This window comes from Podarcis vaucheri, assembly GCF_965113315.1.
Source record: "Podarcis vaucheri genome assembly, chromosome: 9".
Lineage (NCBI taxonomy): Eukaryota > Metazoa > Chordata > Lepidosauria > Squamata > Lacertidae > Podarcis > Podarcis vaucheri.
In genome coordinates, this window is record NC_138767.1 from 23,531,744 (window position 1) to 23,603,832 (window position 72,089).

The window sequence follows — 72,089 nt, forward strand, 5'->3', positions numbered from 1 at the left end:
TATGAAGCCCTAGAGAGCAGCTCCTGGCTAGTGTAGTCCAGGGATTAGAAATCTGTGGCTTTCTAGATTTTGCTGGACTTCATCTCTCATCAACCCCAGCCAGCAAGACCAATAGGGATGACAGCAGTTGTAGTCAAACATCTGGAAAAGTATAGATTCCCATCTCTGCTCTACACTGACTCGTAGTAGCTCTTTAGGGTTTCGTATAGGTGTGGAATATTGAGTAAGATGCACTAATTGTCTGATTTGATATACAAAAACTTCCTATGCTTTAGATGTTGTTGTTGTTGTTTTTTCTGAGTAGGAAGAATTTTATATTTTATTTTATTTTAATGCTGCCCCATACCATGAAGTTCCCTAGGTGGCATGCCTGAAGCTATTTATTCAATTTCACAATTGGTATATGGTAACTGATACAAAACCTTTATCTTTTCTTTTCTTCTTTTTTATTTCAAAAACCAAGTTCTCACTGTGGGAATTTTACACCAGGAGAGGAGTGTGCATGCCCATCCAGTTGCTGTTGGATTACAACTTTCAGCATGCTTAGCCTCATGGCCATTCATCAGGAATGGTGGGAGTTGGTAGTTCAGCTACATCTGGAGGACCACAAGTTCTCCAATATACAGGTTCATTTGGCCAAAGTGATCTGAGGGTAATATTTTGATAACCTGCATAACTAAAAGTCCCTCCAGAATGACCTTCTCAAGCTCTTACCACAGATGCTCTGCTCATCCCCAACCTGCACCTTACAATGTTTGGTCTGGGTCATGTGTGCAACGCACCATCACAGATAGGGCTTTCACATCACCCACAATGCAATTATTTCTTCCAGTAGAATCAGTTCAAACATTTGCTTGCCAGCCATCAAGCATAGATTCACTGAGCACAGAGAATTAAAGCAACAGTGGTACCTCTGGATGCGAACGGGATCTGTTCTGGAGCCCCATTCGCATCCAGAAGCGAATGTGACCCACATCTGCACGTGCGCGGGTTGCGATTAGCCGCTTCCATGCATGCGCGTGACATCATTTTGACTGTCTGCACATGTGCGAGTGGCGAAACCCGGAAGTAACACGCTCCGATACTTACGGGTCGCGCAGCATGTAACCCGAAAATACTTATCCCGAAGCTACTTCAACCCGAGGTATAACTGTACATATGTCAACTAGGCTCTTATTGCAGAAGGTTCTATTTCCAATAAAGATTCAGGCACTAACTTAACACCCTTTCTGGGTATTAGGAAGCTGAAACCCTGAAGGAGGCATAGGGCTGAGAGTGCTGTTCCCCTCCTCTTTCAGCCTCGCAAGATCTAAGGGAGGCTTGTAAGAATGTTTGCCTGAATGTACGTATAAGCTTCCCTTGAGTTGGGAACCCTGATTTTGTAGGGTTCCTGATGACAGGGGTGATTGTGCTATTCACCTCTTGCATTTATATGATGCCTTTCCTCCAAGCAGCTCAAGGTGACGTGCATGGTTTTACCAACTGAGCTGTATCCCTCCCCTACCTATTTTATCCTCACAACAGCCTTAGGAGGCAGGTTAGGTTGAGACACGGCAACTGTCACACGGTCACCCAGTGAGCTTCATGGCTGAATGGGGATTTGAACCTTGGTCTCCCAAGTCCTCGTCTGGGTGCAGGGAGCCTGTGCCCCTACATATGTAGTGGGACTACGACAACTCCCATCATACCTGACCATTGGTATTGCTGGCAAGGGCTGGTAGGAGTTGGAATCCAGCAATGTCTGGAGGGTCACAGGTTCCCCATCCCTGTCCTATTCTCTAATCACTGCACCACACTGTCTCAAGGCAGCAAGATCAGGATGGAGGGAGCAGTAACAGAACTGGCACCCAAGGCCCTGAACCTTCAGCATGCTTAGAACTTTCCAGTGCTCAATAAGAGGGTTAATAACACTGTCCAACAAGCAGCCTGGCATACAATTAAACGGTCTGCATAACTTGCTTTGTGAATAGATTTTGCTTTAGTTTTAAGAAGCCAAGCTTTCTCAGTAAGGATGTTTACATTTTTCATACAGCACGTCAACTGTCCTGTCCATTCTTTAGCTTGTCATTAGTTAGCTTCAGCAGGTGCTGAATGCCAGCCAGAATTGCTGACTATGAGAAATGTTATATATATATTCCACCCAAGCCTGTCTTTCAGCTCATTTTCATCAACAGTACAGAGGGGACGCGGGTGGCGCTGTGGGCTAAAGCCTCAGCGCCTAGGGCTTGCCGATCGAAAGGTCGGCGGTTCGAATCCCCGCGGCGGGGTGCGCTCCCGCTGTTCGGTCCCAGCGCCTGCCCACCTAGCAGTTCGAAAGCACCTCCGGGTGCAAGTAGATAAATAGGTACCGCTTACCAGCGGGAAGGTAAACGGCGTTCCGTGTGCGGCTCTGGCTCGCCAGAGCAGCGTTGTCACGCTGGCCACGTGACCCGGAAGTGTCCCCGGACAGCGCTGGCCCCCGGCCAATAGATGTGAGATGGGCGCACAAACCCCAGAGTCTGTCAAGACTGGCCCGTTCGGGCAGGGGTACCTTTACCTTTACCTTTACTGTTTCTATTACCTTTGAACCTCCTTTCTTCTTAAAATTTGCCAGGCTTGTTTTTTTTGTATGTTTTTTTTTTTTGCAAGCATTTAATCAGGAATGCTCTTTCATACCCTGCTCTGAATAATTTTATCCAGTTGAAACCTCTTTGTTTTCTCTAGCTGAACAATAAACTTCCTAGAAAAGTGGTTGTGCATGTCTGTAGACACACACATACACACACACACACACATATCTACACACACAAACTGGGGGCTGCATCCCTGCTCAAACCACTCACCAACCCCTCTGCCATTCCCCCCACATTAACCCTGCTACAGCTTCCCCTTCCTATGCTATGCAACTACAAATCCACCAATGGGGATTGCGTGACGACAGCCTAACATATTTATGCATATAGGAAGATATAGATATATTCTAAGTTTTTAGTAAACTGTAGTTAAATGTTTGATGAGGGCTATTCAAAGAGAGGAATAAAGTGTAGATTTCATAAGTTTGCCAGTGTTCTCTTTTCCAATATGGTGTGCGGTATGAAACTGACCAACTAATTCCTGAAAAACGGGAAACATACATTGCAATGCTATGCATGTCTAATCAGAAGTAAAACCCACTGTGTGCATAGGATTGCACCCTTAACAAGTGGAGGGGGTGGCAGGGGGGAGGGATTTTTATAGCCTTAAAATAAATTAATCGGAAGCCCATGGATTCCTAGGAGGAGAAAATATTTCCCATAATGTTTCAGAGCAGAAGTTAACAAGCCTGCTGGGATCTTTTTAGCCCCTGCAGAGCTAAGGCTTCAAGATTATTAAATGGCTGTCGCATCTGAAGTATGGTGCAACATAACTCAATAAACAAGAGAAAACATATGATGCCGAGTGGGGGAGGCTTTCGATTACCCTGCAGAATAATTCAATTTGAGGACAGGTGTTTGCATGAGAGAACAAGATACAGCAATGTGGGGGGGGGGGCGAGGAGCAGCTAAAAAGGAGGCTGTCACACAAACAAGGACACACAGAACTTGCCGCTCCAAAATAGCATAAATATCCAAAACTAAAACCTGCAGGAAACATGCATATTTTATATTTACACATAAGCTGGAATCTCAAAGCGACGCAGATCAACAGGGGCTTATGCTTCCTTCACACAAGCAACACGAGGGAACAAGGCCACGGGCAAGGAACAGCCCACTGCACCGATAATGAGATGAGCAATGCGTTGCGCCTGGTGTATCAACAAAGCTGCTTTTTCCTCCTCTGCTTCAGTCCTCTGCCTAGCGCTTTTGGCTTCTTGGTTCTGATCTCACGGGGTCTGGCGTTACCCTTGCAAGTGAATCAGCTGCTTGGCCCTAGGCTTGCAAGGCCCTCTGTGACATCAAAGGACTTGATGAAAGTCCCCGTGTGCCACTGCCCTTCTGGCTGCCATTAGCGCAGCTGCTCTGATGCCACAGAGTTCGGTGTGGCACCTCAGGCAAAAAAGCCGACTGCTCAAAAGCAATGGGGACACCTCTTCAATTCCAAACGTCAAGGTCCTCTGTCAAGTTTAGGATAAATTAATTGTGGCTGGAGTTTATTTATGCCAAAGGATTTCATGGAACAACTTTGCTGCTGTTGTGGATTGGTTGTGTAGCCTTGGAGCCTTTCGTCAGGGGGGGAAAGGGGGTACTTGTGGCTTTTTAAACCTACTCTTTTTAAAGCTATGATGAACAAATGAATAAAAACCTGCATTTTAAAAGTTAAAGATCCCATGCCTGTCTATGCTAAAACATCTTTCTCACGGCAGATTCCTAAATGCTTTAATATTCTTTTCACTAAAGTACCTCTTTTTGAAATATTTACTTGACAAACGCAGTTGATTATATAAGAGGGGAAGGGATTAGAATTTTTAGAATAAAAAATCTGAAGTGCTGAGATATAATATTCCCAATGATACTTTGTAGATAGTTTGTAGGTGGATTGACACCTGTTTTATATTTTTAGACTCTCTATAGAGCTTTTTAGTATACAGAGAACTTTTTAGTATACAGAGAACTTTTTAGTATACAGAGAACTTTATATATTCTCACAAGTGCAGAGAAATAATGAGTTCCTCAAGGCTGTGACAGACCTACATTTTGGGGGCCCTGAAATTTGAACAGATATGGGAGGCCCTTTGCAACCAGCAACAAGGTCTGGGTAACCACTGTTATCTTCTTAATGGGGTTGTTCCATGACAGATCACCACATTAAGATAGATATATATATATATATACAGTGGTACCTCGGGTTACATACGCTTCAGATTACAGACTCTGCTAACCCAGAAATAGTACCTCGGGTTAAGAACTTTGCTTCAGGATGGGAACAGAAATTGTGTGGCGGCAGCAGGAGGCCCCATTAGCCAAAGTGGTGCTTCAGGTTAAGAACAGTTTCAGGTTAAGAACAGACCTCCGGAACGAATTAAGTACTTAACCGGAGGTATCACTGTATAGCTATATCATCTCAGCTTTTGATTAAAATTGCTGCACTAGATTTTCTCATGAGCCAAAATCACTGGATTAATAAAAATTTCCTATGCCTTATAGTTTTTGAGTTATGGGAGGGGTGAACATTAGAAAAAAAAATAGGGAAATGTTATATATGCATGGTGTGCTTTTTAAAGCAAAATTGTTAAGCAATGTGGACTTTGGGGGCCCCTCCAGGATTAAAGACCCTGAAGCTTAAGTTTCATTCATTCAACAGTAGATCTGCCCTACCCCAGTTAACAGTCCTGTGCCCCCCTAAACACAATCCCAATAAGCTATCCATTGCACACAAATGCGCTTCTTATTAATTCTTGCTCCAGATACTATAAATTCACACCTGAAGAGACCCAATCACATATTCTTGCAAACTGGCATTCATTCAGTAGCACACATGTTTCTGTACACACCGATTCATACTTATATTGGAACGAAGCAGAATTAATTCAACAAAATGCAATAACCACCTCATAGTGGAGCATAAATAAGCCCCATTGCTAAGCCCCATCTGAAACAAAAATCTGGGACTTCCGGGGTTGACGCGATCTGGGAATGGCGGATTCCCTCCGAGCTCCGGAGGGAATCGGCTCAGCAGGGGACGGGTCTTTGCCGTGCCGGCGACACGGGGACCCTTAAAACCGCAGGCGCGGAATGCCTGCGGACTGAAGACTCGGCGGGTGCCTTAAGCGCCCCCCCTGATTCGCGAAGAGCCTTTTTAAAGGCTGCGGAGGGGATACGGGGGGTGGCGCGGCACTGAGAGTCCATCGCTACCTCTGCTGAGCGAAGCCGCGAGCCATGACCGGAGAGCGCTGACTTCCTTCCTTGAAATTCGGCTGAAAAAACAACCCGTGAGTAATTTGGACTTGGCTTTTAAGAAATTTATCCACTGAATTTGAGACGATCGGGGGATGTGCTAAAAGGAAGTCCGCACCCCCTACCTTGCAGACGATCTAGAGCAACGAAAAAAGAACTAAGCTGGAGTGCCTACCCTGTAAAGGGTGAGTTTTAAAAAAGACAGTAACTTCCAAGATTTGGAAATTTTGAGCAGGAGAGAGGAGTGTTGGATGTTTTATGTTCTGTTGTAAACAACCCCCCCTCCCGGGCCCGGGAGCGTCCTGCTTTGGAGCTGGTTTAAGAAGTGCAGAGTTTGACAGCTGTCAAAGCTGTCAAACGGACTGTTAATAGTGGAAAATTGCTACCTAAGTTACCTCTGGATTAAAAAGAGTTACAATTGATCTAAAATTGTTGGAAATAAAGAAACAATAACAAGACAGAGGACTGTTGGGGAAAAGAATACTAAGTAACCAGATTCCCTCTAGAGGGAATTCTGTGGAATTACAATGGCTGTGGATGGAAAGATACTGGGAGAAATCGAAAGGATGTTTTATTTGGTTGGAATCTTACAAGAGCAGACTACGGCTATGAGTGAACAATTGATGACCTTGACTTCTGAAACAAGTAGTCCTGCTGAATGTAAAGAGGACCTCAATGAGAAAGAATCCACAGCTGAACCAGAAATGATAATAAAAGCAGAGGAGAAGACAAAACAAGAAAGAGAAGAAGTGATGTGGGAAAATACTGAGCAGAAGCTGACGCCTGTGGAATACAAACAAGGAGATTATTGGAGTAAATCTACTATAAATCCACGAAAGATGCAGAAGACGAAAGTGGAGGCCCTGGGAGTCTATGAAATTAAGGAATTTAAAATAAAGAAATATAATCGGGGCCTCCACATAGACTCTGACTTTGATTACCTTCAAGATTCATGCCTTGTGGAAACTCTTCAGCAGCTGTTTGCAAATATGGGAAGAGACTTTGGATTGATGGTGAAAGAACTCTTTCGAGATGTGACGACTGGCATAAAGGGTTACCAACAAGACCGGCGGAGAGGGACTGAAAGAGACTGGAGGGCCTCGGACGTGAGGAACCCGGGCTAAGAACTGTTATTTTGGACATGCTTTGGGAAGGGACGCAAACCGGGGATGGGAGGGAGGGAAAAATTAAGTTCTAACAACACTCATGATTATGGGATTTGGTTAAAAAGATCATTATTCAAGACAAAATGGGAAATCGATGGAAGGGAATTGAGGTCCAACTTAGAAAAAATTAATTTTGTTTGCTTTTATAAAAGGACTAATATTAAGACAGGGAAATGCCAATTTGCTGACATAAATTTGGAAATGGGGATGCAAGGGAGGGGGTAGGGGGAAGTCAATGACCAGGGTTAGGAAATAATATTTTCGGGAAAGTATATATGTTTGTTGTTGTTTTCTTTTTTTTCTTTGTTTATGTGTTTATTTGTTTTTTGTGTTTTTGTTTTTGTCTATATAAAATGTGAAAACCCAATAAAAATTTTATAAAAAAAAAATGAAACAAAAATCTGATTCAGCTCTTGCAGCACAAACAAAAGTGTGCTCATGGGATATCCGAACACATGCTCAAAGTTTCCTAGGAGGAAAATAACAAGCTGAAAGCTTCCAAGATGCCAGGCATAGCTTTGCTGGTGCATGAGCTCTATCACTCTCCAAAAACCACAACAAGGCATGAATAATGGCTGTCAGTGTCCAGACAGTGAACAATAAGAACCTGTCCACATCTATGCTACAGTATCGATTGGTTTTCTCTCATTAGTTCACTAGGAAACTTGGGAGCTGTAGTAAGTATGGTTAGAAGAATTCTGTTGGAACCGCTGACCCTTCGCAAAGGTGTAACTCCTTGGGTTCCATTGGGGAAACTGCAACACTCAAACCTGCTCAGATTCTTGGTGCAGATATGCTCAAAGACAAAGGAGTCCATTTTCACACACAATTATCAATCCAAATGAACCTTTGGGCCACTCTCCTGCCGTCTGTGTGAATGAGAGCCAGTTTGATGTAGTAGATAGGGTCTTGGACTTGGTTCAAATCCCTGCTCAGCCATGAATCAGACAGTCACCATCACTCAGGGTGTAACGAGATGTGACAGATCTAATAACAGATTTCCCATGGTTGCTTTTAAAAAATAATAATAGGTGAGGGAGAGGAGAATCAAATCAGGAGTGCAGTGCTGGGGAAGGAGGGTTTATGCACGCCCTCCTCACAACACACACAGTGCTACTTCCCCAATATTTTTTTTTTAAAAAAGCCACCCTGAAGCTATTCTTTGCTCTGCGGGTAAATATTTATCCAGTTTCTTACAGCTCAGCAGCAGTGCATCTGCTTTGATTGCAAAAGCTTCCAGCTTCAACCCCTGGCATCTGAAGGTAGGCAAGTCTTCCTGTCTGAAAAACTATTAGGAAGCTGGGAAGATGCCTTAAACAGAGTCAGACCATCGGTCCATCTAACTCAGTCCTGTCTGCACTGACTCATAGCACCTGTCTAGGATTATAGACAGAGTTCCCTCCTGGCCCAAGCTGGAGATTTCGTGGACTGAACCTGGGACATTTGGACCTGGAAAACTACTGTTTTCTGACTTCAGAGCATAAGAAGCCACTTTACACTAACTATGATTCCTGAAAGCTTCCCTCTGGGTAAATGACAACTTTAGGGAGTGATTTTAACCAGTAAAATAGTGTGGGAGAAAAGGTATCTCCCACCACCACTCTCCATGTACTGATATTTTAACATTGTGGGAGGTCCTAATTGCAGATCTCACACATTGCATCTAGTTGCACTTTGCCTAATCTTGTAATAATGCCCTACTTATAGTGTCAGCCCCTTGAAGGTAGGATGGATACAAATGTGAAAAATACATATAGAAACATCATGCAGACTTTGCTTCTGCAGAATGGAAAGCATGAGAGATGTTTTTAGGCCAAAAGGGCATTCTGGAAATGCCAGCCTCACATTCACCTACATTATAGACATGGAGAAACTTAAAAATTAAAAAAAGCACTTGCAGTATCTTTTGTGAAAACAGTTACAGACCTTCTGTTTTACTACCTCAAAAAAGAGCACACTCCATTGTAACAATATAGGGGTATAAAGCACAGTTGCGCTTATCTATATAAGGCAATAGCCATGGCTATTGTTTATAATCAGTCAAATAAGTTTGCATCGCTTTACCAGCTATAAGGAAGGCACTGTGCTGAGAAAGACTCACACCAAATGGAAAGTACTGTACTCTGACCTAAGCCTGCCCACGTCTCCTTTATAAAGATGAAGAGAACACGGTGACCTCTTTCAAACATGATTGCTAACATCACTGCAAAAAGAGAAGGGTTGGAAGTCCTCATCATTCACAGGAATATAGCCGGTTTGCTTATTTCTGTCTAGAACACTGTTTTCTACATGCCGAAAGTGTTCTGGTGTCACCATAGTTCTGTCTTAGTCACGCAAATGTGAGACTATGTCAAGGGTGTGGAGCCTGTAGCCCTTCAGCTCCCAGCAGCCCCAGCCTGAACATGGCCAATGGTCAGGGGTGATGGGAATTGTAGTTCAACAACATTCAATGGCCACAGATTCCTCATCTTAGCTCTAGGCAAACCACTCATTACAGATCAAATTGTTTCTGGGCTATACCACTTCAGATTGCAGGCAGGGAACTGCAAGCTTGACTGTTCCTCCAATAGGGTAGGGAATCAGGGACATGGAAAATTAATTATGTCACATTGTCTAGGCTGAAACATTTTTTCCTTGACATCTAGGAGTTGTTTTTAATATGTGTTTGTTTCTTCTCATATGGAAGGACAGCCTGAATGGAGCAGCTTCACTACAAGATGAGCTGTTGAGAATCCCTTGACAGCACCATGCTAGGCATCTTTACCCAGAAGCATGTCCCACTACATACAATGGAACTTACTCTGCTAAATACGATGTGCATAGGATTGCAGCCTGAGTCAGTTGCTTGGTTGCTCCTGGAGTAGAAGCAGGATTGCACCCAAAGCAGCTGACCCGACCCTTTGAAACAAAAATAAATATTTAGTGGATTGTACTTCTTCTGGAGATGAAGGCTGAGTTAGATGATTGAATAAACATAGCCCAAATAACCACCCTTTGGGAGATTAGGGTCCCCAGCAACATGGGCGTGTAGGAAGAAGCTTCTCCTCCAAAACTACCTTGCTCCAGGACACGAGAGGAAAGAAAATAGAAATAGGTATTAGGAGCTGAGCCCCTCCACCATTTCAGGTATCCTGCTGAGCGGGGAAGGAGCAGGGAGATTCCACAATCTTGGTGGATATTACATGTTTACATTTGTCTCAGATGCTCCTTGAAAGAACTATGGGAGGGCTAGCAAATAAGAAAGCACATTGAGCTAGGATTGCCAGATCTCCAGGCCTGAGCTGAAGTCTCCAGGTTTGCCTGAACCACTCCAGGAGGCAGGAGGAGGGCTTGAATCTACAGGTGGGCAAAAAAATATATCAAATAAATCTCTTTTTTATTATTAAGAAGACTATGTGTGTGGCTTGCAAGCTTCAGCCTGAGGAGCTGGCTGCAAATCATTGTACAGACTCTCTACAGGGTCTGCCCCACTCCACTCCCTCCTGCTCTCTCCCAATTAACCTCTGTCTCCAGGACTCAGTGGTGGGAGAACGTGCAGAGGAAGAATCACCAGGGCCAGCCCCCATTACATCAGCAAGGACTACTACATCTCAGATTTGGTCCTTGAAAGTCTGGGATTCTTCTAACCTGGCAACCCTACATTGAGCTGATGAGTTGGTGGCAATGGGGCTCTATCTGGTCACTGGTCAGAATTTGCCAACACCTTTCCCTTTTTGAATTAGGGTGTAAATCACATATGAAGACTGCAAACTCCAATTTCAAGCAGGCTGAATACAGCCAAAGAGCCATTGAAATCAAAGACCCTCTTTATATGCACCTGTACAAATATGGATGTTGTCACCTCTGTAGTGACTCCATGCTGGTCCAAATATGTATAAAAAGTTCTGGCCTGCTGGTTCATACTGGTATGTATCACACAACACAGAGACAGTGCACTTTCCAAGGGACTAGACATCCACAAATATACAGACCAACAAAACGTGTGAAAGTTTTTGTGCATATCTGGACTGGTGTAGAAGCAGGAGCTGAATACAAGTGTAAAGAGGGACTTAATTCTATGTGAAGGATAGAAATCTTTTTAAGAATGACTCCTAATGTTCTCACCAGAAGCAAGTCATGGGGTGTGGCAGGGCTGCTACACTTCCTGACAGGTGGCTTGCTGTTGTTTACTGGAAGGACAAGGTGGTGGGGAGGTCAGCACTCCTGCCAGTGTGTTTGCACTGCACCAACTTTCCCAATGTCTTGCTTTTCCATCTCATAGTAAGCAACTGTGCCCCTATATGCCAGGATGTTAGTCTAGTGTAGGGCTGCCATATATCTGGATTTTCCGAAAGGTGGCACTTTGTCAATTGAAAAATCTCATATTTTTTGCGTTTTTGAAAAGAAAGAAAAAAGCTGAACAACTTTTAAAAATCTCAGCATTTGGGGGGGGGGTCCTAGAAAAATCTCAACAATTTTGGGGTCTGACCCACCCCATGAACTGTTTCCTTACTACAGTTCCCATGTTTCCTTGGAGCAGTGAAATGTCTGATCCTTTACCCACCTTCAAACAATTGTAGAGGCCTTTGGACCATCATTAGCCCTATTCAACTCTATTCTCTACAAGTGGTAATTTGGTTTGTTATTCCACCCACAACATGTTGTGAATCAGTCATGGATAAGAATGGATAATACATTGTGGCTACTTTTGTAGTGTTTCGAAGTAGCAAATGTAACTGGGTGAAACAACTCCAGAAGGAACATAGCCAACAATACCTAATCATCATTGCTGTGTGTTATTGCTTATAAAACGTGCCTCAAAAGCCTCCAGACTGCCACTGTCTTGCAGGAAGGCTTCATGTGAACACTGGAACTTTAAATTTATGCATTTGAAGTGAAATAAAGTGCTCTGTTGCCTTAACACAACAAATTCACTTTTTCTAATAATTGAACTTCTTGCAGTTTGAAAAGTGACAGTGAAATGCACTGAAAAGGGTGGGATGAACAAATGATTAACGGGAAGACATGTAACCCCCCTGCAAGCAAAAAGGATGCATGCATGATTAATGCTCATTGCCACACAACCAGCCGAAAAATGCTTAGCGAAGACCAGACACCATCTAAGCATGGCATAAGGTTAGTGCAAGCAAATCAGGATGAATGTTGAGTAGGAGCCACTTGATCTATTTAGGGCCAAACCATATGGAGGTTAATTGCTAGAATGCAGCTTGTCATGCAAATAAGCAACTGCAGGGGGACCTGAGCAACCTGGAGCCTAAGCAGTGGGGCCAGGGGTTAAGTCTTTCTCTCCCCGCTAAGTCCCAGACAAAAATTGTCATTCATTGATAACTTGTATCCCTGGTTTCAACAATCTTGATAAGAAGTGTTCTCTTTTGAAGCAGCCTATTGCACAGCTACAATTTACAAAATAATAACCCCCTCACATGTCAAACAACTCCAAGGCCAAGTTTAGCACGTATTTTTAAAAATCCACACACTGCAATCCTATGCACGCTTACCTGGAAATAAGTCTTATTGAAAACACTGGGACTTTAGTAAGTAGAGCAGCTCAGAAGGCACAACTTTGAAGTGCACAACTTTATAAAAAGCCAAATATATTGTATAGTACATGGGAAGGCTTTCCAATTCACTACAGGACAGTCAAGACCTCTTTGCTTATTTAAGCAAACAATCCATTGACTTGGGGAGGAGAACTCAGTAAATTTTGCATACTGCTAAATATATCAACCAAATTCTGCTCTTCTATAAGTAATTAAAAGGATAGAAATGTTGAAATTTACTAGTGTTTGTGCTTCCTCAGCTGCCAATCTCTTCCCAGTCAGCTATGTGTGAATCCCAGAAATATCAGTGGGAGTTGTACATAAAATAAGTCTATGGCCTTTAAAACTGGGTATTGTTTTTGTTTGTTACTATGCTATATATTTTTTGTGTTTTATATTGTAAACTGCCCATGATCTTTGGGTGAAAGGAGGTATAGAAATTTAATAAACAAAACAAATAAATAAAACTGTGTGCAGCCCACAAACTTTAAGGAAGAAAAATAGAAGAAAAGATAGCATTCTAAAGTAACAGAAGACTCTTAAGAATTAATACAGTAACTTTCATCCAGATTAACTCAAAGAGGTAAACTAATTGGTTTAACCACTCCTAAGAACATAGGAAACCACTTTGGGACCAACACACACACACAGTGGTCTATCTTGCCAAATATCACATAAGGCTGCTATTGGGTTGGATCCATAGAAACATGAATGGACAAAGGAAATATATTACTGATGTTCTATGAATGCTTGTGCAAGCTAATGGGGCGCTCATACTGCAGCATCAATACGAGAAACATGGCATATAAGGAATACATAGGTTGTAACACAGGGATGGGGAACCTGTGGTCCTCCAGATATTGCTGAATGACAACTCCCATCACCCCCTGATCACTGGTCATGCTGGTTGGGGTTGATGGGATTTGGTGTCCAACAACTTCTGGAAGCCTCAAGTTCCCCGTGCCTGCTACAACATTTTTTAAAAAAATCTAGTGGCCCATTAAAAAGTCTTAAGCATTTGTGCAAAGCAAATAACTTGTGCAAACTTAACAGTATGTCTGGATTTGGGGTCATTTTTCTCATGCAACCCTCATCTGCTTGGTTGGCAACATCCACAGTCCTTCTATGAGCAGAAGAGATGGGTGGATCATAATATGAGTTGCATTCAACTAACACTTACTCACAGTAGAGGAGGAGGAGTTTGGATTTGATATCCCACTTTATCACTACCCTAAGGAGTCTCAAAGCGGCTCACAGTCTCCTTTCCCTTCCTCCCCCACAACAAACACTCTGTGAGGTGAGTGGGGCTGAGAGACTTCAGAGAAGTGTGACTAGCCCAAGGTCACCCAGCAGCTGCATGTGGAGGAGCAGGGATGCGAATCCGGTTCACCAGATTATGAGCCCACCGCTCTTAACCACTACACCACACTGGCTCTCACAGTAGACCCAAAATATTAATGGGCTTCAGATAGTCATCACAGCTATTCATTTCAATAGATCTACACTGAGTATAAATTATTTGAATATAACCCTGTGTTTCTTTCTCACATTTTATGTGGGAAAGGCTGTTTACCAATGCCACTCCACTTTCTGCATCAAAGTTACAAAACCCTGACTTTGGTGGGGTTAGCACTCACTTGAACTGAAAGTGACACAGTGTTAATTATAATGTCTTATTTGTTTGCTATGTCTAATTATTGGGAGACATGCAGCTTCTGAAGTCCATTCAGTGTCTGAAATGAATGAAACTTTTTTAAAAATATAGCTGATATGAATATTCCAAACAAATCTCAGTTTCTGCATCTCTGGAAAGGAAACAGTCATAAGAATGTTAATCTGCAGAAAGAACAATTCTCTCCATTCATACTTCTGTCTGGGGTACCTGGTGACCCTCTGGGAATTTGGATAAAGGAAATTGTACCTAATTTACAGCAAACTCCAAATATAAGTGTCACAAGCACAAAGTGAGGCAAATTCCAATCAGTAAAGGAAACAGATACAATATCACATATGCTTCCCACACAGCATAGTTGTGGAATTTACTACCACAAGATAGTAATGGCCTGCAACTTGGATGGATTTTAAAGGGGCTTGGACAAATTCATACCAGCTACGATGACTTTATTATAGGAAGTAGAGCAATTCTGAATACCAGTTGCCAGTGATCACAACTTAGGAGAGGGCTTTTGTACTAATTTCCTGCTTCTTGGCTTCTTGGAGGCTTCTGGTTGGCCTCTGTTAAAACAAATTACTCGGCTATGCAGGTGTTTGGTCTCATCCTGCAGTGCTCCTTCATGTGCTTATGTTCCTAGATTGAACACACTGAATAAAACTTGGTTTGTCTAAACTAAGGCTGCGGTCCTATGCATACTTACTTGGGAGTTTGCCCCATTGAAGTCAGTGAAACTTACTTTGAACAAAGTAAACTTACATAAGCCCAGACTGGCAAAATATAAGCAACAGAAGCACAGTGCGATTCACAGAAAGCTACATATGCTTACGTTCAATTTAGGTCTGAATTTTTTTCTGTAGAATGTGGCCCTAGTCACTGGTCTCATTCAGACAGCAGAAAAACATAGTTTAGCCTTATAAGAACAAGCCTGGCCTCCTTCCCCTCCTTTGGTACAGTTGGAAGAATCTATTCAGAAGCTTTCACTTATTCTTAAAACTAAAAGCAACTTCTTGTGTCATCCAAAACTCAACAAACCATGGTTTATCTTTACAATGGTTTGTTGAAGCAATTCAAGGTTAAATCCTTAGTTATGTCACTAGCTTGCTTCAACTAACCATAGTTAAAAGTTACCACAATTTAGGGTTCAGGAAACATGCTAAACTGCAGTTAATTTAAAATGGAAGTAGAAGCTTCCAATCTCCTGCTCATGGCCACAAATGGCAGAAGAAAGGGGATGCAGTGAGCGCATAGGTCCAGGATAAAATTATGTTTGTTCTTGTAATAGCTATGGTCCAGAAGTATGTCTAAAGGCATTTCAGCTCTGGTGCAAAAGCTATCATCCAGGACTACAGAATGGAACCAAATGTTAAATTTATATTAAAGTTTAAGAACACAGCAACATATCCGACAAAGTTTGAATATATGCAAAGTTTGAAAATGCTTTTTAAAAAACACACACAAAAAATCAAACTTGATTAAAGCTAGTCTGATATCAGTTGCTTCTTAATCTAAACTGTTTAAAATTATAATTTAAAATGTGGTGCGGGACAGAGACTCAAAACACGTAACAGCGCACCACACAGAAACTGCAAGAACAGATTGTGTTTAACAGATTTTATATTATAATATTTACTGTCTGAGTCACTAAACAATCCTCCTCAACCATCGTATTTTATAATAGTGAAGGGGCACTCTGTATGCCATGCTGGATCCATTGTTGAACCCTAACCCAGTCAGCGGACTGCTTAAAATAGTGTTGTGCCAGAATTTGTCCTCTGATTGCTTGATAAGGTTTTCTTCCCCTGCAAAAGTGCTTCCACTTTTCTGCTTCATTCCTGGGGGGCATTAAAATTCCTTTAGAATTTCAGCAGGTAAGGGATTTTGAGCATACCTGCTTGTTGCGAGGTGTATATTTTCTTCCATTAAACCTTCACCCACCCAGTGCTCTGAAGTCTTCCCAGCTGCCCACATTTCCCGACCTTAAGAGTGGTTTTCTAATGGTGTCTTCTCCTGAGCTTTGACCAAAGTGTGGGCACCCAGGAAGACAGCATAGTAGTGCAGATCATTAGAGAACTTGCAGAAAGGACACTCACAAAAGCCCCTCAGCCACCTCACAAGAATTTCACTCATGTTTCCTCTCTCCCTTTGACAATTTCAAAATGCAATTACTTTTCTCAATAACTGATGGAGAATGGTGGGGAACTGGACAAACATTTTGAAACAAAACTAGTTTATAGAGTCTTTCCCTCCCCCCCCCCCTAAGAATCTAAATTCACATGTAAACTTAAACTTTGGGTAGTACATAATACATTTTCAAATTAGACATGAGCTTATAGAACAATTGAGCAGTCTCTGAAGTTTTACTGAAATGGGATGAAGGATGCTTGCAGTTTATAAAAGTAGTCTACTGAAAATCCATTTAATTTCAGCATGTGTTTCAAATATTTCATGAATTGGGAGGGAGTTGTCTTCCTTCTTTCAGGGCATTTATGTACGACAGTTGATTAACAGATGTGCCAGCAGATAAGCTACTAAAAATTGTTGTGGGCTAGCAACTTTTCTGGACTTATCTACATTCATATATACCGGTATATAAATTGGATTGCCTTCTGAGTTTGGCATTTTTCTGTGCACAAACCCAAAGGAACTCCATCCACATTAACTGAGACTGAACAGAACAAAACAAAACTACTCTTATAGAAATTCCTTTACACTTCAAAGAGGTTTGTTGGGGGCAAGTTTCCATGTTGCACACCTACTTATAATCACTAATGCATACACAGTACATGCACCCACAACTATACATGCTGCATTGTATTTTTCGTGGTTTGCTTTTATTTGTTGAAAAATATCATGTGTAGGAATTGGTGAGAAAAGAGAAAACTGAATGGAGGGGATTAAATTTCAGCTGTCTTTAAGAGGATATCAAGTCCTCTAAGGGTTTTAAAGATCAAGGGGCCATTAGAACAGCTGATCAGCAAAAAGACTCTAGATCTGATCCTGCTGCTTAATCCATTGGTCTGACATTGCCAGGTGCACAGTGACTCCCATGACAATATTTAAAACCTCTTGAATTCCCCCCCACACACACACACCAAACTCAAAAGAAATCTCAAGTTCACAAATGAAAATCCAGTGGTTCCATGAAAAGATATAATAAATCTGATGAAGCTGGGTAGCAGTCAAAGTTTAGGGTGAATTCAGTTCCCATTAAATTCAGGAGGGAGACAAACATCACATTAATTGCCACAGGCATTGCTTCATTATTTCAGAAAATATGCCTTGAAAGTAGGGAGATGCACAGCTCTAGTGTGAGCGCAAATGGCTGCAGTCTGCTTATTAATTCAGGATCCACACACTATTTTAACAGACGTATTGTACACAATACAGAGGCAGAGTACAAAAATGAAACTTGGGTGGTTTATAAAACAAAACCCTGCCTCTGCTCGCAATGAAATTTGTGACGACAAGTACCCAATTTAAGGGAGGGGAGCCCAAACATACACCAATCCATGTTTGGTTTAGCAATTGGCAGACAAAACACTTAACTCTACAACAGCTTAGGTACATGCATTTTAGGTCAAGTATGTAGCCCCCTAAATGTTGCTGAATTCTAACACCCATCAGCCCCAGCCAGCATGGCTGATGGGAGTTGGAGTCCCACATTATCTAGAGGGCCACAGGTTCACCACACCTGTTTTGAGTTATATTTTTTCATTCCATGAGGAATACCAAGGGCATTTCCAGGCTGTCACTATTTCCAGGTGGGATCCAATCACAAACCAGCAAATTCCTAGAATCATAGAGTTGCAAGGTACATTGAGGGTCATCTAGTCCCCCCCCCCATGCAGTGATGGCATATTTTGCCCCAAAGGGACTTGAACCCACAACCCTGAGATTAAGAGTCTACCAGTCTACCAGCTGAGCTATGGGCATGTTAGACAGACTCTACCATTATAGTTGCATGGGAGTTCTTACGCAACCAACCTGTTTCCCAAAAATAACTTTTTGCAAGAAGAAAAATGATGGAGAAATGCTTTGACAGAACATCGTCTAGCCTCCCCGCAAACAAATCAGAGTGAATGCTTATTAAACAGGCAGTGTCATCTAAATGCCCTACAAACAAATGAGGGTGATTGTTCAATAACCTAGTCATCTGGAAGTACCTCCCAATTGGGTAGAATCCGGCCAATACAGCAGCACATTCTGCCATAATGAAACTTTCACTAACAGGAATGATCTAAAAATGTTGGAATATGAGGCTGAACAGGAGGCCCTATGTTCCAGTGACTTGCCTTTTTACATGGTTTCAAGTAGCACAAATCAAGGCAGAACACCAAACAAATACAGGTGTGTTGGCTGAATATTTTTCTCCCTGTGGCACAGTCTAGCAGCCAGAAAGCAGACCAGCTTTTCTGCTGATTTCCAGTTAGCTACCCTAATCATGTTAGCAGCCTGTTCCATTTTCGTCTCCCATAATCTCCCTGCACAGCTGATTGCCATCACAGAATGCAATCTACAGCTACTGAAAGGCAAAAGGGGGAAATATCCCCTCTGAGACTCTTCCTAATTGATCCCTATCCACAGAGCTCAGTGGAGTTGCATTAACAACCTTCCCACTCCCCAGAAAAACAAGGAGCAGACAGTGTAACACCAGCTACAGGACCTTTCCCCTCCCTAGTGGCTACAGCAAATGATGCTACATTTTTAAGGGTCAGAGACTGCTGCTACTTTCTTTCAGTCAGTAGGTCAGTTTCTGGTTCTCAGTCAACTCATTTTCAAATACCTCGCTGGTATAAATAAAAGCAGTTATGTTCCTCAATGTTAATAAAAACAAAAAACTGTGGTCATGCACTCTGAAGCGAGGCCATATCCTGGCTTGGAAGTTCAGTCCCATTGATTCCTATATTTGGAAGTTATCATGGAGCTTACTTTTTTAGTGTGTTTAGAACCCTTAAAAAAGATTTAATACTTGGAATAAATTGCCATAGTGAAAATTTTAATAACCAAAATTAGATATTTAACAACATGGAGGTTTAATATGACCATAATCATTTTGTTCAAGAATCTGTTTTGAAACATTAAGGCTCAAATCCTGATTGCCTGTCTTTGCCCTATACTACAGGAATGGGTTTTGAAAGCAAAATGGGGCAAATGTGGGTGTCTTATTGGTAACATCAGTAACATTGGGCAAAATGTAAAATAATGGCAATCAAAATGAAGTGGAAGCAGACCCTTTGATTTTTCAAAGTGTGAGAGAGGCAATGTTGGCCATGCCCCTTAGTCTATAATTTACAGTAGAAATTATATTAATGTACACTAATGGGAGGCAAATAAGTAGTCTCTCTGGATAAATAATGATTATGCCTTTTTAAACATACCGTAAATCTAAATGAACGCTGTGGATGGGTGTGAATACACAGGGCTCTACATGACATCAATCTTATTTTATGCATTTGCTACTATTAATTGCATGCACTGAAATTTTCATATTATTATGTTACATTTTTAAAAATCACTCAGTCACTAAGTGCTCTTTGGGTGAGATTTATTAAGAAAAATGAAATCAGACTGTGTGTGTGTGTGTGTGTACACACACACACACACACACACACACACACACACGGAGGCAACTCTTTCTTCAAAAGCTTATGGGTCATGCATAAAATACACAGATCTGAAGATGGAAACTTTTTGATCTTCTTGTGGCTATATGAAATGCCTCCATGTGACCAACAGTATCTTTTTCTGTGAACAAGAGAGTTGATTTCTTCCACTAACACAAGTGACTTGTCCTGGTATGTGTAAACAATGGGCAAATGAATTGTCCAGGTATGTGGCTAGCAACACAAATTAAAGTGGTTACAAACTTTTGTGGACTTATTTGCATATTAAAAGAGAGGGGTAAAAGGCTTTAAGAGAAGCCCCAAGACTTGCTTCTCCTGCATACCTTTAGAAGGTATACCATAGCACAGTGTCACAAAACATGCTATATTGTCAATGTTTCCATGTCCCAGGAAAACATGCTGATGCAAATGCGAAGCAGTGTTGAACTTCATTGCTCCAATCCTAAACTCAGCAAGCTTAAAGCAGGAATGGGGAATCTGTAACCCTCCAGATGTTGTGGGAATTCAATTCCCCATCAGCTCCAGCTGGCATGGCCAATGGCCAAGGATGATGAGATTTGGAGTCCAACAACACCTGGAGGACCAGAGGTTCCCTATCCCTGCTTTAGAGCTGGGGACCATTTCATAGATGCAAAAGACTTATGTGAGCAAAATATCCAGAGTTTATTGAAGTGAATAAGAAATCCTTCCTCTCAGATAGTTCTCTTTGTACACCAAAGTCTCTGCTTGCACACCAGAGCATTTGGCTTGGAGCTGTAACTGTATTAAAATCAAGTTCTATTAATACAAAGGAGAAAAAGCAGGGGAGGAAGAAGTTTGACTGGAGGGTGGGGTACATTGTTTGTAGCTTCCATTTCATGCATGTCCAGGTTTTCTGGGCAAGGTAGGATGCATTTTGTGCTAACTGGGAAACACCATTCAGGGCTTTTTCAAAATACACAACAGAACTGAAGAGCCCTACTTTTTCTGCCTCCTTTCAGACAGCAACCCGTCAAGACTGCAGCGATTCACCGCTGGCCCAAGCATTGATTGGCAGACACCATGAGCCAATCTTAGCCTGAGAAGCCAGTTCAGCGGGGAGACTATTCTCACCCACCTGCAACCGCTGTGGAGGCGTCAGTTCAGTCCTGTAGGCCCTGTCAGTCTCTGACATGCTTCCAGCTGGTTGCCTTACAACCAGACCCGTGTTGCTGCACATGAGCTTTAAGCAGTCATGCTGTCACTCTTTATTATCCAATTAAAACAAAAAGGGGGGAAAGAAGGGGAAAGGAGAAATAAGGGGGGGAAATAGTGGACCTAATTCAAACAGAAAATGAGTCGATTTAAACTGACAAGTAATGTGCCTATATGGATATTAGTCACATGCAATGATATCCTTTGCAACTGAATGGCTACAATCCACAGAAGTGAATGACTATTGGTAACTAGTTTGAAGGGGGTGGTTCCTTTCTTCTAGTTCAGGTGTAACAGCACAGTGTGTGTGTCAATAGGAGACAAGCAACAACAACAAAAGTTAAGGAAGTACTAATAAACCCATGCATTTTTTACTAGCCATAGCTATTAAGCAGTTTTAATATGCAATGATCTCATATGACATGCTTGGGCAATTTTTGAAGGTACAGGGCTTGCTTTGTCCGGCAAACAGAGAGTTCATCAAATGTACCTAGAGACACCTGCCAAATCTTCATTCATAAATCAGTTTCCACCCACTGCCTCATTGATTGGACAGATCAATAATCCTGCAGGATTTACATCCCCAAAGCTACATTACAACCGTACTTTATGGTATAGTTTTGAGCATCGTTGCTAGGAAGCAAAGCCAACTAAATTCATTGGGGCTTATTTCTGAGCACTTGGGGTGGGGCTATAAAGTTTAGGAAAAGTTCACAAAACAAGCTGCTTTACAAAAGATTGCAGACTTGTTGAAAGCAGACCTGGCCTCAGCCCAGCAAAAATGTTCAGATGCAACGTATGCATGAATGAATCCTGAAGCCCCTACCCTGTGTCTCCAACCTCGCAACACTTTTGTAGGAATGTAAGGAAAACTAGAGGATAGGAAGAAGTGCTTATGTCTTCACATTTTGCTGCCAAATCCCCTTCCATTGTGTCCTAAGCAGCTTTCTCTTAACCAGGGTGAGGGTATTTGCAGGCAAAAATCTGCTGGTTTAGGAAGGGTTAAGCACCTCTTTCCTTACCTCCAACATTCCCATTATTTTAGAAAATATGGGTTTGGAAACATGCATTTGCCAAGACAACCATTTAGTTCATTGCTAGGGCCACAATGCCTATGCACACTTACTTAGGAATAAGCCCCACTGAACATAGTGGGATATACTTCGAAGTTAACATGCATACGATTAGATTCCCTATCAGTTTAATGCAATGGGACTTCAATCATTACCAAAGTTTTCCAACTAATCTGAATGGGACCTTCAGCCCTCTCTTCCCTAGGTTTACTCTAAAGTAAGTCCCATGGTTTTCAATGTTGCATACTCCTGAGTAAATGTGCTTAGGACTGCAGCCTTACCAAAGACATAACTAAACTAACTGAATGGGGGGGGCACATTGTCTACGGAGAAGTATCACAGAATTGCAAATATTACATTTACTGCCACCAGGAAGAGAAAAATAAATTATTTTTGGTTATGGTTTAGTGTTCAAATCCAGCATTTACCGTTTATTGTAAAAATCACAATATACATTCTTTGAAATGTTCTATGAAATAAACAGGAGTGCATTTGCAACCAAAAATAACAGGCAAATCTATATACAACTGATTTCTACCATCTGAAGCGTAATCCACAGAGTGTGTTGCATTGATGTGACATCCATTTATCATATATGCACAATAAGCAGCAATGGGAAATGAAGAAGGAATGACAAATGCAATCTATGCATGTTTATGCGGAGGTAAGGTCCACTGCGTTCAATGGGGCTTACTCTCAGGAAAGTGTGCACGGGATTGCAGCCTGAGTTATTAAACTTTCCAAAAGGATAGTTCAATCTTGCAAAGGGCAAAGGAAAAAAAAGTCATCATGTGTTAGTTGGTTGTTTTTTTAAATGAGAACTTTTAACTTAGTGGTAACATTTAATGCCAGTGAAATGTATCCATTTATAGAACTCCTGTTGGTCACAGTTGCGAGTCTCACCAAGTTCCTAATTTGGGTGACTTCACATCAAGACTGGGGAACCTGTGGCCTTGCAAGGTGTTGTTGAGCTACAGGTCTCCCATCTTACCTGGCCATTGACCCTGCTCAGGCCACAGGTTTCTCATCCCTGCTTTACATCTCTCAGCCTATAAAGAACTTTTGGTACCATTTCAGCTCTCCCCAGCCACACACAGTCTCTTCCGATATGTTCATCTAACCAGCAACACTATAATTTTAATAATGACAGGGGTTTAAATATGATTACAAGTCTTTCCTCTTGTTTTCCTCCATCTAAAAATAATACCATTAGTCATTTTACACATTTTTTTTTTCCTTCCCACACCCCTTTCTGCTAGACTAAATACATGAACTGCAATTTCCACAACATCCCCTCTTGGCTGTTGTTTTTGTGTTGTCTACCAAACTGGGAAACTTGTCTTTTACAGCTTTGTGATACATTGTCAATTCTGAGGACAATATTCTTTTTAAAAATAAATGTATATACATTTCAATCACACATAATAACTTCAGTCATAGATGTACTTTTATCAAATTGTAAAACATACCACAAAAGGGATAATTTTTTTTGGTAAGGATGCATTGCAAAAAAAGTATGTTATTCTTAGCCCAATTCACCAGCTGCTTTACCTTTACCACCAAAGGTTCCTTGCATCTGATTAACACCAAGTCACCCCTAAAGAGCCATCCTAAAAAATCAGCTAGCTATTAATTTGTTCCGAACTGATGACAATGGTAAAATTGGGGGTCAACTTAAAAAAAAAAAAGGTTTTTTGCCCTAACCTCCAAATGAAACAAAACCCACACAGCACACACACACACACACACACAATAGGGGAGGGTCCCTCCAAATGGCCACAATTCAAAACTAAAAAATAAATGCTTCATGTGCATTAAAAAATATTTCAGGTTTTCAAAGGATTCACCCTTCACCATTGGTTTCACATAAGTAAAAAATAGTTTACATGTCACCAGACAGAACTCTTTATAGCAACAGAAAAAATATACAGGATTTGTTCAGATCAATTTATAGTGTAATAAGCTCAACTTGTGTAGAAGTGTTTCTCTCTTTTTTTTTATCTTCATATAATGATTTTTTAATATATAAAAAAAATCCTTTTCTCTGATGTTAAATGATTATGTCAGACTTTTCTCTTTTCATTTCCACATAACAAAAGTTAGGGGGCTTCCTGGTTCCACCCGCTACCACCCTTATTTTATTTTATTTCCCCTTTTCCACAGGACCAAAAGAAAAGAAAAATAAACGAAAAGCGGGACAAAATCCCTCAAAGTCCCCTGCCATAGATTTATTCCAGGGGACCTGCCACCCTATTTTTGACAAGCTGGGTTCCTGGGCGATCCAAAAACCAGTGGCTGGGGACCTGGGGGGCTGGCTTGCGCCTGTGTTGTGTGTGTGGAGAGGCCCAAGCAGGGCCGAGGGAGAGAAGGCAGGGGGGGTCTCTCTCTCTCTCTCCCCACCTCCTCACAACCTGAAGGATGCTTCAGAGAAGGGGTGCTGCATCTTGAAACTAGACAAGAAGCACTGGAGCGGCGGGGGAAGGGGGTTCACGAGGGACGGCGGCAGGCTGGGAAGAAAGAAATCATCGCCTCTGACCTCTAGCGAAGTGCCAGGTTTTTTCTTTAGCTCTTCACATTTCCTAAATTTGCAGATCTGGTGTCCCGTTTTGCGGTTCCTGCAACTGCTGCACACGCCACAGTTGATGAGCCTCTTGCAGGGCACGCACACCCCGCACCTTTTCCTCTTCTTCTTGGCAGGGTTGCCTGCCCCTCCTCCGCCTCCACCTCCTCCTCCCCCGCCTCCTCCTCCTCCTCCGCCTCCCCCTCCGCCTCCTCCTCCTCCTCCGGCGGCTCCCAGGGAGGAGGAGGACGACGAGGAGGAGGAATGGCTCTGCGGGCAGTCTGCCAGATTGGCAATTTGAAACGCGCTGTCTGTGACGGCTGCGGAGGCTGCGGCGGGGGAGTGCAGGGCTGTCATGACGATGACCCCGGGAGGTAATGAGATGCCCCCTAAAGCCGGGATAGCGGAAAAAGTCCCCACGCGCTCGGGGAGATTCATTATCTCCGCTTCGGCGGCGCCGCATTTGAGCTTGTTCATGCATTCGCCCGCCAAAGGTCTGCAGTGCTCGGGCGCCAAGGTGGAGAGGAAGTTGTTGTTGGCCATTTGCAACGAGGCCTGCTCGGCCGGCGCGCAGCCCGGCTTGCCTAGGCGCTGCTGGGAGTCGCCGCGGTGGTGCAGCCCGCTGGCTCCGGCCCCCCCGCCGCCGCTCCGGCCGGCGGCGTGCAGCGACGACGACGACACCGACGACACCGACGACGACACCACGGCGGCTGCAGCGGCGGCGGCTGCGGCCGCGGAGGAGGCGGCAGCGGCGGCGGCGGCTTTGCGGGCCGCCACGCCGCCGGCCACGGCCGCCGCCGGGTTGGCGGGGCCTCCGACGCCCGCGCCGCCGCCGCCCGCGCCGCTGCCCCACAGCATGGCGGTGGCGGCGGCGGCCGTGGCCGTGTCGCAGTTCCAGGGCGACATGCCGATGCGCGCAGCGGCGGCGGCGGCGGCGCTGGGGAAGATGGGGGTGGTGATGCGCGCGATCTTGGCCGCCTGCGGGAAGGCGCCGCCGTTGGTCTTGTAGAAGGTGGCGAAGGAGCGGTACCTCTCCATCTCCGAGTTGTAATCCACAAGGCTGTTGAGGGCGCCGTCGGGCAGGTGGTTCTCCTTGGGCAGGCCCGGCGCCTCGGCGGTGGGCCCCGTCTCCACGCACACGTTGGTGTTCATGGTGCCCAGGGGGTGGGGGTGGTGGGGGTGGGGGTGGGGGTGCGGGTGGGCCTGGGGCAACAGGGTGGGCGGGAAGGAGGAGGACGACGAGGAGGAGGAGGAGGGGGGAGGGGGCGAGGAGAGGAAGGGGGGGCCGGGGAGGGCCAGGGGAGGGAAGGGCAGGGCGGGGAGGAGGGCCACGGGAGCCGTCGGGGGGGCCGGGCCGGGTGCTGGGTAGCCCGGGGGGTCAGGGGGAGGGAAGGGGGGGAAGCGCTGCCCTCTAATCCTCTTGGGGGGGCATCTCGGCACACGGCGAAGTCTTCTCAGGCAGCCTCTTCCTTTGCATCGTCGTCGTCGTCGTCCTCCTCCCCGGGAACCGTCGCAACTGAAAGAAAGAAAGTCATTTCGGGGGGAAAGTCTACGCAGAAGGAGGGAAAGGGGATCCGCGCGCGAGAGAGAGGACTGTCTGTGCGTGCGAGGGTTTTTTTGTTTTGTTGTGTTCAAAAGACACCACACAACACACGCTGCGGGGAGAGACGGGGCCCGTCAGTCACCCCAGCTCGTTTGCATAACAATCAATAAAGACATGATCCCAGCCCAGCAGCCGACGGTGCCTCCTCCGCTCTCCGGCCACCTTCCCTTCACCTCCTCCTCCTCCTCCTCCTCCCCCCTCCGCCGCCGCCCCCTCCAATCCCACCCCGCGGTAAATGCTTTAATAGCTGGGGAGAGGGAGGGAGGGGAGGGCGGGCTGACAAATGCCAGGGGAGAAGGGGCAACCGGAGTGCTAAACACATGCAAATGAGGGGTGGGAAAGGGCTCCCAATCCTCTCACCAGAGGGCATCGGAGCTTTAGGAAATGTGTGAACGAGCCGGGTTGCCAGGGCAAGACGGGGCTGGAGAGCAGCGGGCTCAGGAGGAGAAAACCAGGCGGGGGGCGGGGGGGGATGAGCAAAGGGAGCGCGAGGAGGAGAAGAAGAAAGTCTGTTCAGGCGTTAAAAAGTAGGAGGAAGCACAATGCCGCCAAGAGTCGACCTTCCTCCGTCGGAATATCGAGATTTTGTTTTGTTTTCACCTAGTTGTTTCGATTAGCAGGAACTGTTTTCTGAATCTGGGGGAGGGGGGTGTCATCAGTTTAAATCACAGCTGGCTGTGTTGCAGCGTCCCTAGATCAGGTCTCTTTGGTAGAGGGGGAGCCAAGGTCTTTGCCCAGCCCCCCAAATTAAGTAAATAATAAAGGGACTGAGTTGAGGTGGGGGATATATATTTATACACACACATGCAAGGCAATTTCACAGGTTTGGGTATGAGATCCTGCAGCTGCAAGGGGACTGGATTTCCACGCAGTCACTTAACATGCTACACAACCTTCAAGCCAGGGACGCTATGTAAAAAAAATCTAGATAGATATCAAGGAGGCACGCACCACCTCCCAAATGCACTTTATCAGTCTTATTAAAAAAAGATTTGCAAGGTATACCCCTTGCTCTGAGTCACCTACTCTGGGGTTTTGTTTTTATTTCACGTAGGCCATCCAATATCAGAGAGGGCGTATTAGTTTGTAACACGGGGAGAAGTACACTCTTCCAACCTTTAGGAAGTAAAACAAACCAAAAACCAAACTGGACACAATATATATCTTTGTCATCCAGAATGTGGTTCCACCTCCCACCAAAAATGTTTTTACTTGCAACATTCCCCTGTTTTTTTCACTTGTAAACATAATATTAGGTCCCCCAGAGACACTTAAGAAAGGACCCCAGTACAGTTTTATGCCTGATTCCTACAGTTGAAAAATAGTTATCAATTATACTAATTACAGTCATAATTAGACTAATGAACCATTTCTAGCCCATCCTACTAGCTTGGGGGGGACTTCGTCATTTAACTGCTGGGATAGACTGAAAAGCAGGGTTTTAGGTAAACTAATCCAGATTATGAGAGCAAATCTAGAAAGAAAGAAAAGTCACATCAGCCTTGTCTGGCAGATAGGGACCAACATGCATCTTTTAATCACGGAAAGCCCCTAATCACACTAGAGCTACCTCTGCATTTTTACATCAGGGGGGAAAACTGAAACCACTGCTCCTTGTAAGGATTTGGTTGCAACAAGGAGGTCTTCTCCCTATTCTGAAAACACGCACAAAAACAACCTGATCACAGAAAAATTCAGTGTATGAAATAAGGCTACTTTTTAAAAAGGAAAAGAAAGTATAACTTCATTTCTACTAACAGCAACTACTTAATACAAGTAGTTTTCCTGGTTCTGCATAGGCAATGCACTCACATTGGAAAAGATAGTGATAATGTTTGAGTAATAATAATATCACATAGGCTCTCAACAGAACACACATCTATGCCCCATTTTCGTTGCATTTTAAATGTTTTTCCCCCTCCAGGAAACCCCTGCTACAATTTCAGCCTCTTCTCTCTTACCGCCACCACCAAATCCCCTTTCAAGGTTTACTGCTACCAGAAACGAGAAAATTATGGTGCCCACCAACCAGGTCATTATTGTTTAATCGATGCATCTCTGGAGCGCGAAAGAGGTGTCTAAGACGCAGCTATTGATTTTTCTTTTTTGAATTAAAACTATCGCGCGATTTTTTAATTTTATTTTTTAATAAAAAAAACCCCGGATAATTAAAAGCAGCTAAAGAGACTGCGATCTACTCGCTGCTTAAGCCAATGTGACTGTACATGTTCAATATTGCATATCTGCTCCTGCTAGAGACAGAGAGATCAAAGGTCATATTTAACATTCAGGAGGAGGGGCTGGTGCAGATTAATTAATAAATTAATACAGCAGCGCCTTTTATTGCCCAAGCCTAGCATTCATCTACTTTAACAACCCCAGCGGACCACAAGAAGGGGGGGGGGGAGAGAGAGAGAGAGAGGAGAGGAGAGATAACAGGAAGGGGGAAGGGAGAAAAAAGAAAGAAAAGAGAAAGAAAAAGGGGGGAGGAAGGAGAGAGATCCAAAAACAATCACTTACCAGTCTCTGTATTTTTGGGGGGGACACTTGGATTTTGCAGACGCTTAACCCGCCTGTCTGTCTTTAATTAGTTGCACATCACTCCCTAACACAAAGAAGAAGGGGGTGGAAAAAAAGAAGAAAAAAGAAAAAAAAAGGAAGAATATCCCGATGTGTCTTTGGCAGCTTCTCAATTACAACTTTGATACTTGTAAACAAACTGTAAAAGGGCGGTGATGAGGGAGGGGGGTCGGTGGGAAAGGAATAAAGACGCCGATCCACTAAGCAAATACCTGTAAGTGGCTTTCTTTTTTTTTTCCTCCTCTCTCTCTCTCTCTCTCTCTCCTTGTTGCAGAGAAAGGAGGAGGGGGGAAGGGAGGGGGAGAGAGAGGAAAGAGCAGGCACTGAATGTGTGTGTGCGCGCGCTTGTGTGTGTGCTCTGTGTGTGTGTGTGTGCGTGCGCGCGTGAATGTGTGAGAGCGCTTAGCTGTGCTGCTCGGTGGTCTCCTCTTCCTGCGCGTTGCGCTCCGTCCGTCTCTCCAGTCGCTGTGTGCGAGGGAGGGAGGGACGCAGCCGGGGGAGTCTCTCTCTCTCTTTCTCTCCCCCTCGCTCTCCCCCTCTCTGTTTGTGTGTGTGTGGTTGCTGGGGGAGGGGAGAGAAGAGAAGAGAGACGTGGGGGGGGGGGGAGAGGGAGAGGCGCGCCAGGGAGGTGAGGAGGATGCAGGGATGTGGACACCTACTGATGATTGGCTGCAAATTACACCGGGAACAAGAGGCGCGCACGGGCCACTGCTCCGCTTTCCCTCTCCAATCCCCTCCCCCACGCCTCCTCCTCCTGCGCGCTCAACGCAGCGAGAGGCCACGTTTGGCCGCCCCTCCTTCCTCGACGGAGGGGCGGGCGGCGGCGGCGGCTGTGGAGGAGCAAGGGGGGCGGTGGGTAGGTGGGTGGGAAAAGCTGCCTGGAGGCTCATTTGTAAGGAGCAGGCACTTGCCGCGGACTCCAGCCTCTTTATTCCCCATTAACTTGCCTCTGTGCGTGCGTGCGTGCCGAGAGCGCAAGGGAGGCCGGGGGAGAGAGAGGGAGGAGCGGGGAGGGGGGGAGATGGAGAGAGGGAGGGAGAAGGGAGAGCGCGCGGGGGGTGGCTGGTGTGTGCGCGAGAGAGAGGGGTGGCGTTGGAGGGTGTGCTCCAGTCGACGGCAGGGAAGGCGAAGGCGAGAGAGTTCCTCCCCCAGCCGCAGCCTGAAGTGGGAAGGTCCTTGCTCGTTGGAGAAGGGTGCTCTCCACACCAGCACCCCTCGCCTCGCTCCCCCAGGCCCAACCCTTCGCCCAGGCGCCCTCTTAACCATTTGCAGGCGGCCGCCGGCGAGGAGAAGCCGTTGGCTCTGGAGAGGCTTCTCGAGAGGAGGCGAGAGAGGGGAGGCGCTGCACTGGGAGGTCTCCCACTCGCGCGGAAAGAGCTCTTAACAACCCTGAATCCTAGAAGTTAAAGACCCAGGCGGCTTTATTCCTCCCAGCGCCTTCCGCCAAACGCAAAAAAAGAGAGCCTCCCTCAGACTCCAGACTTAATCTCACGGAAATAATCCTGCATGCCCGGCGCTGCCTCGGTGCCAGGAGCAGCAATAATCATCGCCGTCGATGATGACGATGATTAATAATAATAATAACAGTCTCCTTCGAAGGGTTTCTAGCAGCTGCTGAGCTTCCCCTTCGGAGGTGAAATCGTCCCGCGTAATGAGACGGTTGCTCTCATATTAAAGCATTCAAAAGTGTGTGCAGCCACAAAGTTTCTCTTTGGCTTTTTCTTTTGGAGACAAGGATAGAGGTGACACTTTGCACCAATGAATAGGCTAACATGTAGCCACGTTCGTGGTGTCGAATGAGCGTGTTGTTTCCGTGTAAAGGTCTTAAATGCTTCATTGTGGCACTTTACTGGTGCTTATGTGGTACCTAAAGGTTTTTTGTTTAAGAGGAGGGAGGGAGGACAGGATGGCTGTAATACGTAAAGATGAGTATCTTGCGCTGGTTTTACCTTACAGAAAAATGAGGACATGCATGCACTGTTAAATAAATTTAAGCTTATGCGTGCCCAATGCTACCCAATATCATTTCCATGATATTTGATAAGGGAGGAGGTAATTAAAAATATAGGCAACTTTGGAATTATATGGACTGATGAATCAAATTCATTATATTTCATTTAAAAGCTTAATGGATACCCACTGATACCTAATAAAATTACTAGTAGCCTGTAGAAACCTATTAACCCAAGGTGCCCCCCCCATATAAATCAAGAAATTGTGGAATAATTCCTCCACGTTGCCCCTTGCCACTTCTCTCACCCACTGCAACCCCATTATTTCAGATCTCACTTCCCTCCAAGGTCCCAACTCACAAACCCATTTTCCCCTGCTCCCTCCTACTGTTAATTCTTCAAATATCACAACCCACACCCTACTTCTTTCTCCTTCTCCTGACATCTCATTTTTCACAAGATCCTAACCCCAACCTCATTCTTGCTCTGTCTCTCCTTCCTAGAATTCCATTATCCCCCTCCTAATTCTCAACCCCACCTTTTCTCCTTCCTTTTATCCCAGATCTCACATATTCCTGGAATTCCAGTAGGATTCTCCCTATTTTTCCCCTGCCTCCTACACTACACCCTTCCTCCTCCAATTTCCAGAACCTGGCAGCACTCTTTCTCCTTCTTCCTAAAACCATCCTCACAATATCACATAAAATGTACTGTGCTATATCCACTGCTTCTCTTTCTCTCTTATAGTCCACCTTTATCTCACTGTTTCTTCCCAGCAAATACCATGCTCTTAGCAAGGCTTCACTGCTGCAAATGCAATGTAATATATCAGCTACTTGTATAGCCTGTTCTCATAACTTCTAGTGTTTAATCCAGAAATCCTGAGATGATCAAGTGGCAACCAACTGGCTGTTCCACCTGGCCACCAAAACTATTCTATTTGGCTTCTGGTAGCTCAGTTGAGCATTGACGATTCTAAAGTATGGCTGCCTGAGAGTAAGAAAGAGATTTATTCCCAGTCCCCTCACCCTGTGCCCACCTTCATGGACTTGACCCAGCAATGCAGTTGCAGCTAGTGATGACCATTTATTTCAGTTCTCTTAAGTTTCTCTAAGTTTCTCATTTTTCAATCTTAAAGTCAGTTCTCTACATTTCTGCAGCAATTTGCATTTTTATTTTATTCCTAATGGAAATTTGTCAACATTTAAACAGAGCCGAAGTTTGTGCATGCAATTCACTATCTATCCAGGTAAATTTGGGATACAGAATCCCACTACTGTACACAAATGGCTCCTAGCTAGTTTGGGGAAAATGTTTTTTTAGGCTCAAATTAATCTAGGGCATTAACCTGATTCGCATGTATGCTAACCATGGTTAGTATTAACCATAGTTAACATGAAGCATAGTCAATAAACCATAGTTAAAGCTGAAGCATCTGTCAGACAATCACTTATTGACTTCTTACCCCACACAGCAGCTGAACTTTGAGAGTGATTTGAATTTTTTGCTGCCCTTCCTTCACTTGTGGCTCTCTAGCCTTTTGGTGGTGATAACTCCTTAACCATGGTTAAAGAGGAGGTCTGGATTTTCTCATAACAGTAAGCTGAGGTTAAATGTTAACTATGGTTTTGTAAGCCAGCTGCAAACATTGGTTAAGAAGTCACCTTTAACAACAGTTAATAAAACATAGTTAAGCTACTGGGCTGGGTTCAAACACTAAGACATGGTTTGATAAACCGTGGTGTAATGCCATGTGTGAACCAGGACACTTTTTCTCTGAAAGCAAAAGTAGCTTGTGTACAAGTGTCTGTTTCTCTCATGGTTCTTTGAACAGCCTAATGAGGTCAGACTAGAAGCACCCAACAGTTCACCAGCTATATAGGACAGTCAGGGCAGTGGCTAAGAGCTAAGGAGACCTGAGAGATATTTTCCCATTCATTATATTTCAGCCTAATCCACCTCACAGGGTTGCTGTGAAGATAAAGGGGAGGGGGAAACCAGCCCTAGCTGCTTGGAGGAAAAGTGGGGCAAAAATGTGAGCAATAGAACACCCACGTGGAAGGTTTTCTTAGCCTGACATCTGAACCTTGGCTAAAAATAAATCACTGGATGACGTTTGCAGGACACAGCTCTTTCATCTTTATCATAAACACATTTCGTGAGAATAAATCCTATTCATTTCCTGTGGAACTTATTTTGGCATGTGTGCTTAGAGGCAGCCTCAGAGGGAGTTCTCCTTGACAGCTGGTGCCAGGGCTCCAGGCTATGGATTCTGTGTAAGGAAATAGATAGCAGAACAGTGTGGAAATGAAATGTTCACTACATGGATTGGTTTAAATGTGCATTGACTTGAAATCATATTGTTTATGTAGGTGTCTCCATATTTCTTTTGTGGTCAGCCACACTGATGGCTAGCTGAAAGGACTTTTTAAGCAAACACACTATCTGCATTTCTTGAGGTTTTAAATGCAAGTGCCCCACCCAGAAGTTCATGGAAATACCAGCAGGTAAAAAAGATAAAGGTAAAGGACGCCTGGACAGTTAAGTCCAGTCAAAGGCGACTATTGGGTTGCGGCGCTCATCTCGCTTTCAGGCCTTTCCGGGTCATGTGGCCAGCATGACTAAACTGCTTCTGGTGCAACGGGATACCTTGATGGAAACCAGAACGCACAGAAATGCTGTTTACCTTCTCAGCACAGTGGTACCTATTTATCTACTTGCACTGGCATGCTTTCGCACTAGGTTGGCAGGAGCTGGGACAGACTAACAGAAGCTCACCCCGTCATGGGAATTTGAACTTCCAACCTTCTGATTGGCAACCCCAAGAGGCTCAGTGGTTTAGACCACACCACCACCCATGTCGCAGCAAGTAGATTTGTGTGTGTATGTGTGTTCTGTTCTCAGATTTTTCAGAGGAAAACACCTTGAAACAGACTTTCAAGAGGTAAAAACAAAACAAAGCACATATTCATTTAATAAAACATTAATCTCCAACCCATAAACTTGGATCCTAACTTTCCTTAGATAAATAGAACAAGAGTTTATGGTCACAGAACAAGGCTTTCCCTCTGCTTTTCCCCCCTCTGCATACCTCCCTTCTGAAATTCTGCTCCTAGAGGTGGATGGACCATGGGAGAAGATCCTGATGGAAATCAACCCCCACCCCTTTCAACATGGATGGAGGAGTAACTTTGGATGCAAGCCATAATGTGTTAACATCCAGAATTTCAAAGAATATTAGAAGAGCTCTGCTCTGTTTTTTTAAAATATCAGTCAAATGTAACTTATGTAAAATCTGGAAATGTACACCACTCTGAAGTTTTGTCCATTTTCAGATTGTACTTTCAGATCAGTGGCCACTGGCTACAATCCAGCAAAAAATTCAAGCATCCTTAAAAACTTATTGAACTCGGTGGACTTCAGAGTGTCTGACTCTGATGATGCCTCCTGACCTATTTAGTTTGTGAATGCATTTATTTCAGTTTGGATTTTTAGCCTGCCCAGTCTTCCTAGACCAGGATACAGAAAAGCAAATGAACAGATAATTAATTCAATGAATACTGTATAACTAACAATCAAAATCAGTCAAATTAAAGCCTAACAAATGTAAATTCCTCACATCTGTTTAACCCTCGCTAGCTCAAATAGTAATAATAATAAATACTTGCATCACTTCTGGGGGGGGGGAGGAATCAGATTTTGGAGTTTTAAAATTGGGTATCCAGCCTTGTATAAGATTACCTTTTGCAGAAATAATAATAATATCAAACTCTTAGGAGCATTGCATATTGCCAAAGAACAGCATGAGAAAGAACTGGCTGTATATACATACTTTACGAACTTTGAATGCTGCTGTTTTTATTGCCACTTTCGTTTACTGCAGTTTCTTTGTTAAAATTAACATTCAAAAGGGGCCAGACTGAGATAAACTGCTGTTGCTCTTTTGACTTCTCTGAAAACGCACATAGGAGGTGACCAGAGATTCAGGGATTTATAATTAGGGTTGCAGCATTTCACAGATTAATAAGCAAGATAATTGATTAAAAACCATTTGAACTGGCAGAAAATGTCCCCCAACTCATCATGCAAAATATTCTCTGAGCTTTTATTTTTGCTTATTTACTTATATTTACTTTTACTTATTATATTTATATATCCCAAAGTTTATCCACTGAGCTGAGTGTATATTGTTCCCCACACACCTCATTTTTCAAATCCTTACAAGAATCCTATGAGGTAGATTAGGCTGAGAGATAGTGACCAACCCAAGGTCACTCAGTAAACTTGAACCTGGGTCTCTTGAATCCTACTCCCAACGCTGTAATCACACCACCACGCTGGTTCTGAAAGTACTTACAGAAGCTGGAGACCGCAAGCACCAACTTAGAAGAAACATCTCCTCCTTCCCTCACACGCAGGATGGAATCCTTCATCAAAGAGGATGTCTAGTGTAAGAGATGGGCATCATCAAAAACCTTTTTTCCCCCTTCAGAAATCTTGTACTATTTAATCGATCTCTGGCTTATATAGTTAATCAAATAAGGTTTCACTAATCAGTTTAGAATTAATTAGTGCTTTTATATCCCAACTTTCCTCCACTGAGCTCAAGGTGTGTGTGGGGGGTGTTTCTAACCCCCTCCCTCAATTAACACCCCCCAAAAAAAAAACCCAATGAAGGAAGGCTAGGCTGAGAGGCAGTGATTGGCTCAAGGTTGCTCAATAAGCTTCATGACCGAGTGGGGATTTGAACCTTGGTTTTCCAGGTCGCAGTCTGACACACTAACCACTACACCACATTGGATTTCCACCATCGCTCCTTTTTTCTGTACTATTTCCAATTCCTTCAGCTTTGGCCCATATCCTCTGCATGGCCAACAGTCAGAGGTGTTATGAGAGAGGGTTGGTGGTTGGCATCCATCTGTCTCGGGAGGCAATAAAAGCCTCCGGAGGTGAAGTCAAACTGTTGGAGAGCTGGAGTCCAGTAAGATCTGCAAGACCAAGAGGTTGTCCGCCCTGCTTTAAAGAATTATATATAGCTGGGGGCAGCTTTCCTCAATTTAGGGGTTGTCAATGTGGTGCCCTCCAGGCATCTTGGTCAGCTGTCAGCATTGGCTATTGCTGAATTGGGCTGATGGGAACTGTGGTCCAAAACATCTGGATGGCTACCCCTGCCTTAAGCAATGCCTTTAGCACTGCAGTCCTCAAGCTTGAGATCCAAAGATGATGCTCCCCTGCCAGTTCCATGCTTTTAGGGCAGGGATAGCCAACTGAGTGTCCTCCAGGTGTTGTAGGACTCTAGCTTCCACCAGACCCAGCTGGCATGGCTAACAGTGGATAAAATAAATAACAGTGGATAAAATAAAAAAATTCCTTCCAGTAGCACCTTAAAGACCAACTAAGTTAGTTCTTGGTATGAGCTTTCGTGTGCATGCACACTTCTTCAGATACACTGAAACAGAAGTTGCCAGATCCTTCTATATAATGAGAAGGTGGGGAGGGGTATTACTCAGAAGGGTGGTGGGAATGGGAGATTGGCAGATAGCTGAGATGAGCCTGTTAGATAGCTCAGATAGCTGAGATGATTGGCAGATAGCTGAGATGAGCCAGTCATCTCAGCTATCTGCCAATCTCCCATTCCCACCACCCTTCTGAGTAATACCCCTCCCCACCTTCTCACTATATAGAAGGGTCTGGCAACTTCTGTTTCAGTGTATCTGAAGAAGTGTGCATGCACACGAAAGCTCATACCAAGAACTAACTTAGTTGGTCTTTAAGGTGCTACTGGAAGGAATTTTTTTATTTTGACTATGGCAGACCAACACGGCTACCTATCTGTAACTGTAACAGTGGATAGTGAGACTTGTAGTCCAACAAGAGCTGGAGGGCCACAGCTTTCCCATCCCTGATCTAGAAGACCATTCAGAGCTTTCATATGGAAAGTGAAACTAAGTGCAGAAGTCCAATTAAAAACTACCCAGCGCTGGGTGCAATGGAACCTCCCATGTCCTCCAGGTGCATCATTTAATGCTGTCCATATTGCAAGTCCCTTTGCATTGACAGCCCATGAGCTGTTACTTAGCAGCAAATTAATAATAACTGCATTGCACTGTTCTCAGTAGTCCTTGTACGTTTCTTCCACTCAGATTCTCAACAGTGCAATAATGAGCTTCCACCAGAGACTGCTTCAGATAAGAGGACACCAACTTTGCTTCCCAAGGTATAGTCTTTTCTCAGGAGATCACGACATTTTAATATTATTATTTTTTAAAGACATAGCCTGCTTTCTGGTTCAGTAAATGCCTCTTTCTTTCATCTCTCTTCACATGAATTGATCTTTATTTGCCTTCTAATTCTCGTGCACTCAGAGCCAGGGGAGGCAAGAAAGGCACTGCAGCCCCACCAGCTCACTCTGCCTTCAGTCATCTCCCAGCTGGCTGCCTACCCTCCTTCCTTGCAGCCAGTCTAGGGAGAAGGGCTGGCTGCCAGTCTCCTCCACCTTAGTTTCAGTGCTGCATTTTTAGAGCTTGACAGGGAGGGATATGGGGGCAAAAGCAGAGCTAGTTGGCTCTGCCTCTCATTGCCTCCAGCTCTGCTAGTTATTTGCTCTGGCAGTCTGGTGCCACCTGCTGTTTGCCTCCCTGCCTTCCGCCCTACTGGTCCTAAAAAGGTAAAGGGACCCCTGACAGTCAAGTCCAGTCGCGGATGACTCTGGAGTTGTGGCGCTCACCTCGCTTTACCGGCCAGGGGAGCCGGCGTTTTTGTCTGCAGACAGCGTCCGGGTCATGTGGCCAGCATGACTAAGCTGCTTCTGGCGAAACCAGAGCAGCACACGGAAACACAATTTACCTTCCCACCAGAGCGGTACCTATTTATCTACTTGCACTTCAATGTGCTTTCGAACTGCTAGGTTGGCAGAGCTGGGACCAAACAATGGGAGCTCACCCCGTCACGGGGATTTGAACCGCTGACCTTCTGATCGGCAAGCCCTAGGCTCTGTGGTTTAGACCACAGCACCACCCGCGTCCTAATGAGCATTAATTTCCACTGCTCATAGCCATATTCAAGCAATATGAAAACGGGGGGGGGCGGGGGGAGAGAGTATCCATTTAAAGAGTATCCATTTAATGGCATGCTATGAATATCATGCTTGTGAAGGGCATAGGTTAAAGTTGCAAATGCAAGCGCACTAACTTAGAACTCAGCTCCATTTAAATAAATGGAGCTAAAATGCCATTAGAACTGGGAAGTTTTATTTAGCCATTTATTTAGTCTAAAAATCATATGCCACCAGCTAGACCAAAAGTAGCTCTCAGGCTGAATGAACAGCAAAATATTTAAATATTTGGAATATTAAAACCATTAAAATGAATTTTTTTAAAAACAAACAAACAAAAAACCTCACAGTGTTAAGATCAGGCAGACCATGGCATCTAAGAAATGAACGGTGTCACCATTCAGATCAAATCCCACATAAGGAAACATTTTTTTTACTTCTTCAAAGCATCTAGTAAGGTGTCTAGATGGTCTTTTCTCATCAGGGGAGTCCATAGGGAGGGTTCCACCATAAAGCAAGCTCTACTCTGAACTCAAGGAGAACCAGATTTGGACCTAGGACATCAATTCCAAATACAAGGAGGCACCATATTTGGGGAGGTGAGTAAACCTTACAGACCCAATGCACCCTCACTGAAGGATGGAGCTGAAAATCTGGGCAGAGGAGATATAGGCAAACTACATTAACTGAAATTTGCCTAATGGAGATAACAGAACCAGACCAGCCCATAGGCATGATATGGAAATAAATCTCACATTTTTGTTGCTGTTTCCAAATCAAATATCCCTTTCTTCCTCCGCATATCCAAATTACTAACTGTCACACGCAGACGCAAGCCAGTGGCTTCCAAATGAAAATGAACAACTTGTCACCCGACAACTAACAATAAGTGTTTTAGCCTGCTGTGACACTGCCCTCCCGTTCCCTGCAAATGCTTATTAATGACAATACTGTTTTTACGGCATCCATTACTGCACCGCTGAGAGGCGCCCTAAGGCAGCAGTTTTCAAACCAACTTTCTGGTGGTCTCAGTTTGCAGCCATCAACACTTATTAACTACGCTGTTTGTTCTAACAACCATCCAGGAACATAGGGCAGGTGCCTTGCAAAGTTTCTCCGGCAATGGTCAAAGCCCGGGTAATCTGGTGCTTGGGTCCCTGTTTTGTACGCATGTGCATATATATATAATTGTTCCCTTTCCATTAGTTGAACCTTGTAAACCAGCTGCCTAATCGATTAAGGTGAAGGTTGACTTAGGGGAGAGTTGAGTGTCAACCAGCCAAGAGAATCTGAGGGCCTCTGCCATACCTGTGAAGATGGATGCTTTTATCCCAGAGAGCATCCTTGTTGTGCTCGTCTTTCAGAGATTTGTGTGCCACACATTCCTTGCCACTTGGGTCAACTCTGTCTTGAACATCAATGTTTCACTTAGTGTCAGCTTTCCTCGCCTGCTTCTTGTCTGAAATGTTACTCAGGACCAAGCTACGGGCCAAATCCCACTTGCGTAGCACTGCAGGTAACTTGCTGCTTGCTGCATCAAACACATCAAGTCTGAAGGGGACACCAACACATGTATCCAAGCACACAGGAAACATGGGCGCCAGTACACCACCCTGTCTCATTTTGCAGGATCAGTTCCGGCGAATGATGCCTGAATATGTGGACAAAAGATTTCCACCAAGCCCCCTTTCCCTCCCTGCCCTCCCAACAATTTGCTGCCCTTTCTCATGACACCCAACTTCCTCTACCTAATGGTAGGGCAGGCTCTAACAATGGGGAATGATGTGCCTCAAGACCACAACTGTGTTTAGCGGCACTAATAAACAAGCAAGCCCCTGTTTTTGTCAGCTTCACAACCTGCCTAAGATCATGGGTGGGGAACTTGTAGCCCTCCAGATATTGTTGGACTACCACTCCCATAATCCCTGAGTATTGGCCAAGTTGGCCAAGGCTATTGAGAGTCCAACATCTTGAAGGCCACATGTTCACCATCCCAAGCTTAGATGATAAGGAGCACGCTTGTCAATGCTCATGGTTGCTTACTAGAAGAGCTGCTGTCCTGTTTTCAGCTGTACTTCAGTACCACCACTGAAGATGATTAAAGGGCAATATTGTAGTTCAGCGGAAATCAAGTGATTCAGTGGGTCAATAGTTTTGCACTTGGCACTATGAAGCTTCTGACTCTAGACTGACTTCTCAGTCAGCTGCTCCTGACCACTTCCACCTTTGTCTGACTGCACACACATTTATTTACTAATTTGCACTCTGATTTATATATCTTAAAATTAAAAATTTCAAAACGGCATACACTAAAATAAATATGTTATAACATCAACATACTGCAACATTAGGTTTGCATTGGATGTCTCTGTGCTTCACCATCTACATAGATCTAGAGCAGAGGTGGGGAACCTGGGTTCTGCCAGCTGTTGTTGCACTGCAAATCCCATCATCCCTTGCCATTGCTTTGCTGGTTGGGACTTCTGGGATTTAGAGTACAACTTCTGGAAGGTCCCAGGTTCCCCACCTCTGAACCGGGGATTAACATTATCGGTCCCAGAGCTACATCCTTTGTTCATGAAATAACAGTCCTCATTTAAGGTTGTGGAAGTGAGCAAAATATCAGCTACTTATTTGTTTAGTTCAGTTGGCAGAAAAATGTTGAGAAACTGTTTGCCAGTGGGTGGATACTGCTAATAATTTGCTGTGCAATTGAGTAGAAAGAGTAGAAATCTTCCCCCTGCCTGGAGGAAAAGGGTTTGGTTTTTTTGCTAGCATCTGTCTCATCTCAATCAAAATGCAAAAGTCACAATAAAGAAGAGATTTTGAAAGAACTGAGGACCATGTTGTTCCAAGAATGTAGATGTTTTTAATGACTGAATGCCACGTATCATAGCCATTACATAGTTATTTATGAGGAAAGCATTGCTGTTATTATCTCAACTAATTGAGGATAGAGTCTGTCACCTAAATTTTTATTGTTTGTGTAAAATAAATGATGCATCTTGACATTTTCCTGCCATTTAGCCTGAGTAAACATTTCTTTATTCAGAGAAAGAAAACTCACTATTTATCACTTTAGTGATTGTTCCATTGTGCATCCAATGGAAACTTAGTTTATGTTGGTGTTAGAAATTAAGGCATTTGTTTTTTAAATGCTATTTTGGTGCAAATTATGCACATGAGTCTTTGTTACTGTTTAGCACCTGTTTTCCAGCAAATATAGAAAAATTAGGCGCACAAATGTTTTAAAAAGGAATTAGCAATAAAGGATATTTGTGGATGAGAAGAGAAAACTTTTAAAATTAATGTCATTGGAAGAAGAAGTTGAAAATGGAAGCAAAATGCTTATTTCATACTCGGAGCCATTTTGCAATTTTCCAATTTAAATATATTATGTAAATCAGGAGTTTTTTGTTGTTGTTGTTAATGTCCCTTTGGTTATACCTCCTTCATTTATTTGCTGGCTTGAAGATAGAGAGAAGCCCTCCTGCACAGTCTCATTTATTGCTCTTGCTGCTCTTGCACTAAGAAATGGCAGCAATATGAAGGCTGTGCCCACGCTAGGCCATTATAATGTCTGTTTGTGTGCCATCTTCCTCACAAGTGATTTAAACGGAGCCACACCACTGGGCAGTGCTTAATGCGATGTATTCGCACTATGTGTTGTTGTCCCCTTTCCACACTCCACAAGTTCCAGACACCTGAAGTCTGCCCTAGACATGCACACAGGTATTTGTGTATCTCTGTTTGCTCACACACATTAAAAGAACAATAAGGTGGAAACATGCAGCAACAAACTGCCACCAAAGCCAATGTTTCAAGCAAAGGCAAAACAGCATTTTTCTCTTTAAACATCATCATCACATCACCATTATTATTATTGGAATACAAGTTTTCAACCTGCCAGGTTGAGCAGAATAAATGTGTGTGAGTGAGAAAATGAGAGGCAGAGATGGCCAGCCCCAGCAGCAGCCCACTGAAGAATGACATGAAAGGTCAAAGAACATCCAGGCAGGCAAGGAATTTGGGTACCACCCATCCTCAGCTGAAGGAAAAGCCTTCAGGGTACAATAAATGTGGCCAAGCAAGAGCATCACTCACCACAAAGGCTGCTGAGAGAGAGAGAGAGGGGGGGGCTTGTTTTAACCCTTTTCCTTTCTTATTGCCTATATCTGCAATGACAAACTTTTAATGAAGCTGCTATGCACTAGGGGAGTTCAGCAAAAATAAAAATAATAACAGTTGTTGTTTTTTTTTTAATTATCATGAGCACTACATCCTTTCCTGTGTGCTGATAGAAACAAAATCAAAGTAGCAGGCATGGTGACACATGACACTCAGAAAAATATCACTACATGCATAAAACTCTCACCAATTTAAGGACACCAACAGGTAAGCATGCAAATTTTTACTGGATTTGCTTATCACAGAATCATAAAATCGTATAGTTGTAGAGTTGGAAGGGATCACGGGGGTCTTTTAATCTAACACTCTGAAATGCAGGAATCTATTGCCTGACATGGGCTTGAACTCATGACTCTCATGCTCTACTGACTGAGCTGGTTCAGCTGAATCCTTCAGTCACATGCTTTCTGGATCAGGAAAATCCAAATTTAATGGGGGGGCAGTGCTGGCTGCCAATTGTGTGAGGAGGGCTGTGTGAGGAGGGCATCATGTGGAGAGCACACACAAAAATTGAGACGCAAGCAGCTTCAAGTCCACATCAAACTCCCAGGTGGAGAGCCAAAAGACGAAAGGGTAAGAACAGGGCTTCCTCATGGGAAAAGGCTGCACCATTTCAGGCTACTTAGTTTAGGGGGGAAAGGCAACTCCTCATAGAGAGTTATAAAATCATGCAAGTAGAGAAAGTAGATGCAAGATTTTTCTCAGTCTCTCCTAACTCTGGAACTCAGTGCCACCCTATAGTAGGAGATTCAAAACAGGAGAAAAGGAATGTACGTCTTCATACAATACAATACAATTGTAGAGTTGGAAGAGACCCAGAAATGTAGGAATCTCAACACACAGCCCTCCATTCAGTTTGAAACCATACCTGATCCTGCTTAGCTTTATCACTGATCTGTATATAAAAGCCATCATGATTACACAGAACTTCCAGATTCAGAGAGTCCATCCAGTTTGCAGAGCTGATAAACCACAGTTAATGGTTTACCTGAATGTGGAGATTGCTTCTGCTCCTTTCCTCTCCTAGTATGAGCAGGATCCACCAAGTGCGATCCCTGGTTTAGTGTTGCCGCCAATGAGGGAATATGGTTTCCTTTGCCTAAACAAACCATGCTTAATAAGCCAAAGAAGAAACACAGTCATCATGTCTCTTAATACAGTGATACCTCAGGTTACATAAGCTTCAGGTTACATACGCCTCAGGTTACAGACTCCGCTAACCCAGAAATATTACCTCGGGTTAAGAACTTTGCTTCAGAATGAGAACAGAAATCGTGCTCCGGCTGCACGGTGGCAGCAGGAGGCCCCATTAGCTAAAGTGGTGCTTCAGGTTAAGAACAGTTTCAGGTTAAGAACAGACCTCCAGAACAAATTAAGTTCTTGGTGCCGGTTATTGACCCTACTGTGAAGGTGCAAGCATGCAATCATAGCACATCCAGAAAACGTTTACCAGTCTGAACCCCCATTTAGGAAAGGCAGAAGTCTGTACCCAAGCTGGGTTTTAGACCAAATCTGATTATGTCTCAGGAGTCCCAATGCCTCTATTTATTATTATGAAACATAAAACGTCATCACAGCAAATACCCTAAAAATATTCCAATTTATGCAATTTAATCTTGAATATATCTAGAAATATTGAACTAGGCTGCAAATCTCTCTCTCTCTCTCTCTCTCTCTCTCTCTCTCATATATATATATATATACACACACACTTTCACTCCAAAGCTAGCACTTTGCCAACTGTAAGGTATCAGGAGAATCATGAGCTATGCAGCCTGTAGCATAATCTTTCTGCCACTGGCTTGATCTCTTTCTGCTGCATGCTGTTAGAAGGCTCACCCAAACTTTCTGCATGTTTTCATGATTTACGCAGAGAACTCAAAATCTGCAGAAAAATTAGAAGCTGCTTATATGCTCAAGATTCCACAACAGATAACACTATCCTTACTGGAGGCCATATGCCATGTCCTGAAGCATCATCAGGGTTATGCAGATTTCTGAAGGAGCATTTATCGGGTATTTCCAGCACTGGTTATCCCCCCCCCTTTATGACAAAAGGACAGTCTGCCTCTGTTTGGGTTAATAGCTGCAGCTGTTCTGCTTCTAAGCAATCACCTAGCTGAAGTGAATGAAGACTGTGGTGGATGGGAGACTTTCACTGGCTGCAGTCAGAAGGAAACAACCCGGAGGTCTTACGAAGGGAGAATACAAAGGATGCATAAATAATTGGTCAACTGTTTTCTTTGAAAAGGAAGATTTCTCCCTTAAGAGGGTGATCTGAAGGGCACCTTATCTGTCACAAACTCTGCAAGACAGTGGATGATCTGCTTACCACCATGCACAGGGAACTTTCCCTATAGAAAACGCCAAGACATATTGTGTAAGCAAGTACTGGTGTATAAGAAATTTTTTGTGTGTGTGTGTGTAAATCATATAATACATTTGCAGTTGTATCTTTAAAAATCCACCTTTGTTCATATGCTGACATAAATCTGATATCAGGAATCACAAGACAGAGAAACCAGTAGGAGAACACTTCAATCTCCCAGGACATTCTATACAAGATCTCAAAGTAGCTGTCTTATTACAAAAGAATTTCAGAAATAGACTGGAAAGAGAAGTTGCTGAATTGCAACTTATTACCAAACTTAAAACCATGGAGAGACCTGGTCTGAATAGAGACACTGGATTCTTATCTCATTATACAGTACATGATAAAGCTATTTTTTGCCATCTCACCCCTTGCTTTTTCCTGTAAGACCAACTGCAGTCATTAACAGTCATCAGCAGGTTTACCACACCTATCAGCCAACCACCCATTCCCACCCCCCTTCTGAGTAATACCCCTCCCCACCCTCTCACTATATATAAGGGTCTGGTGACTTCTGTTTCAGTGTCGCTGAAAAAGTGCGCATGCACACAAAAGCTCATACCAAGAACAAACTTAGTTGGTCTCTAAGGTGCTACTGGAAGGAATTTTTATTATTTATTTAGTTTGAATGTGGATTCATCACGGGCTACAATTATAGTGTGTGGTACCATGTTGCTTTGCTTTTGCACAATGAAAACAATTAAATAAAAATCAACAAATCTGCATATCCAGCAAATTATTCTTTTCATTATATTAACATCCATCCACGGAAATTTGTCCCCATGACATAGCAAGATCTCATTTCCCACAAAACATTTCTTTCTCTCCAAATAAAGCATTTTAATATTTACCATATTTTTCACTCTATAGGACGCACTTTTTCCCCTCCAAAAATGAAAGGGAAATGTGTGTGCGTCCTATGGAGTGAATGCAGGCTCCTTGGCTTCAGCAATAGCAATGTGAAGCCTCTGAAGCACAGAGGGAGAGCTCCCCCCGCGCTCTGGAGGCTTCACATTGCTTTTGCTGTGCTCCGGGGGCTTCAGGCAGCTATCCGCAAGCCTTCGGAGCGCAGCAGGAGTTCCCGCTGCGCTCCGAAGGCTTGCGGATAGCCACCTGAAGCCTGAAACCCCCGGAGTGCAGCGCGAACTCCTGCTGCGCTCCGGGGGCTTCAGGCGGTCAACCACAAGCCTTTGGAGCGCAGCAGGAATTCCCGCTGTGCTCTGAAGGCTTGCGGATAGCCGCCTGAACCCTGGAGAGCGAGAGGGGTCGGTGCACATTGATCCCTCTTGCTCTCCAGGCTTCGCTTTGCTGGAGAGGCGCTGCACAGTTTTCCCTCTCTGCGCAGCGCCCCTTCAGCGAAGCGGGAGGAGAAATGGAAGGGGCTCCGTTTCTCCTGCCGCTTCGCTGAAGGTGCCCTGAGCAGAGAGGGGGAGAATTTTTTTCCCCCTGTTCTCTCCCTCCTATGGTCCGGTGTGTCCTATAGAGCGAAAAATACGGTATATAAAGAGAAGGACCTGATTTGGCTTGCTCATTCATTGGGCTCTTAGAATGGCTGGGGCTTTTTCTCACAAGATATAAAGCTGAAATTTGCTACACACATAAACCAATTTGGCTTCATGGCTAGGAGCATGAAGACTAACTCCCACCCCCACAGGTTGTGGTGCTTCCACATTGACTAGATAAAACACGTTGGTGACATTTGGTACACATATAACCCAAGACATTCTGATTATTAGAAAAGCTCAGGAATGTCAGGCATTGAACCTTAGACCTTCTGCATGCAAAGCAATTGCTCTGCCACTGGGCCACAGCCCAGCTCTTGCTAGAGCACAGCAGATTGACGCAGTTATAGACATTGCCAGAAAGAGCATTTCAAAGTCATGGGTCTGCATTAGAGAGCCCCCAAAGACATTTCTGTTCCAGTCTGCATTTGGTTAATGGTCTGTGTCAAGAATTGTTAGCTGCTGCTGATTTTAATTTAATGATTTTCAGTTTAATGGTATGTTTGGTAATTATTTTATTTATCTGAGCTTTAAAACTGCAAATTGCCTCGGCGAGGGCAGTGTGCCATGAAAGGTGAGTTAGCAATCCCTCAGATAGATAATCTTGCTGGTTCTGGATTGGCAGCCCTAATGATGGAAATGTCCTCATTACCTCCCCATTTTGCCAGTTTCTCCATCGGAGAAGGATAGAGCTCTGCACTGTGTGTGTACATCCTTAGTGTCACAACTAAGCAGGGATATTTCTACAATGTGAAATATTGTATAGTTACCTTTCCAGAATGCTCCTTCCCCTCTGTCTGAGACCTTCCTTACACAGCCATTCAGCACATACAGACTAGCAACCAATGAAAGCATGGCAGCTATGACGACAACAATGACAATTCTGATGGTAGTAACTGTGTTGCCGGTGGCGTGCGCGCCAATCTCTTTCGCTGTGCTGGTTTGCAGAGGTGTTCAAACAGAGCTCACAGAGTGACGGCTGAGATAGTCGTCTTTGTACCACGCACAATGCGTGTAGCCATTTGGCAACTTATCTCTTGCCGCACCTATAACAGTGTTTCCTTTCTATTTCAGTCAGGTAAGGTAGAAATAACCATAAGAACCATGATGGTGTCATTCACTGAGCCATTATTATTTTTTTACAGGCAACATTTCATGGTTCCAGGGAGTCTTGTAAACAATGGGATGAAGGCCAAAGTACACTTAGCTCCTTTTTAAACCATGCTTAAATGGTCTGCTTTTATTTTAAATGGGAAACAACCCTAGGGCCCCAATCTAAGGTGTGCTTCCAATCTGGTATAGGAGCTCTATGTCAGTTTCCTGCCAAAAATTGCTCCCTCCTGGGTGCTCTTTGGACCCAAAAGTGCTGTTTCCTGTGAGTAGCACCAGGGGGGTGGAGGGGGGGACATAGCAACTGTGGAACAATTAGCACATTGTGCCTTCCAAGGCAGGGCTACACAGCTGCTCTTTCTTCAGAAAAAAAGTAAAGGGACCCCTGACCATTAGCTTCCGGGTCATGTGGCCAGCATGACTGAGCCGCTTCCGGTGAACCAGAGCAGCGCACGGAAACACCGTTTACCTTCCCACAGGAGCGGTACCTATTTATCTACTTGCACTTTGACGTGCTTTTGAACTGCTAGGTTGGCAGGAGCAGGGACCAAGCAACGGGAGCTCACCCCGTTGTGGGGATTCGAACCGCCAACCTTCTGATCGGCAAGCCCAATGCCCAGTGGTTTAGACCACAGCGCCACTCACGTCCCTTCTTCTTCAGATAAAAGTGACCAATTTAAGCATGCTGTTTCAAAAAGTGTAAATAATGTTAGGGTGTGGTTTGGCTCTGAGTGTTTCATGATCATTTGCTGCTGTCATGTCATCTGTGCACATTTAACAGCAAGAGGTGCCTGCCCTGATGAGCTTACCATCTAAATTTCAGTAACACAGAAGAACTAATAACTGAATCATTTAAATAATGCAGAAGAGCAAGGAGACAACGCTGGACAACAGGGAGTGAATATACACAATTCCTATGGCACACACTTAATATTTGGGTCCTTCCAGACTTACTTTTTATTGGGCATTGATGATCATGATGTTCTTAGAGTGGTTATAAACTTTCAATACAGTTTGTGCCTACAAAAGTTTTTTAGGGGGGATATACTGCTTGGTTTCCCATTGGTGCATATCCCATAGCTTCCTGCTAAAATCCTGTAGATTTTTATACCACAAATGTTCCAGGGGTGTGCATGTGTCCTGCTTTGTTACACTGTACTGGAAAACTGTACCTACAGATGGCAATCATGCAATAACATTGAGGAAGCATGAGCAGATGACTAATAAAGTGGAATGACATGTCGATGGCCCAGTATAAATTCACCACCAGATCCATTACCATTGCATCAATGACATGTTTCAGAATATACCCGACTCCCAATCACTTGGAGAACAGGGGTCTAGAGTGGCCCTTTGTTTTGCTTTGCACTAAGGAGGAAGGAGTTAAACCAACTACCGCATTTTTCGCACCATAGGACGCACCGGACAATAGGACGCACTTTGTTTTAGAGGGGGGAGAACAAGAAAAAAAAAATCTCCCCCTCTCTGCCCAGCGCCCCTTCAGTGAAGCGGCAGGAGGCGCTGCACAGAGAGGGGGAGAACTTTCCCCCTCTTGTTTTCCCGCTCTAAAACAAGGTGCCACTCTAAAACAGGCTACCTTGGAAGCCTGGAGAGCGAGAGGGGTCGGTGTGCACTGACCCCTCTCGCTCTCCAGGCTTCTGGTTCCTTTCGACCTGCTCTTTGGGGCTGGCGGGGGGAAGCCCACCACCAGCCCCAAAGAGCAGGTCAGGGAGCAGCAGAAAGGCGCAGCGGAGAGGCTCCTGCCATAGCCGCGCGTCACCTCTCCAGCCGTTAGAGGGTCGCGGGGGGCTGCTTTAGCCCCGCGCGCGCTCTCCCGGCTGGAGAGGTGACACGCGGCTATGGCAGGAGCCTTTAAAGCCGTGTGTCACCTCTCCAGCTGGGAGAGGGTCGCGGGGGGCTGCTTTAGCCCCGCGCGCGCTCTCCCGGCTGGAGAGGTGACGCGCGGCTATGGCAGGAGCCTTTAAAGCTGTGTGTCACCTCTCCAGCTGGGAGAGGGTCGCGGGGGGGCTGCTTTAGCCCCGCGTGCGCTCTCCCGGCTGGAGAGGTGACGCGCGGCTATGGTAGGAGCCTTTAAAGCCGCGTGTCACCTCTGCAGCTGGGAGAGGGTCGCGGGGGGCTGCTTTAGCCCCGCGAGTGCTCTCCCGGCTGGAGAGGAGACGCACGGCTATAGAGGCTCCTGCCATAGCCGCGCGTCACCTCTCCAGCCGGGAGAGGGTCACGGGGCTATGGCGTCTTCGCTCCATAGGATGCATACACATTTCCCCTTCATTTTTGAAGGGGGAAAAGTGTGTCCTATAGAGCGAAAAATACGGTATTTCATTTCCAACAACTACATTCTGATTAGCAACTGGAGTCACGTCAGGCAAATAAGGTCATTATGAATGAACCATTTGCACATCAGAAAGTTGTGGCAGTGTGGAAGCAAGAAGTCCTGAGGATCACAGCCTGCTGTAGCAACTCACAGTCAAACCATTTTTAAAGCCCATCGTTGCTGGAATCCAGTTGAGTTCACCATTTCAGACCTCTAACTTAAAATAATAATAATAATAATAATCCATACAAATTCCCTTCCAGTTTATTCAGTAAATCTAGTTTGTCATCATTTCATCTGTGATCTTCATTTGCTTATACCGCCAAATAATTTTGGAAATATTTTATTAGTTTGGGTCAGCTGATGTTAACTATAGGCTAATGCAAAAAGGGGGAAAGGGGAAATGACCAGAATCACATGTTTGTATTACAGCTCTTCCTCCATGGTAGGGATGGGCAAATCTGCCCACTTCAGTTTCTCAGTTTTTCATTTTTCTAGTATTAAGTTCTCCATATTGCCACATCAGTCTTCAATTTTTTTAAAAAAATATGCAAATCCATCAGCATTTTAGTGTGAACTTATCTTAATATATATTTTGCAGAGCCATTTCTTCCATTGTAATGCATTTTGTTATTTTGAATAATGTGTGCATTTTTGTTCATCTTTTACCACAGTAAAGGCATTTTTATGCACTTTGCTTGGCTGGAGAGTGGTGCTGCAAAATGTGGAGATATGCAGAGATAGTGAGAAATTTGACACACACACACACACACACACCCCGCACATTTTTATGCAAAATCACCTAATTCACACTTCTCGAACCAATACGCAAACTGAAACAGTTATCTTTTGAAAACTGCACTGGTTCAAATTTTGGGATGCAGTTTCCTCAAAGCAAATAATATGTACAAAGATGCAGTTATTAGGTGAAAGTGTGAAGAAAAATGCAAATATAAGTTAAATTAGCATACAAAAATGCATGGCATTAGGGGGAATTACTTGCAAAAATGTGTATTTTAGTCAAAAGGGCATACAAATATATATTGATGATGAGAAACTCACACTAAAATGCTGACAAATGTTCACAAGGATTATTTTATTATATTTTATTTACAAATTTCTGCAGAAATGTGGAGAACTGAATTCAAGACAGGGGAAACACTGAGAGGCATTAGAATTCATCCATCCCTAGACTGTAACGCACAATAGGATTATTATGGTGGATTTCCACAGTCCAGATAGAGGGATACAAAAAGAATCTAGACCATCTGATTTTACAAAAATGCCTGGAAATTCTGCACTCTGTGATATAATATAGCACAATGCCATTTTAAAATAGTATATGAACAAGATATCTTTCTTTGTCACTCAAATCAATTCTACTTTTTTTTCTAAAAGTGTTGAACCAAACCCCTGAACTGCTGCATAAATCATTAAGCGGCATTCACACTAACTTTTTAACAGGCATTTTAAAAGAAAGGGATGCCACATTAATTTTATATACGCTAGTAATATTTCATTGCATTCAAACTTTCCATCCTAGACTTTATCTCGTAGCCAATTCTAATTTATAGCTTAAGAGAAAAAAATCTATCATGATAATGACGTATTTAGAAACAGCTGTTGGCAAAGGATTTTGTGTAGAAGAGAAAAAGAAGGAGAAACCACTACAGAATCGTTTTTGCCTGTTCTGGTTATGATGTTCTATGGAACATGGGAAATAGAGAATGGTGCAATGGAGGTAGACATGTCTCTGGTACCTGAATGTAGTCTTAGTGCAGACCTCCCCAAGGTGGCACCTTCCAAATGTTGTTGGACTTCAGTTCCCATCAACCCCACCCAGCTTGGCCAATGGTCTGAGGTGATGAGAGTTGTAGTCCAACATCATCTTGAAGGCATGGACTTGGGAAAGTCTTATCTTGGAGGAATGGAAAGGGAATTTGCAAAGCCTTCCTTTCTCCATCATTTGTGGCACATCAGCAACTCCTTCAAAATCAAAATGACACATATGTACACACATGTTGTGCGTACGCGCGCGCGCACACACACACACACTTTGTGCAGAAAGTCAGCTAATTTGACTTAAACATAGGGGAAACTGCCAGATCAGGTAGCATGACAGAAAACGTGTTCAATAACAGTATTATTAGAATATTAAAATTGAAACACCAATCTTTGAAGGGATAGCACTTTATGATTGCAATTGTGGATAATTTAGATGGTTACCACTAAGAGGGGAAAATACTTCACATCTCTTCTTACCATTGCGCACTGGTGTTGTAGTGCTAAATTTTGAAATGCAGGACCTTATCATAACAGCCCCCAGGGGTATGGCTTAAGAAGAGTCAGTCCAAAAATGTGAGCAGTTGTGTTCATCCACAGACCAAAGAGCAGCAGAACATAGCATAATGTCCAACTGATTTGAATCAGCAATCCTATGCATTAAACTCAGTGGTGCATACTTCTGATTTTGTAGCTTCAACTTGCAAAAAGATCTTTTAATCTAAGATCTTCGGCCAACTGAAATGCAAACTTCAGCTTCTACACTGACAAGCAAACAATCTTGCAGATAAGAGTTGACTTTTAAACTACTAGCTTGAAGTAAGAACCCCGTCAAAGAAGAGGTGGGGAAGTATCTAGCCTCTACTTGATTATTTTCCAGCTTCCTCTAAGCTAATCTAGAAAGAAAAAAAGAAAAAAGTCTCATTCACTTGCCAGAATGGGGGTGGGGGGTGGGCACTGCAACATTTGAAGTCATCACTTCTGCTCTGAAAACTCCCAGATCTACACTCCTCTGCATCTCCCCCTCCCCCAGTACACCATCAGTAAGATCTAGTGGAACAAAGCATGACACCATTGTGCCCCAGCTTTCACACACACCCTTCCTTGACTACCAATTTCTAATAAGTGGTTGCATACGTCTATGCATAGATCTTTCCATAATTTTCTGCTGTAGTTATCATGGTATTTTTGTGTATTTATATCATAAACCGCCCTGTAATCTTTGGATGAAGGTAAAGGTAAAGGGTCCCCTGACCTCCTGACCATTAGGTCCAGCTGCAGACAACTCTGGGGTTGTGGGGCTCATCTTGCTTTACTGGCAGAGGGAGCCGGCATACAGCTTCCGGGTCATGCAGCCAGCATGACTAAGCCGCTTCTGGCTAACCAGAGCAGTGCACGGAAACGCTGTTTACCTTCCCGCCAGAGTGGTACCTATTTATCTACTTGCACTTTCACATGCTTTCAAACTGCTAGGTTGGCAGGAGCTGGGACTGAGCAATGGGAGAAATTTAATAAATAATGATCATCATCATCAATATCATAATACTGTATTAAACCCACAAAGGAAGTCATAATTACATGGAGCATCTTTTGTTTAAGAGTGAAAAGTGGATGAATGACGAAAACACATTTCCTTTCCCCCCTCTGCTTCCTAGGAGAAGAGAGGGTTAAGCTGCCATGCATTAAAAGCAATGTTTTTATGTTGAGGTCTCCAAGTCAGTGAATTTACATTTCATAAGAACACCCTGAGGGGCTTTCAGCTACTTTGCTTATAATGGTAGACAGATACATTTGCGGCAGAGAAGGCAGAGCTTTGGGTCTGAGCATGGCCTCCCACCGCAGCCAGCCTCCTCATGGTACATGTGTGCGAAGGGTGACTTACTTTTAAGTGGATAATGTGCACAGACACTTTTATGTGTTAGCTGGGAATAGCGCTCAGTAAAAAGAATCTGACTGTAATTACCGATAACGAGGATATAAATTTCGGGGCCCCGCTTTCTTAGCTGAATTGTGCTCACATTTTTAAAGCATTTACATTTTGCAGTTGCTGTATTTACAGCTTGACTGCAAGGAGCCTCATTTTTCATCCACGCTGGATGAAAACTCTTTGGCCAAGGAGATGCTCCTCCTCTCTTCCCCTTCATTAGGGTTTCCAACGATTTTGATTCTATTTTTAGACGGTGAGCCCATGGGGCAGAGAGACTGGGCTCCTAGAACATCACCTAGCACATAGTAGTCATTTGACAAATGAAAAATAGCAGGATTATGATGCAGTCATAGCAAGGAGGGCTATGCAGACATTGCCCTCCCCATGTGTTCACTGAACACACAGAAGACAGACAGGTTCACCCTAAATCTCAGCATCTCCACTGACCTCTTTCCTTGACCTCTGCACATTCAACCTTAGTATGAAAGGGGCTCCATGTGTGATCAGGAACTCAGGCGATCTCAGGGTTCCTGATTTCACAGAGGTTTCAAGAACTGCTAGACCTCCCTCCATGAACCTTTCAACTGAAGGTGACAGTTTCTCTGTGAAGTACCCTGTGACTCCGCCCAGCCAGGGTGGCCATTGGATCCTTGAAACAATTTTTGTTCCAGTTGGCCCTTGTTTGAGCAACTTTGTTTTACAAAGCCTTGGTTGTTCATTGGTCATGCCTTCTGTCTTGCTCTTGGATTCTGCCTTCTGGTTTCTCCTCCCATTCTGTTCCTGATGGTTTGTGCCTCGACCCTGCTTCCTAATTTGCCCCGTGGCTCTGATGTATTCTCCATTCCTGACCATTGGCTGGTTCCAGAGCTGTTAGCTGCCCATGACCCAGCCCTAACAAGCAAGGTTCATGTCAACAGCTCAGGACCACAGTCCTTCAAAGATAGTCTCTCCTGATATGAATGGACCCAGACTCTGGGATCATCATCTGAAGCCTTTCTTTCAGTCCCTCAACCATGAGAGGTCTGGAGGGTGGCAACATGAAAACAAGCCTTTTCTGTGATGATTCACTGTTTGTGGATTGCTTTCCCCAGGGAGGTTTGCCTGGCAGTTTCATTACATATCTTTAGGTGCCAGGCGAAAGCATTTCTCTATAACCAGGCCTTTGGCTGATGACCATCCTATGGCCTTTTAAAGTGTTTGTGGGAGGACAGTTATTGTGTCATTTTTGTTTTACTATATATTTTATGTTCTCATTTTATAGTCTTACGTTGTGAACAGCTCTGTGATCTTCGGATGAAAGGATGTGTGCAAATTTAATTAATAAAGAAAAAATGCAGCACAGCATTAGAGCATCAGCTTTGTGTGCAGCAGCTCCTACATTAGGTTCAATCCCCAGCATCTCCAGGTAGGACTAGGAGAGACAACAGCCAGAAGCTTTGGAGAGTCACTCTTAGTAAGTGTAGACAATACTGACCTTGATGGACCAATGGTTTGACTGAGTGTAAGGCAGTTTCCTATGTCTGGAGGGCCAGACAGAGAAGCTTTGAGGGCCACATTCAGCCTCTGGGCCTGAGGTTCCCCACTCCTGCCATAGTCCACTATCCAACACAGCTTGAATGCTACACATCAATTTGTTGTCTCTTTTCCACTTCCTATACCAGTGTTTCCCAACCGGTGTTCCGCGGCACACTAGTGTGCCGCCGGACGTTGCCTGGTGTGCCGTGGGAGGGAGGCGGGCGAGTCGGGCTAATCCTCCGACGAGCTCCACCTCCAGACCCAATGCTCAAATCCTTTAACCCAGGAAGGCAGGAGGGCGGGGAGGGTGGGGAGAAAGAGAAAAAAGAAAGGGTGGAAAAAGGAAGGGGAAGAGAAAATATTTTTTTAAAAAAAGGAAAGAGGAAAAAAAGCGAGGGATGGAGGAAGGGGAAGGGGGAAGAAGATGGGGGGTCTTTGTGTATAAACAGAAGGGGAGGACAATGAAGAGGGGTGGGGCTTGGCAGGCAGCAGATAACTGGGGAGGGGGGCGCAGCTGGCGGCGGCTCAAGGCAGGAAGGGAGGAGCTGCCTCGCAGAGAGTCTTGGGCTGCAGAGATTTCCCGTTCAGGAGCGCGGGAGGCCACGCCGTGGATGGGAATCTCCTCCTCCTCTTCCTCCTCCTCCTGCAGGAGAGATGGTGGTCCGCCCCACCGAGTCGGGCCTGCTCAAGCGTGGGAGCCTATAGTTAGAGCTCAGCTCCTTTTCTTGCCTTCCCCGCCCCCCCACGGAGCACATTTTCCTCGCCCCCCCAACCCCCGCATGTAGAATAGAAGCCCTCCAGCCTCCACGGTGCACAAACTCTCCCCTCTGCAACGAAGCGCTTTGTTGCATATCTTTGGTGAGGTTTTTAGGCAGTCTTGGTGCACCTTAAATCAGCGCTAATTGCGCCTGGACGCAGTATTTACTTCCGAGTAGGCCCCCTTCTCCCCCCCCCGTAGCACCTGATGTTGCTATTCGTATCATCAGGTTTGTTTGTTGATAATTTAATTGTTTTAAAAGCATCATGCTAAAGAGCTCTCTCCCACCCCCAGACCCTTGGGCAAAACAGAAACACACACATACACAAACACAGAGATTGAGCCCTGCAGGTTTTATGAAATGAATGGATTCTGAATGCCTGTTTCAGTGGCTTGTCCGCCTTAGGCTGCTGGGCCAGACACCTGTTACACGGTGCAGTCCGTAAGCTGTGAGCGCTGCTACCTGCCGCCGAGACCACGTAACGACAGTCTTGAAAGACCTACATCGGCTCCCAGTACCTTTCCGAGCACAATTCAAAGTGTTGGTGCTGACCTTTAAAGCCCTAAGCGGTTTCGGTCCAGTATACCTGAAGTAGCGTCTCCGCCACCATCGTTCAGCCCAGACACTGAGATCCAGTGCCAAGGGCCTTCTGGCAATTCCCTCACTGTGAAAAGTGAGGTTACAGGGAACCAGGCAGAGGGCCTTCTCGGTAGTGGCGCCCGCCCTGTGGAATGCCCTCCCATCAGACATCAAAGAGATAACCATTACCTTCTATGCTGTTACTATTTTTTTTTTTTTTTTTTTTACATAAGTAAAAAGTGACCTTTCCCCATCTGGCATGGTGGTGTGCCTCGAGATTTTTTTCATGAAACAAGTGTGCCTTTGCCCAAAAAAGGTTGGGAAACACTGTCCTATACCATTATTGTAGCCACTAGAGTACATCTGACCATTCTTAGGCTTACTTCCAAGTAGAGCAAAGTACTGGAAGAGTGGAATGAATGAATGAATGAATGGCAGAACAGGTACCACAGAACCACAGAAGCTACAGTCTGCAGAAATAATTAGTATCTGCTACAATGTTGCAGGGACACACACAGAGAGAGACATCCAGTTTTCACCTAAAGAAAAAATAGACTCACTAATAGGTATGAAAGTTCAGAACGTGGTACATCTCTATCCAAGTGAGAGCTTGCCAGGGTAACGGCGGAAATGTAAATCATCTCTTCCCCCCCATAAATCTCAAGGCAGTGGCTTTTTCATCTTTTGTTCAATCAAGATCCTGTGAAGATACTTTTATAAAGAGCACAAGAAAGGCTGTATTTTGCAGGGCCCCAGAGCTGTTTCTCCATCTTACTGCTATGCTCTTTTTGACAGACTACCGGTCCCTAAGTCATCTGCATTCCCCTTGTTTTAGGCTGAAGGATTTCTGATTTTTCATGCGGCAAGCCAACTGTATGTGTTCCTCAAGGAAGCAGTACAAAATGGACACTCGAAAGTCCTTTGCACAGTCTTTATATTGAGGGCAACTGGGAAGGTGGTCTACAGGTGACTATTGTAATGACATTTCCTTCCATTCCCAATGATCAACAAGTTCTGATCTTTGAGTAATTTAGTTTGGGCAGCAAAACAATGCAGCGTTTTCTTTCCTGCTTGTGTTGTCGGGACCAAAACGTCGACCCAATGTGCAGCAGCTGTGAAAAAGGCACTCTTCAGGCTAGGGATCATTAGAATCATAGAATCATAGAATCATAGAGTTGGAAGAGACCACAAGGGCCATCGAGTCCAACCCCCTGCCAAGCAGGAAACACCATCAGAGCACTCCTGACATATGGTTGTCAAGCCTCTGCTTAAAGACCTCCAAAGTAGGAGACTCCACCACACTCCTTGGCAGCAAATTCCACTGTCGAACAGCTCTCACTGTCAGGAAGTTCTTCCTAATGTTTAGGTGGAATCTTCTTTCTTGTAGTTTGGATCCATTGCTCCGTGTCCGCTTCTCCGGAGCAGCAGAAAACAACCTTTCTCCCTCCTCCATGTGACATCCTTTTATATATTTGAACATGGCTATCATATCACCCCTTAACCTCCTCTTCTCCAGGCTAAACATGCCCAGCTCCCTTAGCCGTTCCTCATAAGGCATCGTTTCCAGGCCTTTGACCATTTTGGTTGCCCTCCTCTGGACACGTTCCAGTTTGTCAGTGTCCTTCTTGAATTGTGGTGCCCAGAACTGGACACAGTACTCCAGGTGTGGTCTGACCAGAGCAGAATACAGTGGCACTATTACTTCCCTTGATCTAGATGCTATACTCCTATTGATGCAGCCCAGAATTGCATTGGCTTTTTTAGCTGCCGCGTCACACTGTTGGCTCATGTCAAGTTTGTGGTCAACCAAGACTCCTAGATCCTTTTCACATGTACTGCTCTCAAGCCAGGTGTCACCCATCTTGTATTTGTGCCTCTCATTTTTTTTGCCCAAGTGCAATACTTTACATTTCTCCCTGTTAAAATTCATCTTGTTTGTTTTTGCCCAGTTCTCTAATCTGTCAAGGTCGTTTTGAAGTGTGATCCTGTCCTCTGGGGTGTTAGCCACCCCTCCCAGTTTGGTGTCATCTGCAAATTTGATCAGGATGCCCTTGAGTCCATCATCCAAGTCGTTGATAAAGATGTTGAATAAGACCGGGCCCAAGACAGAACCCTGTGGCACCCCACTAGTCACTCTTCTCCAGGATGAAGAGGAACCATTGATGAGCACCCTTTGGGTTCGGTCAGTCAGCCAGTTATAAATCCACTGAGTGGTAGCATAGTCAAGACCGCATTTTACCAGCTTCTTTACAAGAATATCATGGGGCACCTTGTCAAATGCCTTGCTGAAATCAAGGTAGGCTACATCCACTGCGTTCCCTTCATCTACCAGGCTTGTAATTCTGTCAAAAAACGAGATCAGGTTAGTCTGACATGACTTATTTTTCAGAAATCCATGCTGACTATTGGTGATCACAGCATTCCTTTCTAGGTGCTCACAGACTGTTTGCTTAATGATCTGCTCCAGAATCTTCCCTGCTATTGATGTCAGACTGACTGGGCGGTAATTATTTGGGTCCTCTCTTTTCCCCTTTTTGAAAATAGGGACAACATTTGCCCTCCTCCAGTCTGCCGGGACTTCGCCTGTTCTCCAGGAATTCTCAAAGATGACTGCCAGTGGTTCTGAGATCACATCTGCCAGTTCTTTTAATACTCTTGGATGCAGTTCATCTGGCCCTGGAGACTTGAATACATCTAAACTAGCCAAATATTCTTGTACTATCTCCTTAGTTATTCTGGGCTGTGTTTCCTTTGCTGAATCATTTGCTCCAAATTCTTCAGGTCGGGCATTGTTTTCTTTATCGGAGAAGACTGAGGCAAAGAAGGCATTGAGTAGTTCAGCCCTTTCTGTGTCCCCTGTTTGCATTTTACCATCTTCTCCTCTGAGTGACCCCATTGTTTCTTTGTTCTTCCTTTTGCTACGAACATACCCATAAAAGCCTTTTTTGTTGCTTTTAACCTCTCTAGCAAGCCTGAGTTCATTCTGTGCTTTAGCTTTTCTGACTTTGTGTCTACACGTGCTGGCTATTTGTTTGAATTCCTCTTTGGTGGTTTCCCCCCTTTTCCATTTTTTGTACACATCCTTTTTTAATCTTAATTCAGTTAAAAGTTCTTTAGATAGCTACCCTGGCTTCTTTAGGCACCTTCCATGTTTCCGTCTCATTGGTATTGCCTGACGTTGTGCTTTTAGTATCTCCCTCTTAACAAACTCCCAGCCATCATGAACTCCCTTTCCTTTTACTATTGTTGTCCATGGGATCTCACCCAGCACTTCCCTAAGTTTTATGAAGTCGGCTTTCTTAAAGTCAAGAAATTGAGTCCTAGTATGCTTGGCTGCTCCTTTCCGCTGTATAGTAAACTTCAGAAGAGCATGATCACTCGCGCCTAATGATCCTTCCACTTCTACCCCACTAACCAGGTCATCAACATTGGTTAGGACCAGATCTAAAATGGCTGTTCCTCTTGTTGCTTCTCCCACTTTCTGGACAATGAAGTTGTCTGCAAGGCCAGTGAGGAATCTGTTTGACCTTATGCTCTTGGCTGAGTTTGACGTCCAACAAATGTCCGGGTAATTGAAGTCTCCCATTACTACTATCTCCCTTCCTTTTGCATGCTTGGCCATCTGTTCCAGGAAGGCATCATCTATGTCCTCCGTTTGGCTTGGGGATCTATAGTAAACTCCCACAATGAGGTCTCTGTTATTCTTCTCTCCCTTAATTTTGACCCAAATGCTCTCACTTTGGCTTTGAGGATCTAAATCTTGGATCTCTTCACAGGTATACACATCCCTGACATATAACGCCACTCCTCCTCCTTTCTTGTCTGGTCTGTTTCTCTGAAATAGATTGTATCCCCCCATTATTACATTCCAATCGTGGGACTTATCCCACCAGGTTTCAGTGATGCCTATTATGTCAAATTTAGTTTGCTGTACCAAGAGCTCAAGCTCATCTTGTTTATTTCCCATGCTTTGTGCATTAGTGTACAGACATTGAAGTCCATTAATCATTCCCCCGTGTCTCTTATTTAAGGATTTTTTCCTCCCACCACTAGGTCCGCGTGCTGTTTGCTCCATTTGGTCTATGACATTAGGGAAGCAATAAGAATAAAAAATCAGTAAAATAATACCTTTAAGAAACTGGATGCCATACTTGGCATTCTGCGTACAGTTCTGGTCAGTGCATCTTAACAAACGTGGTTGTTGAGCTGGTAAAGGTGCAGAAAAGGGAAGATGATTGTTGCTGAATATTCAGCAACTTGCTGAATGAAGCTGAGCGTTGGAAGATTGAGTGCAGATAAAAGAAAGTACTTTTTCATGCAGGACATTCTGAAACTCGCTCCCATGGGATACTGTGACAGTCACCAATTTGTTGTTGTTGTTTAGTCGTTTAGTCGTGTCCGACTCTTCGTTACCCCATGGACCAGAGCACGCCAGGCACTCCTGTCTTCCACTGCCTCCTGCAGTTTGGTCAAACTCATACTGGTAGCTTCGAGAACACTATCCAACCGTCTTGTCCTCTGTCGTCCCCTTCTCCTTGTGCCCTCCATCTTTCCCAACATCAGGGTCTTTTCCAGGGAGTCTTCTCTTCTCATGAGGTGGCCAAAGTATTGGAGCCTCAGCTCCACGATCTGTCCTTCCAGTGAGCACTCAGGGCTGATTTCCTTCAGAATGGAGAGGTTTGATCTTCTTGCAGTCCATGGGACTCTTAAGAGTCTCCCCCAGCACCATAATTCAAAAGCATCAATTCTTCAGCGATCAGCCTTCTTTATGGTCCAGCTTTCACTTCCATACAACACTCCTGGGAAAACCATACTTTTTACTATACAGACCTTTGTTGGCAAGGTGATGTCTCTACTTTTTAAGATGCTGTCTAGGTTTGTCATTGCTTTTCTCGCAAGAAGTCACCAATTTAGATAGCTTTAAAAACCTGGAGGAGGAACCGGCAAGCCACTCCAGTATCCCTGCCAAGAAAACTCCATGGACAAAGACAACAGCCACCAATTTAGATAGCTTTAAAAGATGACCAGGCTTCCCACAGACATCTGGTCTGTGAGAACAGGATGCTGGAAGAGATGGGCCGTTGGCCTGATCCAGCAAGCTCTGATGTTCTTATGACAACCAATGTGATCAGAGAGGTTGGCGTAACTTCCTTATCATGAACAATATGTGAGCTAAAACACAGCTATCCTTCAAAATCCACCTCACTTCTCCAAATTTTGCAACACAGTTCTCCAACCAAACAATGTTGACAAACATGCATATGTAAGCGTGTATAAAGATTATTGAAAATGATATGCAAAAATACATCATTCTAGGGGGAATTGCTTACAAGAAATGTGTACATTAGTCCAAACTTTATAAATGAGTTTATTGGTAGAAATAAAATGAGTTTATTTGTAGAAATTCATACTAAAACGTTGATCAATCTTCCTTACGATTTTTCTAATAATAATAATAATAATAATAATAATAATAATAATAATAGTTTATTATTTATACCTCGCCCATCTGGCTGGGTTTCCCCAGCCACTCTGGGCGGCTTCCACAAAGACCAAAAATACACTAATATGTCACACATTAAAAACTTCCCTGAACAGGGCTGCCTTAAGATGTCTTCTAAATGTCAGGTAGTTGTTTATCTCTTTGACATCTGATGGGAGGGCGTTCCACAGGGCGGGCACCACTACCAAGAAGGCCCTCTGCCTGGTTTCCTGTAGCATTGCTTCTCGCAATAAGGGAACTGCTAGGAGGCCCTCGGCACTGGACCTCACCGTCCGGGCAGAACGATGGGGATAGAGACGCTCCTTCAGCTATACTGGGCCGCAAATTGGTACAGAAATGTGGAGAACTAAATTGAAGGTTGGGGAAACGAAAAATGGGGAGAAATGAAATGGGCAGATCCTTCCGTCCCTAAACCTAAGTAAAGGTGGTGCCTCTTTCTTTTTCCCTGAAACCCCTAAAGTAGCACCAGCAGCTGTGCCATTTTGCCCGAAGAGCCATTTAACTCAGCAGACATGCTCGTGAAACATCTGTGCAAATTGCTGAATGCCAACTGTGTGGGGCATTGGAACTGAGGCTTCCAATCACTCCCTCCATTACACTAGCAGAGCTGCAAATGTGGGACTGGGATGTAAGAATCTTAAACACCAAATTTCTCTTTAGTTATATCTAGGAGTGCTCTGATATAACTAAAGAAGGCTGATCACCGAAGAATTGATGCTTTTGAATTATGGTGCTGGAGGAGACTCTTAAGAGTCCCATGGACTGCAAGAAGATCAAACCTCTCCATTCTTAAGGAAATCAGCCCTGGGTGCTCACTGGAAGGACAGATCGTGAAGCTGAGGCTCCAGTACTTTGGCCACCTCATGAGAAGAGAAGACTCCCTGGAAAAGACCCTAATGTTGGGAAAGATGGAGGGCACAAGGAGAAGGGGACGACAGAGGACGAGATGGTTGGACAGTGTTCTTGAAGCTACCAGCATGTGTTTGACTAAACTGCGGGAGGCAGTGGAAGACAGGAGTGCCTGGCACACTCTGGTCCATGGGGTCATGAAGAGTCGGACACAACTAAATGACTAAACAACAACAACAACAACAACAAGGAGTGCTCTGATGTGTTTCACAGTCTTTGATTACCACTACGGGACTGGGAAATCAAGCTACTTGTGCTGGGCAGGACTGTTAAGACAATTATCTTGCCCCCTACAATGCTGATTCTACTTCTGTGAAAGCAAATCCCTCAAATTTAATGAATTAATTTTCCTCAATGTTAATAATACCATTTTCAGTAGTTTCATCCTGGCACAGAACAAGAATTTCCAGGATATGGGTTCTTAGCTCTTTTTATTGCATTATTCTATTTAGCAGGTCTAATGATGACATTCCATTCAAAATTAAACACTTAGGAAGATTGGCAGGAAACCCTAAAGTAGGAAATGCCTTTTTGTGCTCCCCCCACCAAAAAAAAGTAACGGAAATGAAGAAAACCAAATGAAAGCTTTCTTCAGCGTATTAAAAGCGCACAGCTAGATGAGGAATTGGCAAGGCCATTAAGGGTAGGAAGGAATGGGTCGTCAGTGACAAATGAAGACAGTATTACTGAAAGGCTGGATGAGTATTTGCGCCCGAGTCTTTATGAAAGAAGCTTAAGGTCATGTCCCGGATATTGGGATCCATTTTTTGGAAATGTTTATGATCACACCAGGGCAGATTGTCAAGCAATTAGAACTATTAATTAGAACTATTAAGCGGTGACAGGGCACGAGGCCCCAGATTAACTGTATTTTAGAATTGTAAAAGGAAATATCAAGGAAAGCAGGGTGCTTAATAACTCATTAAAGAGGAAGCTGTTCTGCTGCATGCATATAAAGCAGCCTGACTAGGTTAAGAGCACAAGTTCTCATATATGAAGCAACCTTAAAGAGAGTCAGATAGTTGGTCTATCCAGCCTGGTACTGGCTACTTTGACCAGCAGCCAATCTCTCATATCACAGGCAAAGGTCTTCTCTAGCTTTGTTACCCAATATTGGTGCCATAGATTGAACCTGGGACTTTCTGCATTAAAAAAGGCTGGGCCATTCCCATGTGGCAACCCTCTGATGTGTACTCACATAAGCCTTCATCATGCAATACATACATACATGGAGGAAGGCACTGCCCACCAACTTCAGTCTGCCCTTCAGCCAGCCAACCACCACCTGCCTGCTTTCTTACTTACTGCCAGTCCAGGGAGTGGCACTGCCTAACAGATTCCTCTCTTTAGTCTCAGGGTTGTCCCTATAGAACTCAGCAGGGATGTGGATGGGGACAAACCTAACTGGCTGTGCCTGTCATTGGCTCTAGCGCCACCTGCTGTTGGCCTCCCTCCCTCCTGTCCCACTAGTCCCACTTGCTGCCAGCCTCCACTGCCTCCAGTAAAGGGGAAATGCTGAGCAGATCCCTTTCTGATGATATTCATCAGTGATCAGACTCACGCAGAAGCAGGCAATCTTTCAGGCACCCTGCAGCCAAGGATTTAAATTATTCTTACCAGCACTCTGAATTGATCTCAGATTCCCAAACTGGAATCAGTGTACAGTAGTAGCTCGGGTTACAGACGCTTCAGGTTACAGACTCCACTAACCCAAGAATAGTACCTCAGGTTAAGAACTTTACCTCAGGATGAGAAAGAAATCGTGTGGCGGTGTCGCAGCAGGAGCAGGAGGCCCCATTAGCTAAAGTGGTTCCTCAGGTTAAGAACAGTTTCAGGTTAAGAATGGACCTCCAGAACAAATTCAGTTCTTAACCCAAGGTACCACTGTACTTGGGAAAACATCAGAGTCACCCCTGCCACCACCCTCATGCAGTTTCCATTCTCCAAAGGCAGTCCCATGTAGAGCACTTTGCAGTACAGTAATCTAGCCTACATAGAATATACTGTAGTAGTCTCTGAAACCAACAAGTTTTTGTTTTGTTTTTTGAAATACGAGAGTAATCTGCAGGCTGCTAAAGGGTAAAGGGACCCCTGACCATTAGGTCCAGTTGTGACCGACTCTGGGGTTGCGGCACTCATCTCGCTTTATTGGCCAAGGGAGCCGGTGTACAGCTTCCAGGTCATGTGGCCAGTATGACTAAGCTGCTTCTGGCGAACCAGAGCAGCACACGGAAATGACGTTTCCCTTCCTGCCGGAGCAGTACCTATTTTTCTACTTGCACTTTGACGTGCTTTCGAGGTTGGCAGGAGCAGGGACCGAGCAACAGGAGCTCACCCCACTGTGGGGATTCGAACTGCCAACCTTCTGATCGGCAAGTCCTAGGCTCTGTGGTTTAACCCACAGTGCCACCTGCGGTTCCTGCAAGCTGCTAAGTTATAAACTAATTGATGTTTTTGAACAGTATTCAGAAACCCTCCCCAAAATATATGGCCATTTTTCCAGTCAGGTTGTTACATGCACTGCAGTGGTCTTATGCCACAACTTAGAGAAACAATCCTTTGTTTATTCCTACTTCTATGGAAAACTCCCCCCCCCCACATTTATTGAATATCTTCTCTTGGCCAAAAAAAAGTCACTTCTGGGCCACAGGCAACTAAGTTATTATTGTAAAACAAATTTAGAAGAGATTGGGCTTTTTATTTAGAATTACAATTTTCAAAATAAGTTTCTGATTTTTTTAGAGACTAACGTGAAAACATACCCTGACCATCCAAAAAACACAATTTCTACCGTCTCCCTCAAAACATGCAAAGCCATTTAAAGCGGCTTCCTCTAAAAACGATCAAAATTGCCTCTCGCCATGAGAAATCCACTCTGCTTCCACAATATCATTGCAGCCCAGGGCCCTCCAAATTTACCATGTCCAATTAAAATCATGAAATTAAAATCTGGATTAAGCATCCAAGCAAAACCTTTCCAGATGGGTATATATATTATCTCTCTGTCATTATTGCTTAAGTATAAATCCCAAGCACTTATCTGAGCATTGCACTTACAGGAAAAATTGTACAGCGTCCATGGGCGTGAGGCAAAAGCGAAAAGCATAATGGGTGGGGTTGCAAGCCCCTGCCTCAGCAGCTGGGGGATAAAACATATATCTCCAGGAGTGGTGAGAAACCTCAGTCCCGGGAAGGAAATGCAAATCTCCAGCCCTCTCCACCAAGCCCTCTACCCAGGCAGTGTCCCCAATAAGGTGTCTGCTGCTCTTCTGGCTTCCCAACAGAGCAGGTCACTGGTGCCTAGAAAGTCACCTTGAGTCCCTGTCATGGCAAAAGGTGGGGTATGAATAAATATAGCAATCATCCTGAGATGGTAGAAGGGGTAGAGGCTGCTCAGCATTGTGTGGGCAGTGGAGCCAGTCTGATGCCCTCAGGGCTGCATCTATGCTGTGACCACACTGCTCCAAGCTCCCACTGCCTTGCCTCCCCCAGTTTCTCAGGCCACATTCACAACATGCATTCAGAGGACTGCGATATCACTTTAAATAGCCATGGCTTCCCCAAAACAATTTTAGGAACTAGTTTGCTAAGGGTGTGGAGAGTTGTTAGGAAACCCTCCTATTTCCCACCCAGAGCTACGCTTCCTAGAGTTCCCTGGGAGGAAGGGTTGATAATAAACTACTCTAGGAATTGTAGTTCCGCCAGGAGAATAGGAGTGTCCGAATGACTCCCAAGAGGACAAATATATGGCTGTTTCTGATGTGTGAGCTCCATTCTGAAAAACTGAAACATACATTATCTTTTCTAACATATGCGTTAAAAATAATAATTAAAAATCCAATTTGGTTGAATGGATGCATTTTTGCAAGCAATTTTATCTCTTAGAATGTAGTTGTGTACATTATTTTCATTAATAGAGGCATACTTGTGCACGTTGCGGGTTGAATGGAATTCTAACAAAATTCAGCTAAGTGCAAATTTCAAAGGATCACTGCTATTGTTTCAGGAAGTGCAAATTAAATGGGTTTGTGCAAAAATTCAAACTGGATGGATTGCTTCCCCATCACCCCCAGTGACATCAGTAGCTGCCCTTTACTCCAGAAATAACAACCTGATAGCCCATCATGATGCAAAGAGACATTGGGAAAGAATCGCTTGGCAGGAAGAGAAGAGTGTTTATACCTTTATCTTGCCAGCTTGGTGTTCCGGATTCTTGATGTCCCAGATTTTGTTCAGATACATTTATACTTCACAGATGACCATTGCAGCCCCTTGGTTTCAAGCCTTGGTTGATAGCCAAAATGGGAAGGAGAGCGCTCTCTCTATCGGCTTCTTCCTCTTTCCAGCTATCTTTTTACTGCTTCCTTCCCTCATTACTCTTCTTAAAGACAGACTTAGAAAGAAATTTAGTATCTTTGTGACTTTAATCATTATTCATTTCATCCCCCTCCTTATTTATTAATAATCCCATACTTCTCCCGGTGATATATTTATACATTCCATTCGCATTCCTTGAGGAACCTTTTGCTTGAAAAAAGAAGAAGAAAGAAAGCTTTTCATAATGCATAAAAATGCTAACTGCTTTTAAAAGATTGCTAAAGAATGTTTCCTTTGCTTAAAAAAATAGCATTCAGTGAACTTGCATGCACACACACACACACACACACACACACACACTGTTTTGCACAGAGACACTAAAGAATATTGTAGCACCTTAGAAGGCTATAAATATAGGAGGGATGGAGAACCCCTGGTCCTCCAGATGTTGTTGGACTGCACGTCTCATCATCCCCAGCCAGCATGGACAATGATCAGGGATAATGGGAGCTGTAGTCCAGCAACATCCAGGGAACTGGAGGTTTGTCTTAACATATATACAGTAAGTATATATGTGTGTGTGTGTTGAGAGCCAGTGTGGTGTAGTGGATAAGAGCGGTAGTCTCGTAATCTGGGGAACCGGGTTCGCGTCTCCGCTCCTCCACATGCAGCTGCTGGGTGACCTTGGGCTAGTCACACTTCTTTGAAGTCTCTCAGCCCCACTCACCTCACAGAGTGTTTGTTGTGGGGGAGGAAGGGAAAGGAGAATGTTAGCCGCTTTGAGACTCCTTAAAGGGAGTGAAAGGCGGGATATCAAATCCAAACTCTTCTTCTTCTTCTTCTGTAAACATAGATAATGGGGCAGTCATCTGCTTAAAGAACTCTTCACTGATTGTTCATATGAAGTTTACAATCCAGTTATGGATGCTTACTCAGAAGTAAGCCTCGCTGTGTTCAATGGGTCTCATTCTCTAGCTTTCACAATTCCATCATAGTCAATTAATCAGTTAAGTTTACATAAGTAGTTGTTGAAATAATTTTTTTAAAAATACTTTAAATTTGCCAATTAATTCAGCAGAGGCCCCCTTTTTAGTAGTGATGCACAAACTAACTCCATTGCATTTCAGGTAACCGATTTACAAGTCCAGCTGCATAAACTCAGAAGAAATCTCTTCTACACTGCAAGATCTCACATTCCAAATTTTGAATCAAAGCTGAATATTATCGTATGTGCATTACTGAAATGCATCTTAGACAGTATACTGTGCTTACTGTTCTGGGAATTAAGCATAGTGAACTCAGTGAGACTGCTTTCTCAGCTGACGTGTACAGGATTGCCCTACTGGAAAGGTGGCGCATTAGCGACAACATTCCTCACCCACACCTGTGTGGCATAATGTCACATGTCATGACACAGTGTTCTCAAATTAGCTATTGTCACATGTGCTTTGTTTGCAAAGCGATTGACATGGAGCCACAGGTGGACAGAAGCAACAGCAATGTCACCTGCAATAAATTTCAGTTCTAATAATGAACATATTTCAATTTCAACACATCAGAGTCAAGGCATGTTATATTCACAGGTTAGATTTGTAGCGTGAACTTGACTGATTATGGAATTTTGAATCAATTGAATTTAAATGTTGTTAATCAATTAATCTGACCAGCTAATCTACCTAATGTTGCAGCCTTGAATTCTAGGTAATTAATCTTGTAAACTGCCCTGGAATCAATTTTGACAAAGGATGGTATATACAGTTTTATCTATTAATTAATTAATTACAGAAATATGGGGAGAGGGAGAAGGAAGGAGAGAGAGAATCATAGAATTGTAGCGTTGGAAGGAACCAGGAGGGCCATCTAGTTCAACTCCCTGCAATGCAGGAACATGCAGCTTTCTCATACGGGGATCGATCCTGCAACCTTGGCATTAACAGCACCACACTATCACCAACTGAGCATGGCAAGCTTATGTGGACTGTATATGAAGGCAGGTTTCAATTCAGTGTACATGTAAAGGTGAACTTACCTAATTTGCACTTTCCAAGACAACTCAAGAACCAAAACACAGCCATCCTTTGAAATGCACACTTCCCTGAATTTTGCAATATACAGTAGTTCTCTAGCCAAGTATTGTATGAAAACATGCATATACTAAAGTGTGCATAGAAATGCATATATTAGTGTAAATAATATTTTAAAATGAATCATAGTAGGCAAAAATGCATATGAACACATGTATATTAGGATAAACAAGGATGTGGGTGGTGCTGTGGGATGTGGGTGGTGCTTCTTAGGAGGAGGGCTGTAGATCAGTGGGTAGATCATCTGATTTGCATGCAGAAGGTCTCAGGTTCAAACCCAGACATCTCCAGATAGGACAGGGAATGTCCTTTGCCTGAAACCATGAAGAGCTTCTGCCAGTCAGTGTAGAGAATACTGAGCTGGATGAACCAATAGTCTGCCTCAGTATAAGGCAATTTCCTATGTGATAGTCCTTCAGATATTGAGATAATATTATCATGTCCTTCCCATGCCTTTTCTTCTCCATGTGAAACAGACTCAGATCTTTGAACGTTTCCTCATCAAACCTTGATATCGTTCCCCTTTGAGATCCACTCCAAACTGTAATGTTGTATGTTATGGAATTCTCATACATAGACTCTTCATAGAACTAGAGTTTGCAGAGTTCCTTCAATTGATGCAATGAGATTTAGCAGGTGTCAATGAGTTGTGCTGCATTGACCTACATACAGCTGGTTACAGCAAATAACACTAAGCTCAATCGTGGCTTAGTGGGAATGTGCAACCCGCAGAGGAGGTTGTGGCTGCTGCTTATGTCCTTCTGCTGCTGCACTGCTGTGAGCGCAGCCATGGTTTACCTTCGCATGTTGTATGAACTCGAGCTTGTGGCTTGTTCCTACCAGAAACACGTGAGCTGCAAAGTCCAGAACAAACCTTGGTTACAGTTCACGGTTTGTCTGGAAGGAGACAAATCATGACCTCCGATTCAGGTGATGTACTAAGCCAAATATGGAGCGTAGAAGCAGGAGTGCAGCAACCATGATCTCCACTCCAGGAACTCTCACACTGACACTTTTCATGCTAAACCATGGTATGTCTTAGCAGTAGGTGCGAACCAGATCATTGTAAAAGACATCATAATTAATTCACAAGAGGAGGGGGAGGACAACTGCTCAGAAGCTGCTTTAGGCAGCAATCTTAAGCATACTTTGAAAGCAGATCCCCTTGAACTCAGTGGGACGTCGTTCCAAGTAAACATTCATAGGTTGTGACCACGCCTAGCATCTCCAGCTCTGTTTGTGATGTGGGACCTGTGCCTTGAACAATCCCATCGCAACAGGCAAAAGTGTTTCTCCATGCTGTGGGAGAAAAACTGCAGTCGCTGACATTCTGCTTGTCATGTTTTCGTTAAAGACCCAGAGCCTCCACGAGAGGGGGGGGAGTGACAACAACCCCACTGTTTAATTATTAGAGCTTGTGGATAGGAACCTGGGAGCAACGTGACAATGTGTGCTGTAACGACACCACAATGAGAGCAAACTAATGTGCCATGAATATTCATCAGGCACAAGCGATTTGTGAGAACTGAATCTAAACAAAAGCAAAACAAGGGCAGAGGAAGCTGGATTTCGCAAACCAAAGCCAAGGCGGTAAAAGGGTAAAAGTGGCACAGCCACTTTTGGCATTGTGATTCACATGCCACTTCTTTGGCACCCCCCCAAAAAAACAACAACAACAACCACACCCTTAGTTTTCTGTGCATATCTAACCATTTAAGAACCTCAGGCTGTGTCCAGTTCTGGGCACCACAGTTTAAGAATGACATTGACCAGTTGTAATGTGTGCAGAGGGATGCGGGTGGTGCTGTGGGTTAAACCACAGAGCCTAGGACTTGCCGATTAGAAGGCTGGCGGTTCGAATCCCCACGATGGGGTGAGCTCCTGTTGCTCGGTCCCTGGTCCTGCCAAACTAGCAGTTCCAAAGCACGTCAAGTGCAAGTAGATAAACAGGTACCGCTCCGGCGGGAAGGTAAACGGCGTTTCCGTGCGCTGCTCTGATTCGCCAGAAGCGGCTTAGTCATGCTGGCCCCATGACCCGGAAGCTGTACGCCGGTTCCCTCGGCCAATAAAGCGAGATGAGCGCCACAACCCCAGAGTCGGCCACGACTGGACCGAATGGTCATGGGTCCCTTTACCTTTACTGTGTGCAGAGGAGAGCAACCAAGTTGATCAAAGGTCTGGAAAACTAAGCCTTAAGAGGAATAGTTGAGGGAGTTGGGTATGCTTAGCCTGGAGAAGAAAAGACTGTTAGGTGATGTCAGGGGTTCAGAAGCAGAGACGCAGAGAAGGGTGGAAACAGAGAGCGAGGGGGAGGAAGCCGAAGGGAGAATGAGTGATGATGACGACCCGAGATCTCCAAGCCTAAGCAGTGAGTCAGAGGACTCCCAAAAGGGAGCCCCAGTGAGCAGAGCAAGGGGGGGATCCGGGGGGACACCCCAGGAGGAAGGGAACAGAGGAGATTCAGAGAGCAGCAGCTGGAAGTCGGGACCCACGCTCATAACTGAGGGCGGCAGCAGCTGGAAGTCGGGACCCACGCTCAAGACTGAGAGCAGCAGGGAGGAAGGTAGCCAGGCATCGGGTTCCGGAGGCTGTCAGCAGGAGGGAGGGCACGAGTCAGGGGTAGTCACGCCCTCCTCAGAGAGCGAGGCAACGGTTAAGAGGAAAGTAGAGAGTTGGGCGCGCGCGCCAAGTTCAAATGCAGCGGAAGCTGGAGCAGTAAGCAGCCCGGAGAGTGAGCCAGGTCCTAAAGCCCGCCGCAAGGAGGCAGAAGGATCAGGGGGGTCAGCGTCAGAGGAGAGTAGAAGGGAGGAGGCCCAGGGGGGCAGAAGGACCCAGAGACGTAGGGAGAGGCGAAGGAGGTGGAGCAAGGCTAGGGTATTAAGCTGGTGTGCAAGAGGCGGGGACTCAGACGGGTCTTCGCCGACCTAGAGCAGAAGGTGTAGAGCTGCACGCTGCAGTTCGGAAATGAAACCTGTAACTCAATAAAGACTCTTTTAAAGTGGACGCTGTGTGGCGTGGTCCTATGTGAGCTGGGACCTGGTAGCAGCTCTGACAGTAAGACCCGTCTCCTCAAAGCTTCAGAAACCTGAAACCTCGCAGCGGGAGCAGAAGCCGCTAGGGGAGGAAGAGGGGTGTCTGTAAGCGAGCTCACAAAGGTTAGCAAGATGACGGAAGAACAGAGGATCTCCGCGCTGCAAGAGGCAGTGAACCAGTTGTCCTCAGAGGTATTGGCTTCCAAGAAACGGGAGGAGGAGACTACAGCCGCCTACAGAGACCTACACGCCAGGTTTGAAATGCTTGTTAAGCAAGGGCAACCGGGACCCAGACCGGAGGGCGTGGGATTGGCACGGAGAGCAGGAG

At 44.4% G+C, this 72,089-nt stretch overlaps 1 protein-coding gene and 1 long non-coding RNA gene across 2 annotated transcripts; both read right to left on the reverse strand.

Annotated features, from left to right (window-relative positions):
• Positions 1-22,506: 22,506 nt before the first annotated feature.
• Positions 22,507-25,837, reverse strand: CXXC4 (CXXC finger protein 4). The gene has a single exon (XM_082237015.1). It carries the CDS (start codon positions 25,813-25,815, stop codon positions 24,508-24,510), a length of 1,308 nt encoding a protein of 435 aa, XP_082093141.1. The 5' UTR covers positions 25,816-25,837; the 3' UTR covers positions 22,507-24,507.
• Positions 25,838-26,136: 299 nt separating this feature from the next.
• LOC309540336 lies at positions 26,137-46,809 on the reverse strand. The gene is made up of 4 exons (XR_014223185.1): positions 46,684-46,809; positions 35,156-35,243; positions 28,787-28,871; positions 26,137-26,179 (listed from the first exon to the last, which is right to left on the reverse strand). It is a non-coding gene; the product is annotated as an uncharacterized lncRNA (long non-coding RNA).
• Between the last annotated feature and the right edge of the window lie 25,280 nt (positions 46,810-72,089).

Bases quoted from the DNA above. Each gene is read 5' to 3' on its own strand.
- CXXC4 (XM_082237015.1), bottom strand. From the start codon at position 25,815: ATGAACACCAACGTGTGCGTGGAGACGGGGCCCACCGCCGAGGCGCCG.